This window comes from Chelmon rostratus, chromosome 11 (genome assembly GCF_017976325.1).
Source record: "Chelmon rostratus isolate fCheRos1 chromosome 11, fCheRos1.pri, whole genome shotgun sequence".
NCBI classification, from domain to species: Eukaryota; Metazoa; Chordata; class Actinopteri; order Chaetodontiformes; family Chaetodontidae; genus Chelmon; species Chelmon rostratus.
The window spans coordinates 5946284-6017950 of NC_055668.1; the positions used below are offsets into that span (position 1 = coordinate 5946284).

Here is a 71667-nt window from a genome sequence, read left to right on the forward strand (position 1 = left end):
TTGCCTAGCGGGCAAAGGATAGGATGTATGTTAATGCAGCACACAGGGGCTCCAGACATGGGAAAACAAAACCAGCTCTATTGGTTTATTTGGTTGTCATAGCTGTGTTTCGCCTCAGTGTGCGTCTCCCTCTGCAGAGGTTGCCTTCCAGCCAATCGCTATCTCTCAGCTTCCCCACAAGACGACCTCTGAAAACTTACATCACTTGTCAAAGCGCATGAAAGTAATGAACAAAAACCCCAACCTATTTTACCAAGCTCAACCCCATTCTGCTATTTCACTGTGGCTTACTGTCAGCACAGCCGCACCTGATTCGCAGTCTATGATGTGACAATCCGAGGTGGCTTCTCATTCTGGAGCAAAAAAGGCTGAGTGACATGTCGGAATATTCCCCGTAACTTGTTTTCTTGTCACAGCCGTTGGCCCCCGCTGCGCTGCCGAATTTCTCAACGCATCGAATCCTTTGTGAGTATTGTGATGCACGCCAAAGACTGAGTCAGGTAAGTGTGAATATTACTGTGCTCTCTAACTCAAAGCTGAGTGTTGGGTTCGGAAGGAGCCGGCGACTGCCAATCTGTGTTGTTCCATGTGTTTGATAGTCCTGTATCTCCCCTCCCTCCCCCGCAGCCCCTTTTTTGTTATTTATAGCTTCCTCTAATGGTGATGCAACGTGGTACAACTGGAAGGGAGCAAAGAATCATGTGATGGTTTTAATGCAACAATCCAGTGGATTATGGGGGCCTAAGAGGCTGCTGCTGCAGTCTGCAGCATCAAGGCCTGAACATGACAGTCAGGCAGGGCTGAAGCCGGCCAGCTCTCTCCCCTCCTCCCCTCCTCCCCCCTCGTCCTCCCTCCTTCGGTGGAGAGAGAGCGGGACAGCTGGGGACGGCACGGTGGGCAGAGGACCAGGGAGGAGAATCGAGAGGATGGAGGGAGGAGGGAAGCCAGGAGATTATGCTACAGTAGCTGTTTGTTATGGGTGCGTTAAATCCTACACAGCGGGAAATAACCGGTGTCCACCTCCTCTATATCCAGAAAATGAAGGTTTATCCTCTGAACGGAAGAATCGTTTCTGAAGTTTGCAAAGGGAACAGCAAACTGAATGGAGTTATCCCTGATCTCATAAAAAACACTGCAACAGCTCAACAGTTTGAGTCCAACATTACACACTACTTACTTTTTAATTTGTTTTATTTCAATTTAGGGGGTTTAGGAGTAGACTTTACTTTGTAAGTAAAGTAAAAAAATACATGTTAGTAGTATTTTATAAACTGATTCCAATATTTGTAGACCCAGTAGACTTTTAGGCCAACAAAATAATAAATAAAGATTTCAGCCTTCCTTTTCTATTTATCTTTTTCAACTCCTTAGTTTTTCTTTCAATATTCATTTATTTATTGTCTTCGCACACATTTAATCATTTTCCATTCCTTGTTTTCCCCAAGCAACATTTCCAATTTCCCTTATGCTTCCATGATAATGAGAGTGGTGCGCCCATGTATGTGTCGGGCAAAGCTCGGTCTGGGGCTCCGAGTGTAAAACATGAGTGGTGATGCTACAGAGCTTTCATCATACAGTTACATCTGACAGTGCTGGGGATGCTAATCAGCAGTATAAAGCCTTAGAGATCCCCTGCAGCCGTGAGTTAAGACATATATAAAACACTGCACTTTGACTAATAGTGTGTTTCTGATCTGATTTTTCCATAAAATTTTTTTTACCTTGTTAAAATCTATCCTTCTCCCTAATTAAACTTATTTTTTACAAATCTTGAATCTATGATTATGCGAATATGTGTCATTTCTACTCCACAGGAGATGCCTCCTACTTCACTGAAAAGTCCACTCTCAGTATTTGTGTATTGGAGGATTCAGGTTTCCACATTGCCTTTGAGCAAATTGAATACTGGACCAGGATCAGCTTACAAACTATTTGTGACGTCACAAATGATGCTTGTAGGTCCACCCCTTAAAACTGGATTTTCAGTCCAGAGAACCTTCAGTAAATGAATGAGGTGTGAACATTCAGACTCTCATTTTGGGAAATTGAATTTACAGAAAGTGTCACTGAACAGTTGACTGAATAAGCAAACACACACAGTGGGGGCATCATGGTGGTCGAGGGGTTAAGGCACAGACCATGAATGCAGCGTCTCCAGTTTGTGTCCAGCCAGGGTCTTAGTTCCCAGCATCTCTCGTCTCATTTTCCTGAACTGAATTTCCAGAAGGCTCCAGAAAGTTAATCTGCCACCAGTTTCATTTGTTTTCCACAGATGAGTTCTGGGAACCTCGGATTGTACTTGTGCGCTTGACTCTTAAAGGCTTTAAGCTTCTGGCCAAATGTGCAAATATGAGTTCTGAAATGGGGAAACATTCAGAGAGCTCCTCAGGCTTTTCCTCTCAGTGTGACAGAAATCAAGGGCTCACTAAAATGAAAGCCATGGGTCGGTGAGAGGCACAGAAACTGCTGCTGATCCCTTACAATATAAAAACAGAGAGTGATGTTAATGCGTGACGTAACATAGCTGGCAGTGGCTACAAATTCAACACACTGAAACATTTGATTGCCAGTCCGGTCTTTGGTTTCAGATGGCTGCCCTTTTCTGCTCTCTATACAGGAATGCCATCTAGTGGTTGAAGCTGGTAACTCGAGGTGTTGAAGGACAAGTGGATGTCAGTGAACAGCCTTTATTTACAGCGTCTGTGAGGTGAAGACAGGTCATCATGCGTGAGCTGGGTTCCTCTTTGTGATGCGAGCAGGTTTTCCTATGGAGAGACAGAGCGACAAACTCATCATAAACCGCAGAGATGATCTCTGCTGCTGCCACTGCCAGACAAAAAAACAAACAAACAAGGATTATGCAAATGTTTGAGTTCAAGACATGAGTCATCTTGAAATTTCCACATGTATGGGAGCGTAATTGCAAGGCGGATCTGCTGGGCACAAAATTTTGTCTTGGCCGAGTGCAGCAGAAACATTGGGGCATTGATCTCGGCTCTCCGACTGGCATCCCGCTTCTGCCGAGACAGGCCTATCTAATAGATTTTTATTAAGTGAAACATTAGCCAGCTTAAGTAATAAAGCGTTCAGATGGAGATGAAAAATGGCGGGTCTCACTGAACTCCAGCCCCCAGCCAAATGCAAATGTATGCAGGGATACACTCAAAGTCCTTCTGTTCCCTCTTCCTGTGAAGCATTATCATGTGGCAAGTCCATGGGCGAGGTTCATAAATGTTTGTTCTCCTGTAACGTATCAAGTCTTACTGCAGCTGGTTAACCCGCGTTCATAGCAGAGATTATGCCAGTACATTGTTTTGTCTGCAAGGCCTGATGAATATGCATTTCTTCCCTCCCCGACTTTCATGCCCAAGTGCTTCCTCACCCTCACGCAAGCACAGAAGCTCACACACTCAAACGTGCACAGTTTGGAAACAACACCCATCCACACACACACACACACACACACACACACACACACTGCTGTTTTACACACAGCTGCCTTTCAGAATTGTAAAGCATTCAGTAATTCACCTGACTGGACTAAGACCTGCATTGGTACGTTCTGCAGTAATGTTGTTGTGGCTGAAGAACTAATTAACCTGCTCGTCGACATGTTTTTTTTAGGATGACGTAATATTTTTGTTGATGATGAAAATGTTGCAATGATGATTTTTAACACTTAATTTAGCATTATATCCTCAGGACTGTAAACTAAAAACATACACTGTTGAAAGGACAAAAAGATCAGTACTCAGAAACACAATAATAATAAAGATGATACAAAAGTGATTAAACATAGAAAAGTAAAGTAGATTTAAAAGAAAAGAAAGCACATATTGTGCTCTGGTAGAATGGCAGAAAACACTACTTGGTCTTTAAACACATACATTTGGCCAGTTTGAACCTTCACCATCCAGGCGGGAAATATAACATAATGCTGCCTTGGAGTCGTTGAGTTGGCCATGGGCTTCAATTTGAGCCCCATTTTTTTAAACCTATATCTGTTCACATTTTGGTGCATGCCGAATTAGCAATTAGTAGTTCTATTTCATACATGCTACACTCTAAGAGGCTTCCCTGTTGGTTTATCTGCTTTGCCTCTGCACATGACCAGACAGATGTTTGCACTCACTGCCCAATCAGGAGGTAGAGATCACAAAGCATAAAACCCAATGGCACCCGCTGCTCGTCTCTTCTTCGCTCGGCCACCTGTTAAATCTACCTCATTGATTCAAATTGCCAAGATTTCTTCTTCTACTAGCAAGCTCTGTTCCATCTGCGCCTCGTCATTGCCATCGTTTGAAAGCTAGGACACCTGCTTATGCCGCCTTGGCTGGTGGAACCAAGCCGACCTTACCTGTCTCACTTCACTGTGAATGGCAGTTTGTGGAGCCAGTCTGTTCCCTCCACACCAGCCCGGTGCAGGCGGAGGACAGCTCCCTAATACCCCAAACCCTGGGATGAGTACGATATAGGTGTAGCATCTCCTCTCGTCCAATCCTAGGACTTTGTGGTTTGGTGGTTGAGGAGGAGAAGCTTAAAGATTTAGGCAGCTGCGGTCTTCCCGATCCAAAGCACACGGGCCCCCTCCACCTCCAGGGTGTAGGTCTGGTAGCGCATGTTTGTGAGTCAGTGTGACAGCTGAACCATCAATCTGTGGTCTTGCATCCTACAGGGGGTCCTCTCATTGTGACAGGTGCTGTTCGGCGGGGGTCACATCTACCTTGGGGTTGTTTGCAGCAGTGATTGAGGCGGGCCATAACAGCTTCGACAGCTTCACTGCCAGGAGCCACCCGCTCATGAAGCCTTTCCTGTCGGGGGGTCCACCAGCTGAGATCCCCCATTCTACATCTCATTCCTCATTAACACAGCGCTTCTTTTATCCTTTGCTATTGCTAAGAGAGCCTCTTATTGGTGCTTCCTTCATGCATGTCTTCATGTATCTCCAGCCAAAGGTCATCACCTCCACCTTCAGGTCCAGGGTCACCTTTTGTACAGTCATAACTCAGGGATATGACTGCCTCTGTGTCTCAGTCGGGGCTTAGCGCTACATGTATGGAGGCACTTGAGTGAGTGCAAAGGTCCATCTAAAGTGCCAAGGAGGAGCCTTGAAGAGGATAAACCCATAGCAAAGCCCTTTACAGGGCTATGCAGTTGCTCATAAAACTGCAGTTGCATCCAGTTATTAATATTTTCTGTTTACACTGTATCCATGGATGCACAGATAACTACTAATTAGTGTTACACTGAAGAAACATTAAAAATGTAATGATTAACAGGCATGTTCTGAAGCTATAAGGAGTTTTTTTTTTTTTACAATTTCAAAGTGGATTTATGGAAGTTTATTTGTGATGGGAATCAGAGATCATGATATCTTTGGAGACTAAAAATCAAACCGAATCTGAAAATATGTCCGTGTCACTTCTGTGTGTTCAGATTTGACTGATTACTTCGATTACTTACTTACTTACACTTTTGATTGAAGCAAAGTGTGGGCCGAATCAGCAGGGCAGACTATGACGACCAACTTCCCCAACTCAAGTTTTTCTATTTTTCCATTGTGTTTAAAGGGTCTCTAGGTAGTTGGTAATAGTAAGTAACATGTTTTCCTGTTTGGCCTCAATATAAAACACTGTTTTGATAGATCTGAGTGTCCAACAATGCTTGCTAGAAGAAATGAGCTTGGCAGCAAAACTGGACTGCGACCATGGATGTAGCAGACGAGCACTAAGACATACAGCATGTTGTAATAAAGACTCTTACTGATTGGTTGTCACTGCACTGACTAATTTGTGTTTGATTTGCCTGAGTCATTGAGCAGTCACAGAAGCCACTATGTTTGTAGGTTTGCTTAATGCAAATGTTGTGAAAAGTGACTCAATCTGTGTTACTTAAAGGAGAAAAGTCTCTGTAGACCTGCGGAACTGCATGTTTGACAAAACACCCACGCACTTCAGGGCAGAGTCAGAGCGAGTCATTGTGATCTGATTCACTGAGCTAAAATGTGTATTTTAAGATTTCGCTTGACTCGCCCGCAGCTCCACCAGCTGTTGAAGAGGCGACGTAGGAACCTAAAGCATCTCCCCCACAGCTCTTAGTCCTGTCCGAGGGGATAGCTTTCAACCTCCTGTAGTAACTACAGGAGTCAAGACTGTTTCGGTTTCTTTGCCTTCGCTGCGTTTGCCTCTGTAATCCCCAGATATTACTGTAGGTCTGCCCACAGAAAGCTTGTCACGCTAAACCAAATTGGAAGAGTTACAGGCCAAGCAAAGCAAACAAAGCCTTGCAGCGAGTGTTTTGCTGTGCGCCTTTGTGTGTGTGCTGTCTCTGTTCACATGGTTTGTGTAGTTCCCCTTCTGGTCAAAGGAGCCAAATGAGTCGCCATGGTTTTTCAGATCTCTCTTTGTGGACGTCTGAACCCTGAGCACATGTTTTCGATGATGAGAGTAAAGGTGAGAGCATTTGACCACTTGAAAATCTTAGTCATTTCTGAAACGATGAGTCAATGTTTTGAGACAGTCTTTTCCTTTCCAGCCGTCAGTATCTGCTGAAAACGACGACCGTCGCTGGCAAATATTATCAGCTGCAACTTGCCAGCCAATTAAGCTAAAGTTAGCTCCCCGTAGTGTTGAAAACCTTATTTCCAGTTGCCCTTTTTATGTTTACATGGCTCATTTTACAATGTACACTTGAGGGCCACATACATGAAAGCTGCAGGCAGCATCCTCATTATCTGCTGATCCATGAAGAAGATCTGGACATAAAGGCACAGCATTGTTCTCGTGTTGCAGTGTAGAGCTAGTTAGGACAGTGTGATATAGTATAGTATTCTTTATAGTATAGTAACTGCCTGAACACCTGAAACTACATGCGCTAAACACAGAGGATCCGGTCAGAAACCCTGGTGTTATCTCTTACTCTGACCTAGTTATTATGATTTGCTTTTCAAGTCAAATATCATGCCAAAGTGTGTAATACACACAGCGGTCCAACATGTCAGTGTCACGTAATGCTTTACCCAGACGTGAAAAGAACACATTCTCATGGTGTGGTTAATTTAGCCATAATAAATACACAACGTCTGGTTAGACCTTCAAAATAAAGCTTGCTGAGAAACACTTAAGGTGATGGTTGCAGTTTAGTTTGGTTTTGGGTTAAAATAACTACCTCCTTAAAAAAAAAAAAAAAACAACAACATTGACTATTGGCTACACACTGTGAAAACAAACCCTGGTCACCTGGCTGAAAGTCCTGTGTTTGACAGATGCATCCACCCTGACCTCCTCCATAGTTGGACTTTGCTGCTCTTTACACCATGTTCGTCCTTTATTCCCATCATCATCGCCCTCTGCTGGTACTGCACCTTCATATGCGCATGTATTTTTCGCGCCTCAGCGAGGCGAAACATGACACTGCAATGGTGGCCTCTAGTGGATCGCCATGTGTATTACACCCTTTGTCGTGTCACTGGGCTGGGCCATATGCTTTTTACACACATCATGAGGTAATCATCAGTCGATTTCAATTGCACTTTGTAACATTTTGTTTTCATCAATGACTTAATTTTTCCAAAAAAGAAGTGATATTTCCACTTTTTTTAATTTCCAGCATTTTCAGTTTTTAACATACAAATGAAAATGCACATAAAAACAGACGCCACGAGAGTTCTACTGTACTCCAGCTAGCATAACATATTTCCTTTAACCTCTCAGCTCCCCGTCCAGTCTTAAGATTCCAGCAGGTGACGTCCATTGACAGTCCAGCTCTTTAGCCTTCTATGAAATGTAGTGGAAAAAGACTATGGCGATTAAACATTTGCATATTCCTAGCATAAAATCTATACTACATGCTACTAAATGTGGTTTCAGCTCGTTCCACACTTTGCCCCTGCTCATTTAAAAACAATGCTTCATGAGACTCCATGCATGGCTCCACATCCCAAAGCCTTTCTGCTTTGCTGAGTCACATATTCTCACCGGAGCTTCACTGCCGACACTCAACCCTGAGCTACACTTTTGGAGCATCGTGTTTGAACTATCGACTCTGGGAACTTTTGATACCTCGCAGGGTTTTTTGTGGGACACATCTGCCAGTATTCACCACTCCCTGAGGGCCGACAACCGTCTACACGTTTGACCTTCCAGCTTCATCATGGTTCTGCTCTGTAACAATACTGTCCAGACTGCAGAGGTCAGCCAGCCCCCTTTTTCTATTTGTGTGGGTTTTTGTGTCTGTTATTTACTGGTGTGCATTTTCTTTTTATTTAAAAATGTGTATTTAAAGAGAGGAATAATACTCTTTCTAGCCTATTGAGCGGTGCAGCTTTTTAAAAATGTTCTTTTCACAACTCTGTGCTGTATGGAACAGATATTTACTGTCATGGAAATTTAAAAAATGGCATTTTTGTTCGCATGTAACTGGATCCATTAAGAAAACGACCTTCTGTATCTCAGTATTCTGCAACTGTGCCTCTGCCTTCTGTATCTCAATAACAAGGACAGTGTGGCTCAGTGTCGACCCATTTATGTGTCATGATTTGGCCAGATTTAGGAGGTGCAGACAGTTTCAGGCATAGCAGGATGTTCGCCAGCATTCATACCATTTTACCATTTGGAACTGGATCACTGTACCTGGGTCAGTCATGGGAGGTATTTCATCAAAAGCCTAGCATAGGTCCAATAATAAGGCCAGCGCTGTTCCAAGTTATTTTTGGATGGGGATACTTGGATGAGGTTCCTGCTGCATCATGTCTCACTTACATCACCCTCTGGGATAATTTGGAAAATTAACTAGTTTGTGAACTGACCCTGCTCCAGTTCATGTCTCACATGTCCTTGTTTTCATAAATAAGAAATAATAAAAATAAATAATCAACAGATTTAACTTCTACAAAGCATGCATCTAGATTATTGACTCAGAGATTAATTGTATAGGCCATATTCTCAATCATACCCAAACAAAAAAGACAAAAGATGCTTTGTTATTATCTCAGTCACACAGTCTTTTTCACATACTTGTCTTACATTTCTGCTACGCTGGTTAAACAAGGTTTGGACCCAAAAGCATGACTCACAGATGGCAGATGGAGCGTTCTTGCTTGAATTGTCAGGCAGGCATCTGCAACAGGTGAGCAGTCAAAACAGGCAACCAGTTTCCAAAGGCAGATTATTCAAGAAGGCAGGCAGGGGTCCATAACAGAGCAGGCAGAAAACAGCGAGGAAACAGGCTGGAAAGCTGTGGTTTGGATCTGAAATCTGATCAGCGCGTACCAGGAGGCTGAGTGAGGAATGAGAAGCACGTGCACGGGCGGGGATCAGGGCAAAGTGCATGCTGGGAATGACAGGATCTGGAATGACAAGTGAGTTTGTGACCTGCAGGCAAAATAAACAGGGAACAATGAATCGACAGAGGAGGAGAGGCTCCGGGAATGACCTCCGAGGACGCTGCTCTCTCTCTGTTCTGCATTTTTAATCTTGCATCACTGGCCACACTCCAGTTCATGATCTCACCGCTCCCATCAGCTGCAAAAGACAAAACACGGCTCTGACACCGCCGATTGGGGTGCAGCATAAAGTGCTTTAAATGTATCTGTTGGGAGTCTTCATATTCAAACGGAGAGCAGCATTGTGAAAAATAAATGTAGTTGAAATAGAATGAATGAAAGCTAGAATTAGAAATAAAGTAAAAAGAGCAGGTTTGTGTCTAAAATATGAGAACAGACAAAACTAACTTCTGATTCCAATGTCAAGCTCATCCCCGCCGAGTGCCGCCTCGCTCTAAATGATTCGCCTGTGCGGCAGTGAGGAGTTGTGAAGTATTTCCACAATCGCAGCTAATCCTTTTGAAGATGAAATACCTCTGAATGTATCTCTCACTTGGCTGCTGTACAATGCCAGCAAGGATCAAACAGACTGCCTTGTTCTCCAGTAATAAGTCATTGAGGGGATATGCCAGAATATGTATGATCTCATTAATTGCCTGGCTGCTGAAGTAAAAGCATTTTCCTCTATTATCTCTGCATGCCAGAATGCAGAGCAGTCAACAAATCTAATAGTGGTTCCCCTCTGCCTGACCAGAGAGGCCTCTCTATCACTGCTCAGCAGCCACGGGGCACCGCCGGCATAATAGCAATCTCATTCCCTGCCACCCTGGGCTCAGCTGGCACCCAGACAGCCTCTCCATCATCACTAGCATGCAGCACAAGATGATATTCAAATGGAGTGGGCAATTAAGATGGATCAAAGTGTATACAAATAGCATTGATCTAGAACAAGTATGCAAGACTGTGAGTGCATTAGTAATATGAAACAAGAAGGGCTGCATTCTTTCTGCCGTGTCAGTAAAATGAAGCACATCTGCAGGACGCTTCCAGGTACTGTCGGGGTGGTGGTGCTATGTTCTCCCGCTTCGGAGCAGCTGGTTTTCTCAAAGTCAAGACTTCGCCTCCAAAGTAGGTCACCAACTCATGGCTGTGGCTTAAGTCTAGAATATAACAAGACTGAGGAATTCTTCAAAGCCTGGACGATATCAGTGAAGCAAAGTAGACAGGGCACGTTTTAATAGTTCAGTAATCAGGGTCTGACAGAACGGGTGGGAACGACTGGTGACGATTAAAGGGCCATTTCATCCAAATTACTATAAATTCATTAAAAAGTCAAGATTTTGTGTGCTGCTCAGCGCTTCAGAATGACATGTCTTCAATAAACAATAAAAATCTAATCATGCCTTCATCATCACCTTCACACCATAACTCTGGATGGCCTCAGCCGTGGCCTAGAAGTTGGAGAAGCGGCGTGGTCCCCACTGGACTGGCAGAAAAATTTGGGTGTGGTGGAGTATCCCCCCTCCATTAGCCGACTGATGTGCCCTTGAGCAAGGCACTTAACCCCCCTATATGCTCCCCGGGTGCCTGATGTGGCAGCCCACTGCTCCAGTGTGTGTGTCACTGCATGTTGCATGTGTGTGTTTCAAAACAGTGATGGGTGAAATGCAGAGAGCAATTTCCCAGTTTGGGAGCAATAAAGTGAATAAAATTTAAAAATTAAAAAAATTAAAATTAATCCACAGGACAAGCTGTCAGCAGTTTCCATACGCTCCGTTTCTATAGTAGAAAAAAATGCTGAGATGGAAATTGTGGAACTCGGGAAAATCGTTCTCTGCCCTCTCTGGAGATTTCAAGAGATAGAGCATCTCAGATCAAAAAAAATCCTCATGGCTACCAGCAGGTGTCATGATAACAAGCAGTTCATTACAATTCTGTGTTTGTCAGCTACTGCCATCTCTGACAGACCTCTCTCACAGCACACACTCTGACGTGTCATGGCAGGAGCAGCACTGCTGTGCAGTTAATGTAATAAATCATTGCTGTGTTCAGTTCAGGTGTTGATCCCACATTCAGTCATGTAGGAGCTATTGTAATTCAGAGTTTTTAACTTGTAAACAGGGTTTAAGACAACAGACAAGTCATAATTATGACAGGAAAACCTTTCAAAAGGGCTGACATATGCAAGCTGTTGTTTTATAACAGACCTATTTCCTAGCAGACATTTAAACGTGTCACAGCAGGAAAAGCACAGGTGTAATTGATAACGTTACAAATGACTGGTCCTGGTACTGTGCGTGATGGCTCTCTGTCATGGCTTACTGCAGTAGAGCTCAAAGTGGGGGGGCACGGAGCGACTTTGGCAGGAGGGGGTGACCAGAGGAGAATATGGATTCAAACACAAATGAAAGAATATGATTTATGTAAGAAAAACAAACAGCAAGAGTTGTTTCACAAAAATTCAGCTTGGATCCTTTTTATTAGCTCCTTCCCCAGTTATTGTTAATGAGTGTTACACACTGTGAGGTGGGGGTGGGAACACAGGGGCATGCCAGACAAAGTCTGAGAACCCCTGAGACACCTTGTGAAACTGAGCCATGGTTAATGAAAAAGGTCTATATGCCTGAAAGCTAAACAAACATGGACAACAAACATCGGGCACAAGTATTTGTAACTCCAACACATCCGTCTCTGTAATCATGCGACCATACTGAGTTCTCCCACGCTGTGAACGTGGTCTTAGGCCCCGGAATTGTGCATCAAAGCATACTGAACGCTTTGCCACGCCACCGTTAATGGTACTGGTTTCAAAATGTCTGCCGTGAAAAAGACAGAATTCACCTTTCTGTCCAGCAGTCGTCCCCGGTGTGTTCCTGCCTTTAATCATGAGCTCCACACACAGGCACACCTGCTCCTGACGCCCTCATTAGCTCCCTCACTATATATACCTGCCCTTCAGCACCAGCACTCCGCCTCTGTGGACCCTCGGCTGCCTGCCTATGCTGCTGCAGCTGTGGTGATTATTGAACATTTTCCTGTTCAACACCCCACTAAACTCTGCTCTTATTCTACCTGTCCTGCCTGTGAGCTCACAACCTGCTTACCTGAGTAGCTCCACCAGGCCTATAGAGCCTTTAAAGAGAGTATGAGGGGTAGGCCTGGACACCTACACACTTTCATTCATTTAAGTAAAAGTACTCAGTGCAAAAAGATGTGGACTGTCACTGTTACATCAGTAGATTTTTATTTTTCATGCATTAATGTAAAAGCAGGATTTTACTGTTGTACTTGGTTAAGGTGGAGCTACTCTAATCTATTTTGCATAAGACCTCAGCTACTAATTATTTTCACGATGGACTTTTCTCCATCAATCTGTTGATGGGTTTGGTTTGCACACTTAACTCAGAGCTTGTTTGGTCCAGTCAGTCCTCGAAACCTCAACATTAACGCAGCTGACAGCACATATTGATGGCAGTCAGAGCTGGCAGGGTGAGAGGAGACGATCAGCAGTGAGCGGTGCTGTGAGTCACGCTGTGGACGGAGGCGTGGAGCCGGCTGCAGCATGCAGGCAGCAGGTCCCTGCGCTCAGCCAGGCTGCTCGACGAGGGGAGGGGGGGCAGCAGAGGACTGCAGCTCACGATCGCCTTCCAGCGTGTCGCCTGTCTCTGTGGAGGTGTAGCAGCCATGACAGCCTCGCACACCGGCCAGCATCCCCCTCCGCCGCCGCCACCTCCTCCACCGACACCGCCTCCTCCTCCCACAGCACGCTGGAGACCGTCGACTCAGGCGCATTGCTGCGCGTCCCCCGTCCTCCCCGCCGAGCGTCCCGCAGTGACCATCGACTGACTGCCGGACTGCGGCCACCAGTCGAAGCCCGGCTGAGCGCGGTGCGGCCGGAGATGCGATCTGCCTCCGCTGGAAACGTTGTTGTCCGGGCTGCGGTCCTTCGCTTTACTTCTTGAGGAAATCAAAAGTTGCTGCAATGGAGACTCCGGAGAGCGATGCAGCGGTCACAGACTTGGGGAGAGCGGAGGAAAGAGACGGGTTTTATGATCTGGAGCATCTGCCGCCGCTGCTGGAGGATGAGGTGAGACTGAACAAGGGGCAACTCCATTTGATCACTTTTTGTTAAAACAAAACTTACCGATCTTCTTCAAAAAGGTGTTGAGTCAGTGGCACAAGCTTCCTGAAGGCCTTGGACTATTGGTGTTTGACTGGCACCTCAGCTCCATCAGGACTTAGAAGTTGTCAGTTGGTGTTAAAGGTCCACAGCAGAAAGCAATGACACTGCTTTCCTCTTCATCATCTGTGACACTGTAACTTGCTACCAGCAGTATTCAGATCCTTTATTTAAGTAAAAGTACCAATAATCTAAAATAATCCTGCATATGAACATGCATTTAAAGAAAGTACTTTCATAACTATTTTACAGTCATTAAGATAAAGTAGTGCAGTGTAGTTGTTCCCAATAAGGGTCGTGGCCCCTCCAAAGGGTCACAATAATGATCTGAGAGGGTTATTGTGGTTCTGCTGCATGCATCTTTGCTTCTTCTGTGAAACGTTCCCTCGTTTTACCTCTGTGAGCCGCAAACAGCTACTTAAATGAAACCATCTGTAAAGTTTATAGGGCAGATGACTCTCTGGTGGAGCAGCAGGCACCAACCGGACATCTCTTTAAAGGTGCCGCAAGCCAAAAACAAGCCAGTGTATTGTGTTCTCTAAGCTCATTGCATGGTGAGTGGTAAATGGACTGCATTTGTATTGTGCCGTTCTCGTCTCCCGACCACTCAAAGTGCTGTACCACAGGTGTCACATTCACCCATTCAGACACACGCACACACACCGATCACACAGCAGATAAGGAGCGATGTGCAGTTCAGTATCTATTCTCTAAAATCTTCCAGTAATTCTTAATTCATAATGTCAGATCTGAAACTGAATAGTGAATATAGCTGTCAAATAACTGTAGTGTAGTAAATAGTACACTTCTGTAATGTAGTGTAGTACAAGTATAAAGTAGCATAAAATGGATATCGTGAAGTAGAGTACTAGAACCTTAAAATTGTACTTGAGTACATGTACTTAGTTACATTCCATCACTGGCTATAATTGTATTGGTGGATGTGAACTTTTGTAGGTAACTGATGTTGAATGATAATTCATAGTTAATTTTGGTCTTTGTAGACATTCTCAGCAGAAATGTTGCATGAGACAATACAATGTACAGGAACGTCAAACAGGAGCACAGGGACTAGTGGCACTGGTGGCTTTGCTGTTCCTCTCAGCCCCAGCGTGCAGAGACAGGAAGCCTCGTCCGAACTTCGGAGCTCAGAGGCAAACTTATGTAGGACAGCACATTTAACTGGTGGGGGGTGAGAGAGACTTCTAACTTTCCTCTACACTGTTCTCAAGGGAAACCGTCTATTTATGGGGCCGGTGCTGCTGCTGCTGCTGCTGTTGCTTGAAGTGGCACTTTACTGCCCTGTAATTGTGCTCTACCCCACCAGATCACATTGATGTGCTTTGTTCAGAAACGGCTGCAACTCTCCCGCACCTACGCGAGTCAGGAAGCAACAGATGCAGCCTCTCGGGGATAAAGCAGGGATTTCAGTAGCTGAATATCAAAGATCGCAGGCCGCAAAAGAAGTGAAAATAAGTTCCCATTCAGAGATGCTCTGTTTTGGTCTAAATTATGTCATGGAAGGAAAAAAAACGTTGATGGTAATGGACATAGTGTTCGACAGTCGCTGCTTTGTGATGCCCCACCACCCCCACCTCCAGCCCTCTCTCTGAGTCAAGGCCAGCTTTTGTGTTCACTTGCAAACTGAACAGAGGATCCTGTAATTATCAGACCGCAGCATTATGCTGGATGCTGCGTGGAATCTCTGAGATCACGTTCGCTGCGATAAATGGGGCCATTTGGTAATAGTGGATCACATATGATGGAGTGTGTCCGTGAGGGTGTGCAGAGTCACACCATGGCATAAAAAGTGTGTGTGTGTGTGTGTGTGCGCAGGATGTAATGTACTATGTGTACCAAATGCCCTTTGCTTCCGAAGAAAATTTTGGATCTTCTGCTGCTAGTGTGAGAAGTAGGCCACTGTTCAAGGTGCTGTATTTGATCAAATTAAACATATCTTGTTAGCTTTATTACATGATGTTTTAGCCTACAAGTGTTGTCCTGAAAATGGGGTAAATGTCTAAAGAAAAGTGAAAAGTTTGCATTCACTCCCACAGTCTTAATCACAGCACAAGAGCCAGCTGATTTCCAAAGCAGGCCAGCGTTTTTTCAGACTTTGGAATGTGTTTCCCAGCTTCCTGGCAGCCTGTCGTTCACATATGAAAATTAATCTGTCAGTTTTTATTTTAGTAAAAAGGTCCACATGTCTGATGTAAGATTGTGAGTTCAGGCAAACAACCTGGTTCATGCTGCAGTCATGTGGCATACTGCGCAGTCTGCAGCACATTTCCAATAGAGATGATGTGACAATATGAAAAATTTGTTAACCTGATATGCAATTCATGCACAAGTCGGACTCACTTTAATCTCTCTGCTGAGGGACCACAAACTACCAGCCCATCACATGAATTCCTGACATGTTATTTCATGTTGATGATTTAATATCCGAGCAAGGCTGCAAAATCATAGGAAACATAGGAAATATATCTTTCGGTATTTAGCAAGCTGCTCCTAAACCGTGCAACTTGCAACACTGATTTACCACTGCGCCCTGACATCAGAGTGTCTCTTTGTAAGCCTAAAGGAACGTGCATTACTGAACACACAGAGCAGTGTGGCAGATACAGTGAGGAGGGAGTGCTGAATTTCTCAGCCTCAGTATAGTTCAGATTTGTTGCTGAGTACATAAACTTTTTGTTCTCTTCGACTATTCAACGGTAGTGCCCTTCTCCACCCAAGCATCCACCTGTAGGGTCTAGTTCCTCCAGGGTTTGGGCAGAACTATGAAATCACTCCTCAGCGCCCCCCTGTGCTGCAGAGAGTGACGAGGTCAGCGCTTTAACGCCTAACTCTGCTTTGCACACTCTGTATTTACATTTTAATAAATCCGTTCCACATGGGTGAGCTGACTGAAATGCAGCTGAGAGCAGGGACTGTTTTGTAAACTCTTCTTTGATGGTGCGTTCAGGCGCTCGTGGAGTGAGAGCAAACGTGAATGCTCTGCCCTCTGGTCTCTGTCGCCTTACTTTAAATGCATGGTGTGCTCTGCAAGAGTCAAGTCAATTTCATTTATACAGCTCACTATCGCGAATCACAAATTTGCCTCAAGGGGCTTTACAGTCTGGACAGTACGCCACCACTTATCCTTAGATCCTTGATTAGGATTCGGACAGACATGCAGTAGATGTCGTGTGGAAACAGCAGAGTGACGTAAGCTCTCAGCATGGACAAACAGGATGGCAAAATTAGACGTAGCCAAATAGCTACAAGCTATTTAGTTCCTCATTAACATCTGCCCACACAAGTGCCAGAGCAGGCCTGCCCTTTAAATGTTTTAGTGGTTTTTAAAAATTCAGACAACCTAAATAGTTTTTTAAACTTCCTCAGAGGAAGCGTGATGCACAGTGTATATGTGTGTGTGCATACCTGGACACACTTGTGTGTGTTTGTGTGTGTGTCCACAGGAGAATGTGTCTCTGGCAGACATCCTCTCTCTGCGGGACAGCTGTCTGTCTGAGGACGAGGTGTGGGCTGTGTGTGCACAGTGCGTTGTGGCGCTGCAGAGCATCAGACCGTCCCACCTCTTCCACACCCTGTGTATAACCCCAGACACTCTGGCCTTCAACGCCCATGGGAATGTCTGCTTCATGGAGCAGCTCAGCGGTGAGTCTACAGCACGGACACACAGCCATTTATATATATATATATCTGCACAATATTTAAACCATTTTAATGACATTTCTACATTTTTTTTCTGCTTTTGTGCATGATATTTGCCTTATCATATTGTAATTATAGCCTTTTTTCTTCATGTAATCAATGGCAGGGCTTTGAAATCTGGCATGCTACTGATCAAACAGACTTGCAATGCTTAACATATTATTATTCCTGTTATTCTTGGGACAAACAGCATTTAGAAACCAGAAAACGTAGCAGATTAGATCAGATCTGAATTGTAGACTTTAAATGTGAAGTTGTCCCTTAACTGCAGTTTAAGCTCTGGTTGACGCACAGTGAGGACACCTTTTTCTCTTTGATGATTAGTTGCCCTGATCTGTATCAGTTTCAGTTTGCAAGTCCCTGCTTGATAATACTCTGTCAGCATCCAACTAGATCTGTCAGGCTGGCCTGAGGTTTGCAGGTCTGCTCTGATCTGCACAGAGGACTTCTTTCTCCTTCATAGTGCTGTAAGGCCCTGCGACGTCGAGTGATAAACAGCCTATCAGGAATTATCATCCCTCACCTCTTCTCTTCTCCCTCCTCCCTTTTTGTCGTTCCGTTTTGTCTGGTATTTTTAATTTTTCTGTCTCATTCCCTCTCAGTATCATTCTCCACCTTATCGCTCGCACCAGCCCTTGTGCATGTGAGCATGCGCACGCTGTGGCACGCACTTATTCCATGCCCTGATGCCACACATCAGAAATTGATAAGCATTGATTGGATCAACAGCGTTGGTGCTGCTAGAGGGAGCGTTGTTGTGGTAACAGCTTGCTTAGCCTATCAGCAGTCAACCTGCGCTCACACACACACATATTCATGCACATTACTTAGCCAACATGGCATCCTTTAAAGTGTTGCATCCATTTATGTCCACGCAAATCAGTACTCAGTAATAGAGAGACTTTGAGGAGATGTTTTGATTACAGTGTCAGATAAAATGCTTCGCAGCCTCATTTGTTGTCATGTTTTATTGGATTGTGTTCAGTCCATCGGCTGTGATTCATCCTGTGGATCGAGAAAAAAACCCAGCTCCCACATTACACTGCTTGTGTTAGTTGTTCATGCTGAGCACTGTGCATCTATATCATTAATCATAACACTATGCTCTCCACTTTACTTGCTGCACAGTTCCCTATTGATCCCACTTAATTGAAGTCTTTTGTGCGATGGCGATAGAATTTCAAGCTGACGCACACTTCAGTGGCCAATCCCGTGCTCAGACACAAACAGGCTCTCCCTGCGAGGCTGTGTACTAGAGTGACCTTGAGGACTGTGATGAATGTCAGGGACTGTTGCTACACCGACTCATCAATAGAGTTCATTTCAGCTAATTAATTACTGCGGTAATAGCAGCAAGCTACTTGTATGAGACTGTGGGTGGTGTGGCAGGGCTGGCATCCCCCAAGTACTCAGCCAGAGCAACACAATGTCCTCGAATGGTTTTCATACAGTGATGACTAAGAAAAATTGCTAATTTTCCCAAGAGGTTTAGCATTGCAAGCTGTTCCATTTGTGATAAATTGGGACTGGCCCTGCTCTGTGGGAAATCTGATCAACCTTTTGGAAAGTGTGTTGAATCAGTAATATTGCTCAGCTCATGCTACCTGTTGTGCTGTAGGCATACATGACTCACCAAGCTCTCACCATCACCCTGGAGGCATCTGCGTCACTGACAACGGCTGTTTTTTTTTTTTCTCTTCACTGCCTATTTCACTGTGTTTCAGAGCTCCCTGACTACAAAGAGTTTAAATATCTTATCCTCCTCTTATCCACCTCTTCTGCTCCTGTCTGTCCAGTTCTGCTTGTTTGTTTGAACTGGCAACCTCTTTTAGACCAGAGGAGATGAAAAAAGATGTGTGGAAAGGAAAGAGAAAAAGAAGACAGAAATGATGAATACTGAAATGAGAGAAGAGGAAGGGAAAGAAGAGGGAACATAGGTGAGGAAAGGAAAAAAGGGGAGATGAAAAAGGCTGAGGAGGACAGGAATTTAAGGACAAAAGGAGAACAAAAGAGATGAGAGGAAGGGAAAGGCTGGGACTGGTAGGGAAAGGAAAAGAAAGATTAATAAAGATAAGAAGGAAAGGGAAAGAAAAGAATAAAAGAAAGTGAAGAAGAGAAGTGAGGAAGGAGGTAAGGAAAGGGAAAAGAGAATGAAAAAGGATTGAAAGGAAAGGAGTGAGATGAAAGTAAAAAGGACAGGAGAGGAACAGGAAGGAATGTCAAGCATTGTAGGAGGGGAATGGGGATAAAAGGTGGTAGGATGAAAAGTAGAGGAAACTAAAGAGATGAGGGCAGGAAAGGAAATAAAAAAGGAGAGGAGACACAAGGAGATGAAAAACAATGATGAGAGTGGAGAGGAGATGGATGGAAATGAAAGAGTATAGTAAGAGAAAGGGAAGGGGTAAGGAAAGAAAAGGAGGAAAGAAAATGAATTAAATCAAGGGTAATAGGAAAGGAAAAATATGTGAGGAGGGGACTGGGAAGGAACTCAGGGAAGGAGAGGTGAGGAAAGGAAAGGAAAAAGAAGAGGAGACAAGGAGATGAAAAACAAAGATGAGAGAGGAGAGTTGTGGGATGGAAAGGAAAAAGGGAAGAATGCGAGAAGAGAAATGGAGATGGGCCCCACCACACCTGGGAGGGGATATAACTCCAGCAGACAAACCCAGATCTGTCATGACCCACTTTACTCCTTCCTTCCCTTTTTCTCCTTTCCCTCCTCTAACCTCCCTCTCTCTCTCTCTCTGTCTTTCTCCCTCCCTCCCTCCTCTCTTATCCTCTGTCCGGCTGAGGGAGCTCATGTCTATGCCGATGTTTTCATGTATCCGAGTGTCCTGCTTGTACCCCGTCTGTGCAGTGGCCTATTTCAGGAGGAGGATGCAGCACTGCTCCTCAGCGGCTGATCTGCAGATAGCTCCCATCTTGTTTGTCGGGGATTATCTCTGACACATGAATTATGCAAATGGGGGGAAACGGTTACGCTCGCTCACTGGACTGTTGTGGTTTAGCATGTGGGTTACATACTCTTCTGATTTGCATCTCATTAAGGCGGGTGCTTAGCAAGTAGGTTACAGTAGATATTTGACATGGCTGTACATCAGAGTGCTGACATCAAACAACGTTTGTTCCCCTTTGATGGCATTATGATATACTGTGTGCCTTTTCAGACAAACTTAATGGTGCAGCTAATTGGTATGCTTCCATCCTGCAGATGATCCAGAAGGCTCCTTTGTGCCTCCTGAGTTTGACAACACGGGCAGCACGTTTGAGGTGAGAAATGTCTTCTGATAGATTTTAATCTGGTCATAGCTGCACTCAGTCGCCCCTGGGAGTTTCTCAGGACGGCACACAGTGACGGGCACCTTGGTGATGTTTGCTGAGGCAGGAGAGAGTGTTGCTCGTTCTCTTTCCTCTCCTAAAATTCCCCACAGAAGCCAGCAATCATTCAGCTACAAGCTCAGCTCTGCCACCACGATCCAATCACATGAATTCAGGAAGAGGAAGCAAAGTAAACTGTACAACACTGCTGGGTCCTGTTGAGTCTTCACCTGGTCTGAAACTAAAAGCAGTGCTCAGTGTTTCTTCTTTAATTAGCTCTGCAACCTGAATACTATCAGTGTAGGATCTTTATGCATGTGAAGTCTTCATGTAGTCCCATATTGTTATGAACCTGACTTGCGTGCTTAGATTGCTTGCTCATTTTCAACAGAAACAGTCTGGATTAGAATCACTGATTAAAAAAAAAAATGGAATCAACAGACACATTATGATGTATTAATATAGACTAAGACACCCATATCCATATCAGGTAATGAAGATTAGCCCCACATTTACCAGCTGCAGCATTAAAGACAGCATCTATTGTGCAATCCACAATGTCTGCACATGGTCATGACTCCCAAGAAAAACATACAAACACACAAAATAAATAGAGTGGACATAAGCTACGGTCATGTAAAGACAAACTCATACTCATTTATGCAGCAGTAAATATAACACTATTACACCTCTAATTTTTGGATTAATTCTTTTTCTTCTTCTCCTCTCTCTCTCTCTCTCTCTCTCTCTCTCTCTCTCTCTGTATTGACATATCATAAAGCAGAATATACCTGCAGCTCCATGTCCATGTATTGTAAGAATCGTCTTTCCTGCATTACTTTTTGTCATATAAATATGCATTACTCTCAGTGATTATGTGGCTTTAACAAATGTTCAAATCAATTATTTATGCTCTTTCAAAGTGGATCTCTGTAGCCTTTTTATTCCTCTTTAGTGACCTCCCTATACATCTTCCCTACCTTCTACCGCGCTATAGGGTCAGTCTTTTTGCCGTGAAAAGCCGTGAAAAGCCCTGATGTGACTGGATTCAAAAGCCTCCAGGCTCCACAGTGGAAACGCAGAATCAGAATGTGAAGCTCACACTCTGCCGCTGAGTGGTGTTCACACCACAACATGAATAAATTTGCAGTCGGCTTATGTAACAGAATTTCAAAATAAACCGTGCGTTCTGATTTTGCTGCACGTCAAAACACACGGCGTATCTGACGAACGGCGAAGCTCTCCATCACTTGTTTTTCTCGAGTGTGTTTTCCTCCAGGGAGAGAGTAACGGCTAAGAAAAACAGGAGTTAAGGCCTTCAGCTCTTCTATTTCGGTGACCCACACTGGGATCCGCCTTGCACATGTGTTTACCACATAAGTATGGGTGCAGTCCACTTCAATTGTTGGAAGTGATCGTTACGTCTGAGATGTGAACTCAGCAGCGTCTGCTTCAAATCCGCTGCAGCCTTAGAGCTGACCATAATATCCACTGTCAGCGTAGCAAAGCAAAACAAAAGCTCCGTCATATGCACAACACATGACAATTACTGCCCAAAATGGGACGAGGATCCTGTATTTTTTGGCTTTGTCGACAGCCATTCACAGATTCAGATCACTGCACCTGCTGTAAATTCACAGCTTCAGCTCGTTCCTGACGAGGATTGTATTTCCTCCTCCTTTTATTTCTCGCTGCAGGGCCATGTTTACTCTCTGGGCTCCACGCTTTCTGCCGCGCTGAACTTTGTCATCGAGCCAGAGCTGGAGGCAGAGCTGGGGGAAGAAATCCAGAGGCTGCTGGAGCAGATGCAGGAGGAGAAGCCCGAGGACAGGCCGCTCCTGCAGGTATAAAAGCCCCGCTCGCTGTTCATCGCTGCTCCGATGATTTCTACAGAGCTGCGTGGTTTGAACGTCGCCAGGCAGGTGTGGAGTAATCAGTTTAATTCGCTTGAACAGTTGAGCAGTCATGATGTTCAGATGAAAGAAGTACATTTTCTGAAATAAAGTCATTAAGTGTTTAGCTGAGTGTTAAATTAAGTTTATCACCATTGCTGATTTTTTTTGTAACATTTAGTGAAAAAAATAATGACTTCACAGTCAAATTAGAAAGTGATGCACGAGTAAGTTAATTCTAATTTGATCACTAAGTTCTACTCTTACAGTATTAGTGATTATTTTTACATCACTTCTCCAGTTTTTTTAAAGGGAATATTCAGCACCAAAAAAAAAAAAATTAACAGGCATAAAACAAATTGAGATACAGCCGTATAGAAATAAATGATTTTCTGAGTGATCATGACTCAAGGAGATGGATGCTCACCAGCCGTGATAATGCCCCTCCACAACAAGATCATAAAACATATTCCTGTACAGCACGGCCTCCCTGTGCCTTTTACTGAAGAGTCACAAGGGTCCTTCTCGAGAAGTAAATGTTCTTAGAGTAATTATGGCTGAAGCTTTTTTTTTTTCTCTTATGGCTATAAATTGGCCCTGCATGCTGCGAGTCAGTGCTCTTGAGCAGCATCAAGTGGAAATGCTGTGTCAGTGCAAATTATACAGTGTGAGTGTCCTATATTCTGTTACAGTCGGTTGGAGGCCCCTTCACTGTCATCATCATTATTATTAGTAGTATTATTATTATGATTATTATTAACGTTGAAATCATATTTTCGTAGATTTCCAGGTGTGAATGTGATCTGATGTCCTGAAAAAGAGAGCACTGCTTTCAGTGAAATATCTCTAAATAAATAAAGATGACAAAAAGGTGAAGCAGCGTGCTGCTCTCTAGGCAGAGCCAGCCAGCCACACACACACACACACACACACACACACACACACACACACTCAGTCACCTCTTTTGCACCAAGTTTGCTGAATGCTGGAGTTATAGTGACAGCCGACATTTCCCATTATACTATGCTTGACTGAGTCGTTTGTTAACTTTGCTAACGTTACTTCATAACATTAGTGTTTGTCATGTATCTGTGGTGGTTGGTTGTGTTAGTCACCGTCACCGAGTTTTTTGAGTTCTTATTCGCTGGGCTGACTTTGGAGACAGCTGCTGAACACTTCATAGGTGGCAGTTATGTGATAACATTAATAAAATGAGGAGGGATGGAGGGTTAACAGAGGGGATGCATTTCAGTCATTCTGCCCCCCTCATCCTCCCTCAAATGGCTTACTGTCAGTGGTGCACTGAGTAAGATTCACAGATCACTGTTACACATTTTAGATGCAATTTCTTCATGTAGGAAAGCAGTTAATCAAACGTACAATGAAGAGTGAATAACTAAGTTTCGCTGCAGTTACCTTCATCACCGTACAGTATACAGCATATTCATTCATACTCCCAAAGAACAGCAACCAATGCTCTGCACCAAGCAGTAAGCCATGAGTAAAATACAACAACACGTGGGAAAGGGAAGAGAAGACATGTATGTAACGCCATTTCAGGTGAATTTCACGTAGCATGCCCACTGAAAATGTGAAGATAATTGGTTATTGCTAATGTCAACAAACCCCAAGCGGGAACAAAATATGATCAGCTTCCTTAACAACGGACATACAAAGCTCACAAAAAAGTTAAAGGTGTAATTCTTGTTTAATTTGTACGAAATTATGCAGACTAGATTGAAATAAATGTAAGAAGATAGCAAATAATACCATCCCAATAGAACTGTTCACTGTAAAATCACTAAATCCAAATTACAGTTGACTTTGACAGTAACACGCTCGAGTTAGCATCCTACTGTGCTCTGTCTCTACCTTCAAATGTTTTTCTTGCCTTAAAACAACACAGATTTGTCAAAGTATTTGCAGAAGTAGAACGTAATCATTTATGTGTTTTACTTTAACCTCCCGCAGGACATCCTCTCTCTGGCTGAAGCTCGGCTGTCTCATACCTCCTCTGCAGCCGTGTGCCGGAAGCTGTCTTCTATCGGCCGACGGGTCCTCTCCATCGAATCCGTGTCAACCTTTCAAGGTCAGTTACCATCAGCCTCGTTTGCATATGCCGCTGTCGGGTGTCTGCTGTGTTTTCTCCCACTACTAATTGCACTCTTTGTATATCCGCAGATGGACAGGAAGGCTCCTGGGAGGCAAGATGGCAGCATCCCAAACCCAGATGTCTGCTTAAAAGGCTGAGCTCAGATGATAATACCAAAGACCTGTGTGTCGACAGCTCTGTTAAAGCAAATGGTCTGTCCAGGCTGCAGGTATGTGACTTGCAGGTGTTTGGAAGCTGCGGCTCTGGACGAAGAAATATTAAAATACAGTTCGTCCTCATCAGCGTCTGTTATCCACCACCTCATTAACATCAGTGCTGAAAGTTAATTATACTCTGTTTGCTGAAAGGCAGGTTTCTATCTGGGAATTAAACATTGTCCATCATTTTCTGATATTTGCAGATTTTGAAATTGACAAAAATTTCCTAATTTCCACTTCATTATATCTGTGTTTAGAACATCTGAAATAAATATTTGTATACCTAAACTCAATCTGCAGGTGTGCGGAGGCTGGGATTCCTCTCTCTGGGCGGAGGACATGGACGGCGACGAAGCAGGCGGCATGATCTTGGCAGATGACTTCGACTGCAGGTCCGACAACAGCTCCCCAGTGAGGAGGAGGGCCCAGCAGAGGCTGACCCGGGTCAGGGGGGCTCTCAACCGCTCCTGCTCTGTCCCAGACTCCAACAACCCCCCTTGCCTTTCCCACCCAAGTCACGGAGACATCAGTGTTCCTGTGTCCGACCTCACTGAGATAGGGGCGGATGAGCGCTTGAGCTGCAAGTCTGCGTGGAGCGACAGACTTCAAAGACTCAACAAGTCCTGCGAGTCTTACCCACACACTAGCACCGAGGAGTGTGTGACCCCCGCTGTGGACGACCAGGTGTCAGGGGGAAATGAGGAGGCTTCGGAGGCACGGTGCAGTGGGGAAACAAAGACTCAAGGATTCCCCGAATGTGAATCTAACAACTGCACCCAGGATTCAGCGTCTTCCTGCGCCTCCTGTCAGGAGCTGGAACTGGAACAGGACTCTTCTGGAGACCAGAGCTCGCTGAACCACAGACTCTACATTCCTAATAACCACATGACCAAAAGCATGCTGTGCCTCAATGAAGAATCTCAGGATGAGGTTAGCCAGCGCCAGGGGGCTCTCAGCCCTCAGCTCAGATTGTTCCTGCTGCAGTTATATGTCCGCTAAAGGGTCTGTCTGGAAATAAGAGTAGCTTTGAACATGAAAAGGGTTTTTGTGGTGGGGGGTGCAGGTCAGTTCAGCAACAGTTGGGTTAACTAGATTTTTTAAGATGGTATCTTTAAAACACTGCGAGTAGTCAGTTGAGAAGAAGCTGAGTTATATAAACTACATTAGCAGCTGATAGACTGACAAAATAATCTAAATTTGATGTCCATGCTTTCAACCACGTCTCATGGTCTTCATCAGCAGATTGAGTTTTCTGGGCTTCTTTTCTTCTGTATTTTCACCATGTGACTGTGGTTGTGTGATAACAGCTCTGGAAAGGCTAAGATGAAGTTGTGTCTGCTGGTTTTGCTGCCGTTTCCAAGGTCAACTTTAACTTTCTCTCTCAAAGCTGTTCTTTAGTTTTACAGCTAGCTAGGTAGCCAGCAAGCTAAGTAGCTAATGTTAGCCAAGAATAAGATTGCTAATGTCGGGGTTTGGGTTACTTCACACCTTCTGACTGCAAAAATCAGTTTGCTGTGAGACACTGAGGTCTGATCAGGCTTTTTAATTTATGACGACCATTAAAACCCGTTGTTATTCCCTGTAGAGAAACTTTTTCCTGCCAGCAGTTGCTTAGAACTTATCAATCTTCTGTCTGAACATATTCATCGAGCTATGTGTTCAATCTCAAAGAGGCTCAGTACTCAGGTGCTCAGCGTTAATTCGCCAAAGCAATCTGCAAAAGTGCAGCAATGAACTCCTCCTTCAGACAAATCATCGCTGAACGTCGTTCAAAAATGGAGTCTGAGAAAGTCAGGTTAGGGATTAGTTCAGTTTGAGTTAAGCTCCAAAGTCTGTGACTTATTCCTTTTTGTTAAAGCGGGTTTGTTCTGTATTTCTTATCTAGTGGATCTCTCTCAGAGAGTTACTTACTCGCTGTGGACGGAGGCTGACAGTTAATGAGCTGTGGGCTCTGTGTTACACCTGCCTGTCCTCGCTGCAGACCTACATAGACTTTCCAGGTGATTTCAACCACTTTGTGCATGAAATCAGCACTTAAGCGCTTCATATTAACTGCCCCTGCAAGAAAAATTGACATCCCAACATAGTATGTAAGAGCACACATTGTGTTGTATGCATATATATTTTACCTGTGCTCGTTTTTGTCTGTTCATTTAAGCACCGACTATGCTACATGTGTTGCATTGTGTTGCCCACGAGCTGATTTCTCTCTTTTCCATTAGCCTATTTATGCCTGGACACAGTGCACGTGGGCTGCGAGGGAGAAGTGCTTTTCTTGAAACCGAAAAACATAGGTAGGTGTATTAAGACCAGCAGTGTTACATTCTTTCATTTGTTTATAATGTGATCGTGTGTTTTCCATCTTTCGTTGTTTACTTAAAGAATAGATGTAGTCTTTACTGAAGTATGTGAGCGAGCAGTGTCTGGAGGCTTTTGCTGACATCGATAACTGACTTTCATTGTTCTCTGCAGAATCCCGAGATGACTTTTACCTCGCTCCTGAATATCAAGAACACGGAATTGTGACCGAAAAGGTCCGACCTGCTTTCATCTATTTATAAAACTAGCTTTCCCTAATCGCTTGCTGTGGTTGTAGCTTTTTCCCCTCTTCTGTTCTTTTCTGCATGGCTCCAGGTTTGTGTGTACGGGGTTGCCGCTATTCTCTGGGCTACAGCCAAGTTCAGTTTATCGCCCAATCAAAAACTGGCAATGCCTCGCAAACTGAAGAGACTGCTCCTGGAGATGGCAAAGAGGACGCCCATCGAAAGACCTTCCATCATCACGGCCAAAAAAGTATTTATATAACATTTTCTTTCTCCATTGCGCCTATTGCAAAGCATGACGTTCCTGAACACCCCTGCACTGTAGATATTAGATGAGCAGAGTGGAATTTGCCTAATATGTTGTTTACGGCCACACTCCTGCAAACCTAATGTCATTCCCATCAGCCTCAGTTCTACTTATTATACTTATTTAGAAAATGTATAGCTAGCTACAGCTAGCAGTTCTATAAGGTTGTACTTGGTGCTGCTTTGTGCCAAATGCTAATGTAAGCGTGTTAGCATGGTAAATATTACCGGTTAAACCTGAGCGCGTTAGCATTGTCATTGTGTGCGTATTCGCATGCTGACGTTAGCATTTAGCACAGCCTCACAGAGCGTTGAGTTGAGTGTGGGAGGAAGGTTCTGCTTGTTGATCACTTCCTATAATAATGCTTTCACATTATTATAGGAAAAGTAAAGCTCCTCTAAGAGTAAAAAAAAATGGATTCTTAATCATTTTACAGTTATTTTTCTTTTTATTTATTTTCTGCTTTTCTGTTTCCTTTTACAATGCTGGCTTACTTTAATTTGCCCTCCTGTCTTTTGTGTCTCGCTCTGGAAGGCACTTTGAATTACGTTTCCTTGTATGAAAAGTTCTCTATAAATAAAGGCTGATTTGATTTTGCATATCAATGTGCAGATATCACAACTTCAGAGAGGAGCCCCTTTTCAAATAGGCATATCCTTTCAGAATGAAAATCACTTGCCATTTAAATAGAGAGAATCCAATTTGGAAAAGTGCTTTGTCGTTTTTTTTCTCATAAAAAATACCATAATTTACTTTTATTGTTATGCTGTCAGTCATTTTGTAAAGGTAGCTGTTATTTTTCCAAATCCTGAATGTTTTATTTTTAATCAAACACTTCAGTTATTTCAGCGCATAATTAATTCCAACTTCACGGGTGATTGTGTGTGGAGTGTCCTCTGTTGTTCTCACACTTGTTCTCATGTGGATCTGCTCCAGAGCTGTCGTGACTACTTATCACGTCAAGGGACGAACGCCGAGACCGTCTGGAACAACCTCATCAGCCGAGTTCACCCGGTAAACCTCCCTCTGTTATTCACCACGGATGCGTTCACACATTCATATCTTCATCTGGTCATTCATCGTGTATCATTCAAGCCTCATTATCAGAGTCAGTTTGTTTGTTTGGTCATCCTCTGTCTGTCTTGCACGATTCTCTGTCTGTTGTAATGAATCGATTCAATTTTCTTTCAGCCAGCGTCCAGTGATGCAGACAATTTGAGTGCAACTGATGCTCATCAAAGCTCATGTGAAGAGTCTGCACAGAACAGCAGTGGTAGGACAGCTTCACTTTAGTACGGATGACCCTCATGCAATATAGAGTACCTTGGAATGTACAGCAAATTACACACTAAAGGTGCCAAATATTAGCCATGAAGAGGCACAGCCAGTTTCTTTATACACCCAACATTCACGACAGAAGAAGCTTCAGTAAAGATGCTAGCATGGCTGTCAGCTGGCATCATGCCATAGCAGCAGATCTCCCCAATACACATGTTGCGTTGTTTACCTGTGTGCATTGCATGAGACAATATCACTGATATTGTATCTGGCATTGTTGTAACTGTGTGTAGGCTTTGTGCCCATGGCCACTGAGAGCCGACTGGCTCCTGTGCCTGGCCCTGTTCCCCACAGCTACCCAGTCAACAAGGAACTCCAACTCCCAGAAGCCTTCACTTCCACTGCCACACACTTCTCCCCCATCGTCCTGACCGATGAAGGGGACTCAGAGGAGGAGAGCCAGCAGCTTGGGGCTGCTGTTGAAGGGTAGGCTGTTCCAGAAAATGGCACGTATGACCACTACATTTTTTAGCAACAATGATGCATCTGTTTTAAATAGCACTTTTCCAAAAAAAAACAAAAAAAACAGTCATTTCAGTCATTTTCTCAGCCAGCTGACTCCCTGCTGACACCACACACACACATAGTAATAATAATAATGAGTTAATAATATGACTCTTCTAATATTTCCAGATTTTATTGGACATAATGTATCTTGACTGACTTCAGGGAGCTTGTGATGCTCCGGAAAATGTATTGACTGTTATACAGGCGCCTCTTTTGTAATAATTGTGAATGGGGGAAAAAGTGTTTAGGGGCCAGTGTGTGTGTCATGTGATGCTACAAAACTGAGTGTGGCCACTACGCCAGATTGCTTCTGGGAGCGCGGGCAGGGTGCAGTGACTTCCTGAAGTCTCCGCTCGTTGCCTGGCAACCTCACAGAAACAGCGAGACTGCAGGCACTGTGCTAGCCAAGAAATAGGCCAGCAAATCACCTACCTACCCAAAATGCTTCGGAGCTTCAACTGAAGGCTTATTAGGCTTTGTTTGTTTTACAGGTCTGTGGATGGATTCACAAAAAGCACCGAGCACAACGAGGACATGGGCTTCGACTTCACCTCACACTCTGATTACCCATATCCTACACAGACTGAACCCAATCTACATACACGGGAGCTTCCTGTAAGTCAGGCGGCCGGAACTACAACTTCCAGTGACAAGATGCTGGTCAACTCCACTTCTGCTCTCCCTGATATTTCCTGTCTTGAAGTCTCTCTTCCTCAGCCATTACCCACTAACCTCAATGGCTGTAGTGTTTTCAACAATTACCTCTTCCGTCAAGATCCCACAACAGGGCATCTTTCCTTAGTGCCTGTGCAGGTTAGGGCTCCAGAGCCTCTCCTTGGCCTGGATATAAATCTCTCCCTGGTCCCACAGCCTTTGCAGGGACTAATCACAGTTCCAGAGAACTCTGATGGTCCATTTATTAACTGTCTGAATGTGCCTGTGAGGCCTGAACCTCAGGATCATGGCCCACCATCATCTTATTTCAAAGGTAGCTCCATCATGTCTAACAGCCCCTCGGAGCACAGTGTTCCCAGAGCTGACAATGGACAAACAAATCCAGCAACACGAGGTGAGAACCAGCCGCCTTCCAAGTCCAGCTCCCCTAAAGTCCACCCTGCCCTGCAAGAGGTGATTGACCTGCTCAAGGGAGAGTTTTCACTTGATGGGTGTTTGGACAATGGACATGAGGACATTGTCATGGGTATGTATCTTTAGTTGACTGTAATATTGTTTTATTATGGCTTCATTTGCTTGACACAGCAGTGGTAGATGCAGTAGCAGTAGGGTACATCTGCAGACGCTAGGGAGTATATGGAGAGATGATTTAGAAGCTTAAGTAATAAAACATATATAAATATATACATGTATATTCTATTAAAAAATCATAGAATTGCATGTATGTGCTGATCTATATCTATGCATCCATATAATATGTCTCTGTATTGATTTATACGTTTGTAGTATTTTGTATGAAAAAAAAAACGATGTGGTGATTTGTACCAACCGCTAAGCTACAATTACTTTGACGCCATTCATTAATTAATCAAAAGGTTCTTTTAAATTATAATATATTTCTTGGAATGTTCAGATTTGGTTTAGTATATTTTAGAATATATTCACACAATGTGCCTCTATGTTTGCATATATACAATGAAACAAAGGAAAGCTGTCTGATGTTCCTCTAAAGCTGTTTGGAACATACCTCCACTGAATATCCAAAGAGTGTTTCCATTAAAATAATGTTCTGTGTATCTGGCTGATGACAGAGGCTTGTTACATGTTCATGTATAGTTATGGTCTAATGCCCGTTGCAGACAGAGTACATGCTGGAGAGTGGTACGGCTCCCCTCTCTGATAGCAGATTGAGCTGTCGGGATGTCCCTAGGTGGAGAGAAAAAGATAAAAGCTCTGTCTCATCTAAAACTCTCACTGTATCCATTGACGTCAGTAAACAGAACAGGCACCGTTTTGTCTTAGAAAGTTAAAAATCTCTGTAATCTTGCTCTAACACTGGATGGCTTCTTGACTGCGGATATTTTTGAACGTAACAATGAAGCATTGACCCACGTCATAATCCAGTCTTTAGTCGTTCGGACATGTTCATGTAGAATATCGACTTTTTCTCTTTCCCGAGGGGAGTACATCTTCTCTTTGAAGGACCTCCAGTACCACACGTTTGCCAGCGTTGTCAAGGAGAGATTCAGTGATTTGTACTGGGAAGACGACTTGCTGGGCGTATTGCACTGCCTGGTTAACTACAGCCCGTCCACACTGTGAGTAGGACTTCGAACACTTGTGTGTGTCAGCAGGCTGAAATGTCGAGCTGTGCCATTAGAGTTATACATTGATAACACATCCTAATACAGAACATGCTTAAATACTGCACTGTGAGTCTGTGATTAGTTAACATTTAGTGGATCATCAGTTAATGAACGTTCACTAACCTTTACTTCATACATTGATTTATATGCCACAAAATTAGCTGAAATTATGTCCTATACACAATATATACTGCACATAACTTCTAAAGTCAGGTACCCAGGTGAGCATCAGGAGATGGTACCAGGTGTTTGGTACTCACTCCATACATAGCATTGCTGTCCTCTGTTTCAACTTACTTTATTGTCAATGATGAAGATGCACCCCTGATCAGGTCAACAGCTGCCTTTGGGTCCAATGTTTCATCATTGACAGGTGAATGTGCATCACAGGCCGAGAGATGAGTATGTGTCAGACGGTGAGAATCCCTCACATCACACAGAGCTTGCCGTTATCCTTCATTCAACTTGTTTCGACGTGTCGCAAGCCGGCTACTCCTTTTCTGTTTGTTAGCGGCAGCTTGTGCCACATCCGTGTGCCCCTCACTCTTTTCGAAGGATGATTGAAATTCCTCGAGCCTGTATAAACACACCTGCTCTGTCTGCTAGACGTGGATGTGAACAGCATATCTGGCACCACATTCAGGTGGGCTCATCGTTAGCTTCAGGCCACATTGACATTGCACATTTCAGATTTTTTGGTCGTCAGATGGAAACATCAACATGTATCTGGATGATCCAATGCTCATTGTTGTAAATATCACATTTACAAACGAGGCTGCAGGATGAGCTTTGTTAGATGTCACTATTATAGATTTTTTGTGGTAAAAAACTAAGAACCGCTACCAGGTGTGAGCTGACCAATCAGAGAAGGATGGACAGACGTGTTTAAGCCGACCGTTGGGTCATGAAGCGACATGCAGATGTTTGCAATCGATGCTGATGCATTCCACCATTTTCATATATTTCATTGTTACTTGAATATCTATGAAGATTAGCAAGACATCACCTTCACCTCTGAAAAAACTGTCATGGGCATTTTTTTGACTATGTTGACATTTAAAAGACTAGACCCTGACTTCAAAAAACGGAAGGATTATCTGCAGATCAACTGACTGATAACTGATAGCTTCAGCCCAAGTTCATACGTTACTGATATGTCATGTCTGGAGGATCTCAGATCACAGTTGTACCTGATTAGTAGTCTGGTTTCTCTACCTGCCAGTGCAGTCCTTTCAAACCAGCGCCAGTACTCTGTGAATAACCTGTTTCACACTGCATGTTCACACATGAGAATCAGCTCCTTAAACTCAGCTGGTCACTGTAGCAGCTCGGTGTTGCGGTGCGTGATTTTGAATAGTGACCGTCTTCTTTACAGCACGCTGCAGTTCCCGTATCATCTCTTGACATATTACAACATGTGAGAAGTTTCACACGTATTTCAGTTTTAATGAGTGAATCGCCCACAGAGCAGCTGAGATTCTGCTTCACAAGTTTTTTTTTCTTATTACCATGCATTAGTTTTTAATCCTCAAAATAAATGGATGTTTTCCAGGGGCTGGGTTGTCTAATGAGTCAAACCAGCACAATTATCCTACATTATGAGTTAAAGAGATTATCTTTGGTGTCAGAATAATTACCCCAATTTGAAAGGGATATCTTGTTAACAATGAAGCAGCCACTGCTTCTGTCTAACACAGTGAGATGCCCAGATTTGGCTGCTTGTAGTCAGATTCTCCATTTATCTATGATTTTATTTTTAATTAATGCTGATGTGGGATCAGCAGAGCAGGCGCACAGAATGAGCCAGTCCACACTGAACATGACCTTTCCTCCTCTGCACGCTTACAGATTACACGCATACACGGCATTCAAATTAGCGTTAATGCAACATGCACTTCATACATAAATTTCAGCATGCTGCTTAAATGGTCCCTATGGTAACGGCGTAGCAGTATGTTTGTAAGTGCTGGGGAGAATGTCTCCTCACTAGAGATGTGCAGAGGCAGTCAGCTCCCGCAGACGTCTCTATTTCATGGCGTTGCCATGCTCTGATGCTCAGGGCAATATGTGGAGAGACCGTTCATCTGCTGTGGTAGGGAGACATCACAGCTGACAGACGCTCTTATTACTCTTAGGGCACAGCTGTGGTTATTTTTTCCACTGTTCCAGGTTCTCTGAGGGGATAGAGGGAGTGTAACATCTCTATTAGAGATGGTCCATTCACACTCTGACATGCACTGGCGTGGACGTTGTCCCGTGCGTGCACAATAAGATCGTATGCGTGGATTGGTGTGATGTGCAAGTGCATCTATCCTGCAGGATGTTTGAAATGAGTTTTTGCTTTGTTGTTTGGTTCTTAGTGATTGTTGCTATGATCGCCTGTGTTCTGCTGTGTTTTCATATTAAATCCTTGCTCATCTGTGTAGATCGCTGGCTATTTTGTTTTGATCATGTCTTCCGTTTTTCTTCACCTAAGTGCTGTTTGTCACCAGCTTTGAATGCACTGTGTGTTTTTTCTCTGTCCTAATGCGCCTCCCGCAGTGGCTCTAATGAGCAGCCTCCATCAAAGGCTGTGAAAAGGGCAGTCCTTACCCAACCCTTGATAGCCACTGCCTGGGCAGGGAAGAGGGAAGTTTGCCTGCATGGCTGTCTCGACCTGAATGGAAACATTCACACGTCCAGTCCCGCCGCTGCTGTGGATTGTTGGGGAGGAAGCGAGGCCCGGTCCTGTCGTGGAGAAAATGAGGCTGCGCTTGAAGACTTTGAATTAAGATCGGAGGGGAGTCAACACTGCGTCGGTCAAGGTAGGAGATAGACTTGGATACTCAATAGTTTTGTTGTTTAGACAAAGATCAATCCCATTTAAGCTACACTGGGTAATAATGATTTAAAAAATCTCAGTCAAGGGGAAATGCATCTGTTGGGTTGAGTTCTGATAGTCGGCTCAATTTTGGATCCAGTTCCAGCTTTATAAAATACACAGATTTGTTCATCTAGCAGTGCAGAGCAGCTAGTCAGCTAAACACAGAATATATCTATTAGTTTTACATTCTTTTAATGCTAACATGTAAAAACTGACTCTATATCAGATCCAGTGTACTAAAAGTAAAAGAGCTCAAAATGCAGAAAGGTGGCCCCTGTTGTCCTGTTTTATATATTATTGTTGCTGATGCATTATAATATTACTGAGCAGTAGCATTTTACAGTTGTAATAGGTCAGTGTGCAGCACATTTGTTACTCTGTTGGGTAGCTGCATCAGTAACAGTGTGTCATTTTATAATTTGGTTCTATTTTTTGAACTCCTCAGGCAAACTACCTAAATAGATTAAGTGCAGGATTTTTGAGGATTTGATGAGGAGATCCAGTACTGGTTCCTGCTTTTGAATCCCAAACCATCTGTGATGTTTTGATATTTTTCACTTTATTTGGCTGCTGACTGAAGTCATGAGAGCTGTGACTGGCTGTTGGACGCTGTTCTTAAGATTGGAGCACATTCATAAGAGTCCAAGGCATGCTAGCAAACTAAAGATTTCTTCTCCTCTGGAACTCATTCCTGGCCAGTGACAGTCACATGCGCGAGCACACACACACACAAACAACCCCCATTTTTTTTTACTATGCATTGCGTGTTTGCATTCTGCACTTTAATCTGCATTTGCTGTGCTATTAAAATATGCCGGAGTGGAGTGTTTTGGGGTTTTTCTTACAAACAGATGAAAGGTACTCCAGATAAAAAGATTGGAGAAGCTCAACTTGAATTGCCTTTAAGCTCATCTGTTAAACAGTGGATGCTTTGTGCAGCCATGATAGGGTTAGCAACAAACACCCCCAGCCCACCCTGGGATCTCCACATATCCAGTTTGTTTTTTTGCTCTCCATGTGATTCGGTCACTCTCTATTTCTCTTCTCTTACCCTGCTCTCTCCACCGTCCCTGTTTACTGGTCGAGGCGCGAGCACCGACGGTTCGGACGCAGGGGTCATGGAGGGAGGAGATCATTCAGCGGGGGGCAGCGATGAAAGCCCCTCTGAAGCCGAGTTTTTGTTGGGGAGAGAGGAAGGCCTGACGGGAGCCCAGTACGAGCAGATCAGCCCCGACTGCTCGGAGGATATGGAGGACAGTGATTCTCTGGCGTCGGAGCAACTCCTCCCGCCTGGATCCAGAGCGGAGGGTCCGGGCCTCAGCTTCAGCTCAGCCTGGGCCTTAGCCTTCTTTGGGGAGGATTGTTTTAGTCCAGAGGTGTTGCAGTATGCAGCGAATCTGGGGCAGCACACAGGATCACCGTGTCTGGATGTGAAAACACAGGTGGGTAAACCTGCGAAGCTTACTGCCAGTGAGTCATATTTAACCTTCACCCTCCAGTATGTGTTTGAACAGCAGACTGCATGAAGCATTATTTATTTTATTATATAGTAGTATGAGAGGGAGCTGTGAGTGTGAATGCAGAAGCTGAGCCTTTAAAGAGGAAGAAGAAAAGGTTTTCAGCAAATATGTAATAATATATTTCCATCAAAATATTCTCTGATATCATTTCTTCTGTTTCATGACTTTATTTGTATTAACAGCAGGTTGAAAATGATTTGCTATGACTCCATAAGTGTTTTCATTTGTGTTCTTTATGCATTTTATCCATGTATTATGTCACATCCAAGAACTTATTGAAAGCAGTTTCTCTAGTTCCATTCAGCTCTTCACCTGGTCTGGTGCAGGAATCATCTTCCTATTTGCAGTGAAGTGGGACACAGTCCAGGTTTGGGCTAAATAGGATGAGAACATGTGGGGGGACTTTAAGATAATTGGCATATTATTCTCTCCAAACTGGATCTGAATATTAATGTGTTGAACTTAGCCCTTGGCAAAGGAAGTTATTATAATTTGTAAAAGAATATTAATGAGTAGCCTTTGTGTTTGCACACTTTGATGGCACCACAGCTCCTTCAGGTTTGTGCAACAGCTAATAGCGCACCTTAAGAGCCGCGCTGCCGCGACTTCTCTCTCATTTCACTTCAAAAGAGCCGTCGCGCTCTGTTGCCACGGTGAGGAGAGCGAAAGGGAAACAAAGCGCCGCTCCACACACACTGGAAACCCCCGAAGGCTTCTTTCGGTGAAAGGCATGTGGTGTTATTTTGGGGCCTTTTGTATGATTTGTGTGATTTCCTTTGAACAGGAACTGCAGCAGCAGCTGATTATTGAAACGCGGAATCTAAAGAAAACGAGAAATTTCTACCAAAAGCTGATACAGCAAGAGAGGAAAAACAAAGGTTGGCTGGCCATTTCATAACACTGATAGTATACACAAATGACATGCGTAGCTTCCAGTGTGACCTGTAAAACACTGTCTGTGTCCTAAAGGTTCTGAGAGCAAACTGATGCTGTCCAAGCTCAAGTCCCAGTTTGAAGAGCTCCGGTCCAAAGTGGTCTTCCTGGATTGTGTGAAGAGATACCTTGAGGTACTGACAGAGCTCTACTTCTCCCAACCCAGCTGTTTCTCGTCCGTTTCCTAACAACTTCTATCCTTTGATATGCTTTCCTGTGTCCCTGCAGATCCTGAGTGTGGACCAGTGGGGTTTAGAGGTTTCGTTGCTGCCGTCTTTGGCTGTCTGTGCACCAGGCTCTCTGGACCTCCAATCCTCTGAGGACTCGACTCTCCTGAGCTTTGGCACCAGCAAAGGGAAGAGCACTCTGCAAGCTGGCTCTCCTCTGGGCCTCATGGCTTACCTCTACGCCAGGTACTGCTGATGAGGCTTTGAATTAGAAATGTGCTAGCGCTTGATTTTCGCTCGTCAATTGGTCGTATGAATTGCAGTGATGTCTCAAAGTGATTTGCAGCGTGTGTGATCAGTTTTCTGTGCTCTGTTGTTTAACCTCCCTGCTGCTTTCGACCTGCCCAGCAGACTGATTTCACAAGAGCTCGGGTCAGAAAATGACCAAATTACAGCAAGAAACCGAAGAAGGCTTTGCTGTTATTATTTGTACAACAGATATGTTTTTCCTAAAATAAGGACTTTCATTATACCCAGTCTCACAGCAGTGTTTCACTGGTATCTGGGATGTTTTTAGCAAACCTGACAGCTATGATCATGGTCCCAAAACGATGAATCCTGCTGACTGTGGTGATCCCCTGACTTTTCTACTTGCTGCAGGTCAACATCTGACTCAATTTAATATTTGTTTTATGACCATACACCATCAAAACTGATGACATTCCTGTCAATCTGTTTTCATATTTCGTGTGTTAGCATTCTAATGTTAACATTTAGCTCAAAGCACCGCTCATAGAGCTGCTACTGTGGCTGTACACATATAATTTGTTACAGGATTAAAGCTGGCATCAAGCTATATTTTCTTATTGTGAAGAAATCCAATGAGCAGACAAAAGCCCAGCAGTGTGTTAGTCTGTGTCTTAATACTTTCTAACTTTCCTTCCTGTGTGGCGCTCATTTCCAAGCCCGTTCATTCTTACTGAGGAAATAAATCTTTAAAAATGAGACACAAATGTATACTTTCAGTTTAAAAAAAGGCTCCTTTTCCTAAATAGTTGAGCTCTGCAGTTTTTAGCAAATGTTACTGAAGCAAGAGGAAATATGTAACTTGTTGGTGATTATTTGCAGCTGCAGATTAATAAACATTAGGTCTATTGAGTATTTACAGCCGCGGGACAGTGTGTGCGGGATCGACTCACGATAAACTACAAAGTGTGTGTTCATGGTAGTGAAGGAGTAAAATATATCAGGGTTTTGGTGAAAAACAAATCCATCTGTCAGGGTGATAACAGACTCAAAGGCGCACATTTACTGGAAACACTGTCCATACTGTAACAATACATGCACAGTTAATGCATTGTCTTTCAGTAAACCTCATGTATCCAAGTACAGGAGCACATACATTTAGGTTGTAATTCATCTCTCCAACTCTCTCGCTCAGTTTGCCATCCCTAATGTTGATCTGATCTGTAAATACTATCACACCTGCTCTTAAGTCTGAGATTTCAGCATGTGGTTTGTGTCTGTTGCCATGGGAAACGGCATCAACAATCAAAGAAACAGGGGCACAATCCATAGATGTTGTAACCACTTTTAGTTCCCTCCTCCTCAAGCTGACACTATAATAATGTATACTAACGTTATTGTAATTATGTAAAGCATGATAGAGAACCATTGTAATTGTAATTTACTATTTGCTGGATTATATAAAAATGATAAATTTTTCTGTTTTGTCCTGAAACCAAACCACACCTACGCTCCTGAACACTGGGGATCTTCATGAATTCCCATTTGTCTGGCAGCTCACATGAGACCCACTACCAGCAGCAGTGCCGTGATTTGGGAGAACTTGGGTATGACGCGGCTGCTCCCTCACACTGAAAGAGGCCATTTAATAATAGCAAGGACGCCCGGGGCACGTCTCCTTTGTGACGCCTCCCACGTGGTCTGAGAGTGCTTGAAGGGCCCGCCAGGAGGATTACAGTGATATGTTACATTTATTTAACTGGCGCGTTTATCCAAAGTGAATTACAATAAGCGCATTCAGCCATGAGGAAACAAACCCACGAACAGCAAGACTCATGCAAATCCATCAGCTTCATCAAATATGCTGAGCTGCTTTCAGTGCTGCATTTAGAAACAGTAAGAGATAAACAGGCTGGTTTGTTTTTTGGAGGAATTTGTGGCCACAGGTTGCTGTATTTCATCATTTGCAGTGGAATATTTCATAATAAATCTGATGGAATAGCGTTATCAAACTGTGTTGGTTTCTGAACTTTTCAATGTCACTGTGTTCCTTTTCATCATAGAAATGCTGCGGTGGAGGGATACATCCAGCAGTTCCTGTATACCTACCGCTTTTTCTCTACTCCTGAGCAGCTACTGCAGTTTATAATGGATAAATTCATCAGTGCTGCAAGGTACTGTACATGTAGAAGGTCGTGATTACAAAGAGAAACAGCCTTGTACAGAATAGTACAGTATGCCAATAAAACCATGGGGAATCTACAATCTAGCCTCTTCTGTAAAATAGAAACAATGATGCACAATAGCACACAGTATGAAGCATCTTGCAATGATGATATGACAATGATGTTTGTTTTTCATGCCAGACAAGGTCCAGACATGTCAGGAGACAGTGAAAAAATCTTCCATCGCAGTCTGGACTTGCTTCAGTTCTGGATCACAGACTGCAGACAGGTGGACTTCACACCAAAGTCCAGCCTTGTGGATATGGTAGAAAACTTCCTTAATACTGAGGTAAACACATAAGCATACATTTGCTCTGCTCTCTACAGAGGTGGCTTGTCAGCTGAATGGTTATGCTGTGACATTCAGTAATGTTACCCTGGAGTTTTCTCAGGAGGCGTTAAATATAATCAGTCTCTCTGCTGCTGGAAGCATCAAACCTCCATCATGCACTGGATGTTTAGAACGTGAAGTCACACTCAAATCACCAACGCAGCATCTTATAATTTGACAGAGCATCTTTTGCTGTGCTAGTTTAAACATGCTTTTGCAGTTGGAGCTGTTTAACAGCGATTGGTCAGTGTCTACAGTCTGTTTTGTCTTCCCCCAGGTGATTCCTGTGGACGGCCGAGGGGAGGCCCTTCTCGCTGCTCTCCACAGTTCTCCATGTATGAGCCAAAGAAGAGGAAGCCTGATCAGCTTTGAGGAAGAAGACGATGCTACGTGTGTGCATTCATCTACTGAGGACCTTGGGAGAAAGGTCAGTGTAACATGGTGACATGTTATGCTGGGCTTTGTTTGGATATGGTATATAAAACTAAAGTAATTTAAAAACAGTAACTCTGTTCTGTTCTGTTCTCTGTCTTTTGAGGTGTTCTGTAGAGCTCGGCTACAATACAATACAATGGAAACAGTATTTGTTTTTGCAGTTTGATGTTATGTAAAACCAGCAGGTCCTTGTTTATTAGTCCAACATTTTCTGGACTGAGCTTTGTCTTCTGTTGGGGACAACAAACGCGCAAACACTTTCCTGCCAAAATCCATAACCGACAGCTAAACTTAAGTTGGGCACGTATGCAAACACTATTAGGTTTTTATTATGACTGTGCGCCAGCGTCGGCCGTGGCCAGAGGCATCGTGTTTCCTTGTTGTCCGTCCCACTCTCCCGAGCACAATGTCCCGGGAACGGATTGAGGGAATATCTTCGAATTTTGCACAAACATCCTCTTGGACTCAGCGATGAACTGATTACATTTTGGTGGTCAAAGGTCACAGTGGCCACACAAAACACATTTCTGGCCATAACTCCAACTCTCCATACGCTAATTATGACAAAATTTCACACAATTAAGTGATAACATTTTATATCCAAAAGGTCAAAGGTCAGCTTCACTGTGACATCATAATGTTCTGCAAAACCACTTTTTCTGACCATCATTCAACATCATAACTCAGGAACAGAAGGCAGATTGTGACCATTGGTCAGATACTGAATTGGTGACATTAAACTTGGCCGTCCACCTTGAAACTGTGCTGATTGTAGAGATCTTCTGCTCTGCCGGCTTGAAGGTGTGTGTGAAGCATCCACGTTTCACAATTTGTATCTTCTTTGCAGCAACATCCACATTTTGAAGCATTGTAGTCCTGCACAAGCTTGTTTGTTCTGCTGATATTGAGCTTCAGGTGGTTGTTGGTGCACCATGTGATGAAGCTCTCTATCAGTCCTCTGTAAGAGAAGTCTAAGTGAAGACGGCATGTTTTTCACTGGAAACTATCCACTGGAATAGTGATCATTTCTATTTTGCCAAAGGATATTTCTTCAAAGTCTTCCCTACACATATTATAGGAGTCTGGACAGACATGGATGTAAATGTGGTTTAGAGAATATCTGTTGCAGCCTGACTTTCTAATATTAAGTAAACTGTATTTAAATCTTGTTTATACACTCTACTTTTTTGCTGCTGTTGCACAAGAACACTACATGAATCCTCCATAGCTGTATTGTCAGTGCGTTTGCATAATTAAAGCGTTTATCCTCTCTCGTCACATCTCTCTCTCAACTCTTCAGTGGAGATTCTCAAGAGTAGTGGAGCCTTCTGCATCGCTGCCCAAAGAGAAGGCCTTCTCCATTTCCACAGCCCTGCCTGTGCCTTGCTACGGCTCCATGGTGGATGACCTCTCCAGCGTCTGCCTGCACAGTGAGGAGCGACTCCCCTTCAGCCAGAATGAGTGCAGCGCACAGCACGTAGCCCAGCAGCTCACCCTCCTGCAGCAGGTGCACACACATTCGCCGCTGTCTACTCCCCCACCTTGCACTCAAGTTGTTGTTGTCCCTTTTTACCACTAGATGGAGACATGCCTTCATTAATTCATATTAAAACCCAGATTCACACAGATAACTCCTGAGCTAACGTTGGAGTTTTACCTTTTGCAACGCAGGAAATGTTCCAAGGATGTCATCCAGTTAATTTCCTTAACTCCAGAACACAAGGAGTCCGGGACAAAGTGTTGACCCCAAACAAGTGAGTATAATGTTCCAGCTTTACGCTTCTTTTACTTGTGTTACAAATTGATGACATATCAAAAGAAAAAAGATCAGCTTCAGTGTTCCTTGGAATAGATTCTCCAATTCTCTGAAATCTACTGGAGGGATGAACACCAGAAAATCCTCCAGAAGATATTCCCTCATTTGGTGTTTTGATGCCGTCACTTTAAAATCTCTCACTGGTGTTTACTTGGGTTGAGAGCCGGTGACTCTGAGGGCCACAGCACTTCATTTGTGTCTATTCAGTTTAGCCTTTAGCCTTTTGTGTTATATGGAAGTGTCTGCATGTTTCTCCACTGACTGATTCTGCTTTTTCCTTTAACCTGTCACATGTCTGTATGTACAGACTCAACTGTCCTTAGGATGTCTTTCTCTCCCTCTGTGCAGTGTGTGAGGTCCTGCTGACACGGTAACATGTGCGTCAGTGGTGAAACAGTGAACTGTCATTAATTATCTGCAGCAGCGTCTTCTAGACATATAGAGTACAATGCAGTGAAAGGCAATAGAAGGGCAAAGTTTGCCCTTTAAGTTTTTTGTATCAAAACTTTCACAGGATTTTTCATTAATCTGCTGATGATGCAACTGAATCTACTGCGTCCCGTCCTGCAGCAGGTTGACAGAACAGTGCCAGCTGACATAAACTTATAAATTTACCAAATGAATAAAAACATAACAAATGGCACAAATGCAAGTACCCCTAGACTTCAGACTGTTTCAGTTCCAAAACTTTAACCAGTTTCACCATGACAGACCTGTGTGTCTCACAGAGAACAGCAGTATATTAGTAACAGTCCAGCAGAGATGGTTTACTTTACTTTATGTCAGCAGGATAATTCACTCAGCATCACTATAACAGCAGCACTGTAATTCAGCCATAAATGATGCAGGTCACTGTGTTGTTGACTGCCTTTTCATCTCGCAGTGCAACACAGAATGTACATTTGTGCATGTGAGTCATTCTTTACTAAATGAGTGTTATCTGTTAGTTCTCATTTGCTACTGGGGCAGGATGTGATCTGCCCTCAGCTACAGTATTCAAACAAACATTTTATAAATCAGTTTTATTCACGCCTGTAACACGAGCAATGCTGGACTGGATGATGGCTGAACCTGATTCCTGACCTGTGATGTAGGCACTGTACGTCCGCTGTAATGTGTGGTCACGTCTGTTCTACAACAAGTATCAGAGAAAAATATGTGAAAAATATCTTTGTTTTGTTTGTCAAGTTAAATAAGAAATGTGAAAAATGCCTCTTACAATTTCTTGAAGCTTAAGTGACACCTCAAGTTGCTTGTTTATTCCAACCAACAGTTGAAAACCCCAAATACATAAAAATGGATACATGACTGAAACAATCAACATTTCTGGCAATTCATTTTCTGCTAATTAACTAATCAATTTATTAATGTTTCAGTAATCGTTTCTGGTATCGATTTTCCTGCATCTTCGTTTCCCCTCCTCCCAGGAATGTGTCTCAGAATATCCCGCCAGCAGAGGGCAGCAGTCATCCTCTGAGCGAGGGACCGATGGACAGCTACCTCCAGCAGCTGCTCACATATGCTGACAGCGTCTCCAACTGGATCTCTGCTGAAATAGTCATCTGTGACTCCGTCAAGGTGAGAGGGGACGCATCTCATCGGAGTAACGGGGTCAGCCGGAAAGGAAGGCAGCCCTTCCCGTCACAGTCTGGGCTTTGATTTCTCATCGGATGTGGAGTCTCGTGTCAGTCACAGCCTTTCCCCGTGTGTGATTTCCGTTGCTTGTGCAGTGTCATGGTTGAATGGTTTACAGGCAGTTCGGAACAAGAACATATGGGTCAGAAACCCGAAACAGCTCTTTATTCAATGTTTTTTTTTTTAGAGGCTTCATAAGATGCTATTTGTTCCTTACAAAAAGCTGAGAAATGCAATGAAAATAAGTTCTTCTTTATCATTATTATAATTGTTATTATAGATGTTTTTTTTCCTACAGCTACTTCCTCACACTTTCACATACACACTCCATTCAAAGTTGAAAATCTTCAGCTTGTTTAGGACATCTGTGTATCCATTCAGATTTTTTGAAATACTTCATATTGACAGTTAAACTATTTACAGTGTACTTCCTCACTTACAGCTTCCACTTCACCTTAAATGTCAACTGCTTTCATTTTTTGCGTTTCAACTGCTTTCACCTCTTCCTCTTTAGATGACATTTCAACTGCTTTCATCTTCAACACTTCAACTGACAGTTCAACTACTTTCAGTTGTGTTATACAAGCTGACAGACAGTTCAACTGCTTACAGCTTAAACTTGACATGAACCTCAAAAGACACTCCAAGTGCTTTCAGGGCTTTAGCTTAAACCGCAACTCCCATTCAGCATCTCGGGTGCAATCAGCATTTAAAGACGTTTTAACCTGTTCATAAAGTTTGCGCCTGCGTCAGCATAACCAAGCACATTTGCACTGAACAGTGCACCAATGCACTGATAGCACCGACTGCACATTGTGTTTCTCTTATTTTTCCAGTGGACATCATTATGCAGCCTCCTGTAGTCCCGGGAAAAGCAGACTACTGTAGCATTTGCATTTTGCCTTGTTTAGCATTTTTTCTCATGTTTTTCATGACAAGCTCTCCTCTCTTGCAGACACAAGTTGCTTTGCTGACCAAGTATCTGTGGCTAGGCAAACACTGCTACGAATCAAGGAACTTTGCCACAGCCATGCAGGTCCTGGGGGGTCTGGAGAACGTGATTGTCAGGCAATTACCAGTAAGGCTGCATCTCATAAATTCCCCCTCACACAAATCCTGAGTTTCTGTAATAAGTCAGATGCCCTCAGGCTAAATGTTTTCTTCAGCTGTGATAGAATGACTTGGTTTTTAATTAGTCTGACAAATGATAAATTAGCATTAATGCATTCAAATAAGAGTCTGAGCATAGTGAAAGGCAATGTGGCTCATGAATATGAGTAATTTAAAAAAAAACTCTCAATTAAAAGACACCAGTGGTGAGAAAATATGAGACATTTCCATATTTCCATCTGAAGGCAGGTTGTATGCATTGACTCTCGTGTTGCATCGCTGCCAGGGTATAGTTACTCTTCATTTTGGACCTGCTAAATAAAACTTTCTCCTCTCTTGCCAACAGGCTTGGAAACATCTGTCTTCCAAGGTGTGTGAGATCCTGGAGGAGCTACGAGCTGTGCAGGTGTGTGTGTGTGTGTGTTTGAGCAAGCACACACGTCTGTTGTTTGTAACTGAAGGCTAGGCTGGTCACATATTGTGAAACTGGGCTGCAGGGCAAACAAATCAATAGAAAAACAGCTTCAAGCAACTCACCTGTGTGCTGAGGGCTTACAGCTGGCTCTGCTTCTCAAAGTTACCCTCTGAAGGACCTGATGCATCAAACATTATGCACCACTCCACCAACTTTGCTATTTAGCTGAAATTAAGAGAAACAATTTTATGCTCTCTTGGTTTTGAAATGCAAAGAAGCTAAATTTGGTAGAAATCCTTGAAGAGCCTTTCAATCATAGTACACCGCTACATTGGACATGCTTATTACTGCATCAGGCACCTGGGACTTTGGCTTAATTGGAATTTTTTTATAAATTTTCTATTCCAGCAAAAACTAATTTCTTTGCTCTCTCTCCTCAGGTGTTTCTGAAGAGTGACGACTTGTGTCTCATGAGGGGAGAACACGCGAAGAGGAGGCCCACCCTGCCGTCAGTGCACATCTTGGCCATGCACGTCCAGCAGCTGGAGATCGGAGCCTTCACGCTCACGACTGGAGCTTACAAGTGGACCAAGCTCAGGTGAGGGGAAATCAGGAGGACACTGCTCTTACCTTTTGTTTACCAAAGCTATTGCCAGCTTTGGTAAACAAAAGTACAACACAATTCCTCACAGCTGGGAACATGCCTGAATTTGAGGCAGATATTGGATCAGAAGACTATCTTTAGCACTGTTTCCAATAAGATTAGATAGAACTTTATTGATCCCGCGCTGGAGAAACAATAATAGCAAGAATAAAGAATGAAGTGTAGAAAAAACGATGTCATCTTCGACTGGCTGACTTTGTGGTGGAGCATCAGCTCAATGTTTCTATCATGAACATTTTCTCGAGCATTGGTGATGTTAACGTTAACGTTGTTTGCATTCTTACTGTGGTCCCTTCTGATCTGGCTGCTAACAAGACGGGTGTGTGCAGCATATGACTTTTACACAGACAGAGGGAAGAAGAATACAGCCGACTAATTCCTGATTCATGCATCAGATTCAAACAGCATTTCTCACATGATCAGTAAAACTACCTGATTATTGCTTAGTTGGTCTAGTTCGTGTCCACAGACTAGTTAGCCTAGTTATTACTTTCCAATTGTATATTAATAATTTATTCATTATTATTTCTATACTTAGTAACAGTGACATTTGATGACAGTTAATTAATTATTGGAATAACGAGTCCATTTCATGGAGAACTGGAATGATGTTGTTTGTATCTGGTTTATTGAACCTCATAAAGGTGTTTGACAGTATAAAAATGAGCCTTCCATCCAATAACATCCTATAATTAATGTCTATAAAACTGTCTGGGAAGAAAGCCTGTCATTCTCCTCCAGATGTGGCAGTCCTCAGCGCTGTATGTTGTGTTATGAAACTGGACAACTGGACTTCGCTTGTAATCTTTGCTTACGAGGTGATCACAACCATCACCTTTCCACCTGCAGGACTCAGAACAGGCCCGTTCCTGGTGCAGACAGGGAGTTCAAACAGAAGCATTTCCTCGTTGCTGAGAGAGATCGGGTGGATAGATGCCCTGCAAACAACAAAAAAACCCAGATGGGAAGTGCCCCCCTCCCTATCTCTAACACAGTGGTCCCCAACCTAGGGGTCATCTTGTTTTTTAGGGTGGAAGAAAACCTTTTTGAAAAATATGAACTAGCCCCGACGCTATATCTCAGCTTTTCAGTCATTTCTGTGAGGAAAACTAAATTAAATTGTTGCTTTTAGGGTTTACATTATTATTTCAGACACAAAGCAACATGGTGAGGGCACGGTGAGAGACCTGAACACCAGCTAAATTCATAAAGTCTTCACTCACTGCTAAACAGCCTTGACCTGAATTTAAAAAGTAGACAGTTAAGTTAAAAACTGAATTTGTCAAAAAAGAAGGCTGTACTGTATGTATGATTATTTTAAAAAACCCTAATATAGAGAATTGTATCAAAAGTTCCTATAAAAGTTGTAAAACTCATCTCTGATGCAATATTACAGGAAAAAAATCATTCAAATGGTTCATTTTACACAACTCCCTGCAGTTATTTTGTTTATCTGGGTTAATTGTACACTTTCTCAGCTGTTCGGTACTTGTTATTGTCATTTTTATGCATTGAATATAATTTGAACTATCTCTAAAATATATCACTTAGTCAGGGGTTGTCAGTTTCCTCAATGATAGAAATTGGGTCCCTTAGGATAAAAGGTTGGGAACGACTGCTCCAACATTACAGCCATGATTGGCACTAATTTTGCTTGGTTAGAGGTGTGATATTGATGAAATCTGCGTACAGCCAGTGAAATTAGCCTGATACCTGTCCCTGCAGTGACACCGTATATTAACAGTTAGTGTCATTTACCGATAATTAGCTCTCTCTCCACATCCCAAGAATTCATCTACCACAAAGTCGGCCAACTCGCTATGAGGACGCATTTTCCTGTGTCCTTCTCCTTCACTCCAATATGTCTGACCAGATGCTGGGGTCACAGCAAGTGGCGGTTGGATGGTAATGGCACAGCTGTTGAATTTGGGTTGTTGGTAGGGGTGCCAGTGTTGCACCAGATGGCGCCCGTGGGATGGGGTTTGATTGGAAAAGAGGTTTCGGGCCAGATGCTGAGAGGCGGCCGGCTGTATCCAGATGTTGGGGTCAAGAGATCTAGCAGAGAAAGGCAGAGACACAGCTGGTTACTGCGGACCCAGAGTTATCCCCACTCTTTCCAAATTAGGTCACAGACAGAGCTGATGATAATGCTGAGAGGAAAACTCATCAGTTCTTTTCATGTTTTCACTTTTCCTTTTGTTCTGTATTTCAATTTCATGTTGCTCTCATCCATCCGTACTTGGCTCAAGGAGCATAGCAAAGGTTGTGAGTCAGGTCCACGCCTTCCAGGAGGCTATATGCCCCTACAGCCCTGATCGGAAGATGCAGGCCTACCTTCGGCGCCGCATCGCCCGGCTCGCCACCTCTGACATCCACCTCTTGGCCGCCGACAACGATGCCAACTTCCAGCAGTCGAGCGAGCGACAAACACGGCGGATCCAGGACACGCTGAGGAGGGTTAAGGCCACTTTCCAGTGAGCTGTGGCGCAGTCACATCTCACTGCCCAGAGCCAGAAGCGACCACCAGGTCAGCGCCCCGTGTCCGAACCCAGACTGAGAGTCCATGCTCGTGCCACGACCCTCAGATGCCTCTGCTGTAGTGGCAGCAGAGCCTTGTGGACTGGAAAACTTTTATTCTGCTCTTACATGTTCACTCTTTGTTGAAGGGGCCCTTTACCTTTAGTCAATAATGTCGGTTTAGACTTTCGGCAAAACTTTATTTAAAACTCACACCCTTACGTTGACACAGGTTTTGCAGTTGATCACATGTAGTTTCCCCTCACAAATCTGTACTGTTTTGATAATGGCCTTTCTCTCCCATAAAGAGAAGGAAAAGGATTCTTCTTCGGCTCATGTGCTTACTGACATTTTTAATCAGAACTTGTGAATTGACCTGTTATTCAGCTGTTAAAGCCTGTGTATAATCATACGTGGGCTGAACATGGCAGCAGTGTAGAATGCATCTTCAACATCAAGGCTGGGTTACCCACATGGCTAAGTAGGCATCTGCACCATGGCCCGAGAGCCCCAGTGGCCCCCAAAAGGCCACAGGTTCACTGTCCAGCAAAGTGGCAATACAACCTGACTCAAAAGTTTGGTCAACAGAATGCTAATATTTGCTGATCCTTTTTGCCATATACTCAATTGGAAACATTACAAAGACATTATATTTAATGTTTGACCTCATCATCTTTTTTGTAAATATCTGATTATTCTGAATTTGATGCAGCAACACGCTTCAAACAAGTTTGTTCAGGAGCAACAAAAGACTGGGAAAGTTGTGGAACGCTCCAAAAACACCTGTTTGGAACATACCACAGGTAAACAGGTTGATTGGTAACAGGTGATAGTATCATGATATCTTAAATGTATATTATGAAGGCTCAGTCGTTCACAAGTGAGGATGGAGCGAGGTTGTTACTGCATGGCCTCGGGAATATTTCGAAATATCAGCAAACACATTTTGTTTGCAAGTGATAGCGTTCTGTTTTTATTTACGTTTTTAACAGCGTCCCAACTATTTTGGAATCGGTTGCATGATCAATTGTAATTTTGGGAACATGCGTCACTAAAACACTATCAGCTGTGGAGTCCTGCTTTGTAGCCTTGCTACCAGCATGGCTCTAAGTGGCAATGCCAGTTTGTCAGTTGGTCATTCCGGGACTTCAGTCCAGACTGAAATATCTTAGTGTCTCCAACTATTACATGGATTGCCATGAAATTTTGTTCAAATATTCATGGTTCCCATAAGATGAATCCTATTGACTTTGATGATCCCCTGACATGCTCTCTAGTGCCACCATGAGGTTTTTCAGTGAAATGTCTCAAAACCATTTGGATGAATTGCCCTGTAGGTTGTATCAGATAATCATGCCTCACTCAGCCTGAATTGTAAGAACTGTTGTGAACCTTAATCACGAGACACAGTGAAAGACATTCACGGTGCTGCACTCGTTGTTCACACACAAAGGGACACAATTAGTTTTGTACTTGTGTAAAGATCCATGTTTAAGACCCTCACAATTTCAGCTGATCCTGTGCTTGAATGGTGCATATTCCTTAATCAGATTATAATTCTAATCAGCAGAGGAATACTGTGCACACTGCACATGACTGGGATGGAATTTGGTATGTAATACCTTCGGGGGTTGATCCAGCCATGTCAAACATTCAAACAACATCCATCCGATGCTGCTGAAGAGTGTTTGGCTTGTAGGAGATGACACAAAGTAACGCACAATGTATTAAATTGACTGAACCTTTTATTGATCATATATTTGCTGAACCTACAACATGTAGTTTCTGTTTGTTTACCAATTAGGAGTTCATCAAATGAGATTTATATGACTAGATTGGTAAACTAATTTCCAAAATCAATCCAATTTAAACAGCACAATGTGAAATGATTGCATTTATTATCAATAGTATGGCATGAAGGGCCAAAGCTCGACAAGCGTATTGTCATGACAATACCTTACCATCACGCAGAAAATAATAAAACATAATGGGATGTCAGTGTGCAAAATGTAATTTGAGGGATGATGTTCAGTCGTTGTCTATTTTTCTATTTTCCTGCCCGCTCTCTCTCCTCTATGGTCTTCTGCCGTGAAACACACCGTGGAGATGGAATGTGACGTGCTATGAAGATCTGCTTAATTTAGCCAAATAAATGAGGTTTTATAAGCCCTGTCTTGCCAAAGCGTATTCTTGTCAGACAATATCCGTGACAGACTGGCTGCGTGGCAGGTTACAGCACTGCTACATCTGTCGGGGATGTGGAGCGTGGTGGCAGGAGCTGAGGCTGGTCCTCCTCCTTTCGGGATTTAATGATAATGGCTTCATAGTGAAATTAGTGAGCTTTCTGTCATTTCCTCCTCTTAATTACCACCGGACGATTTGCTGTGGTAGAATGGCTGCATTGTATTTTAAGCCAGTGCACAAAACCTGAGCATGTGGTCACTTCATCACTTTGTCATAATATTTGAATATATGCATCATCCAGGCAAATGTAACCCTTGTATTTTGTTGACATTAGCATGACTTCCTCAGTGTTTGGGGCTCTGCTGACTCTGCAGGTATATGTGTAAAAATGCTACTAATGACTACAAAATGTTTTTCCCTTCAAATACTTCAGATTAGTATTTGATTAGTAGCAGATTAGTTTACTTCAGAATATTGCAGATTAGCCACAATAGGGGATACTGGTGTGAGTTGGTTCACATGCATTCCAACTCAGGATGTTGTGGAAACAGTGAGACAGCAGTTGTTACAAGACAACACTTTGCGGAACAGAACTACTGTACTCTTAACCCGGAGCAAATATGCCATTTACTGGAACTCTGCCTAAAAACCACCTATTTTCAATTTAGGGGAAGGTTTTACAGGCAAAAACATGGGTGTGCAATGGGCTCACCAGTATCCCCCATTGTGGCTAATCTGTACATGGAGAACATGGAAAGAACGGCTCTGAACTCTTTCAAAGGAACAACACCAAGTCATTGGTATAGATATGTGGATGACACATGGGTTAAAATCCAAAACCAAGAAGTGCAAGCCTTCACCGAGCACATTAACTCAGTGGACAAGAACATCAAATTCACTCGAGAGGATGTCAAGGGCATGAGTTTGCCTTTTTTGGACTGTGATGTCCACATTGGAGAGAACAGGCGCCTCCAGATTGGGGTTTACAGAAAACCCACTCACACAGACCAGTACGTCCTTTTTGACTCACATCACCCACTGGAACACAAACTAGGTGTTATCAGAACTCTCCAACACAGAGCTGATAATGTTCCAACCAGCCAACAGGCCAGAGACAAGGAACACAAACACCTGAGGGGGGGGCCTCAAAACCTGTGGTTATCCCAGCTGGTCCTTTGTGGAAAGTTCAGCTGCTTCCAGAAAGAACAGGGTGACAGAGGAGGAAAAGAGGGACAGAGGGCATAACATCGTCATTCCATATGTGTCTGGTGTATCAGAGAAACTCAGGTGAATCTTCAACAAACACAACATCCCGGTACATTTCAAACCTGGGAACACTGTCAGACAAAGGCTGGTGCACCCCAAAGACCGGACACCTCACACTCAGAAGAACAATCTGGTGTATGCAGTCCAGTGCAGTGAGGAATGCACAGACTTGACAACAATGGGACACTAACGAGGCAAACGAATGTCGTTGACACCCAAGGGTTGCACCCTACCCCGCCTTAATGGGGGGATCGTTTGCCTCACAATAGAGTGATACCATCCTTGGTTTTGGGGGTTGGCCTCACTCAGGGGAAAAATACTTGAACCTAACACCACTGCATTGGACTAGAGCTGTCCTATCTAGTCTGGTTGCGCATGAACTGATGAAGCCTGCTCGGATGAGAGGCGAAGCGTCTTCTAAGACAAACTGACAAGGTCCAGTTGCGAATGATTGAATTCCCTAAAGCTCACTTTTCTTCTTCCCTTCTCGCCTTATTAAAACCCTTTCCTTTGCCTCAACCAGGGTTGGCACATTTGATGATGACTAAATATGGAAACATGACAATACAGCATTGTTATTACACCAACTCAGAAAATATTTCATGTTTTGTATGTCATACGGGCAATGCAAGAGCAGTTTTTTGTAATAGTCATTTACAGACTAAGAAATGTACAATATTGTCTCATACATAGTGGCATTTGGTAATTTGGGGATCCATTAATCAGACAGCTCATGAACAAACTGTTATAAAGCTACAGTAACATCAGATAGATGTATTAGTGATTTGGGAGGAGGTGGTGCTGCCTGAGCAGTATGGCAACTACACAGTTATATGAAAAATCCATGAAAAGTCATGAAGTAGCAAAGTGATGAAACAATTTGAATCAAGTTCTTGAGCTCAGGGCCCACAGCAGTGGTGAGCTGTAACCATGCACATTTACTCTACCTCACTTCAGTGTTTTCACTTCATGCGACTTTATTCCTCTATTTCATTACATTTGGGATGGGGATGTTTCACTGTTTAGTCCACAGGATTTTGCAGATTTTACAGCCAGAACCCGTACTCATGTCATAAAAGATAGACTGGAATAGATCACTCCATCCAGCAGCACGTCAGGCACTGTGCTCTGCATCACATCGACCTGCTGCAACATTAAAACGCTGCTCACACTTTTAATGCACCTGTGATATTATCCAAAACAATGCTGACAGAGGACATTCACTCCCCACTGAGGAAAGCTCTGTAAACTTATACTTGATGTAGGACTTCACTTGTAATCGAGTATTTTTACAGTGTGGTATTGCTACTTTTACTTAAGTAAAGGACTGACTTCTTCCACCACTAACGTGTGATTTCCAGGACATGAATAACCTGAAAAGGCTCACAAGGAAACACTAGAAACCCCAAAATGAGTTGATTTTATTCACCGTGGGAGATATGAAGGATGCCTGATGGTTATGTCATTCTCAAACGGCACAAAAAGCACCGATTAGACTGCTCTCTTTATCCGGGCTCTGATGTCCCAGTAAATTAGAATACAGTCACTTGTTGCAGGCTGTCCTCTGCCTCAGACAGAGGCCCATGCAGGCATGAGCGGAGGAAATAGGCGCAGTGTGAAGGCGACGTCCCGGGCGCTTTTTTATTGTTATCTAACGCGATCAGGGCGCATCTTCAAAGCCTCAGAGATAAAGAAGCCGCAGAGGGCTGAGGGGACTCCTGCCACGGCAGCGACAGGTCACCGATGAAAGAGACAACCAGGACCAGCCTCTTATCTGCTTTGTCATGTGACTAAACGATCAGTTTTGTGGCGTTGTGCCGGAGCGGCTGCGCGCCGCGGTCTCTCGGAGGAGATCCCCGGTGGAAAGACGCCAGTCGGTGTGTTTGACTCCCAGCAGACACGATGCGTTAACAGCTCCCTCATTTCTCCTCTTTCATACCTGTTCACCTTTTATGTGACGCGTAGGTGCAGCCACCGGCATGTGAAGCAGCCCAGTGAGGGATTACCTCACGGCTGTGTGGGCTTGTTTGCGCTCACCCGGCATCCTCGCAGCTTGTTTTGGCATATTTACATTTGAACGGGCCGACAATCAGCCGTAATTGTGTTGCTACTGTAATACTTTTGATCTGTAATGTATGCCAAAGATGCTGGCGCCGGCACTCACCAGGCTATCAAAGGCATGTCAACACACAAGCTCACCTGTGTGTCCCCATCAGGTGAGATGTGTTCAGTTCTGGGAGGCCATGAATCGAGTGGGACTGCTGTGTGAATGTCTTACAGCTCAGTCTTGTATCTCACTACAGTTCATGCTCGTTCATACCGACTTTTAATAGATTTGAACATTTGGAGCTGCTCCTTAAATACTAAATATTCACACCATTTACTCTAAAAACTGTAAAAAAAAAAAAAAAAATACGCAACCACCAGTCCTGCATTCCAGATCTCCAAAATAAAAGTACACAAGTATTAGCAGCAAGAATAAAGAGGAAAATATAATATAGAAAATAAGATAATAGAAATGCAGTCAGGATTACTCAGAGCCCAGAGTGACGCCTCACAACGCCTCATTAATAATATTATTTCAGCTACTCATTACATCAGGGAGGATACAACCATGAACTAGTTAAAGACTAATCAATCACCAGCTAATCATTTCAGCTGTATATGCTGCTTTATAGTTCAATCTAGAACAGCGCATCGTTCATAATGTTCACATGTTTGTAAAACCGTAATTAGTAAAGTAAGTAGTGACTAAAACTGTCAGATAAATGTAGTGGAGTAAAAAATTGAATATTTTGGAGTAGAAGTAGAAAGCGGTATGAAGAGAAAAGACAAATACTTGAACCTAAGATTGGTTTCTAAGTACAGTATGTGAGTAAATGTTGCATTCATGTTCTCTGTATTTTTGAATTTCGTCTGTAGTAAAGCACCATTTTTCATAAACTGGTCATTTTTGTGTGGAAATTTCAATCTGATAAGTAACTAATAATTGAAGTTGTGAAAAAAAATATATAGTGGGATACAATTTCAGCTCCTGTAATGTAACAAAGTAAAGGTATAAAATAGCATAAAATGGAAATACTCGTGCTCTCAATCGGACATCTCCAGGCCTATGTTGACCTATTCTTAACTGTACTGGGAAACTTTTATTGTTAAAAACGAGAAAGGTAAGTGAGCCAGTCTAATTGGACGTGTTGACACATTTCCTCCTGTATGCAGCAGCAACATGAAAGTCTCCACCTCTGCAAGAGATGCAGCTGTTTCTGCTGGGCCCCCAGTTTCAGTCGGGGTGGACAAATGTATGAGCTCAGGAGGGTTCTCACAGACTCGGCGGCGCCAGGTCTTCACACACTCACAGGATATGTAAAGACTTCAATAACGAGCCATTAACCCCTAATCATCGGGATCGATCAGGCGTTAACAAGGGCCTCTACATATGCAAATTGGAGGGCCAGGGCCCTATAAAAGCCGAGCCTGGACGGGCCATGCTACCACACACTCCCTCAGACATTTGGTGGATTTACAGGTCACTGAGCAGCGCTGTGAACATGGTGAAATACTTTTCTGTGGACTGGCTGGCCCAGAGCCATCACAACACCGCGCCGACTGAGGAGCACGGAGCTGGCATGGACATCGCGCCGACCTGCAGACCCCACATCCCCTGCATGGTGCAGCCGCGCCGGCCGGCTTTTGGCAAGTGTTACCTGCAGCCAAAACCCAAAGCATCAAAGCCCGTTGAACACATGGAGAGCAGCGGGCAGCGGGACTCCAGCCTGTGCTCACCTCTGCATCCAACAAGCTGCGCCTCACCAAGTAAGTAGCCCGAGGCTCCTAACTTTAAACCAGCATTTCAGTTTTGACGCGCACGCAGTGTTGGTAACCGCAGCTTCCTTCTTCAGTTTCAGAAATCAGCGGATATTCCTCCGGGTACGAGAGCGAGGCGGCTTCCTCTGAGTGCCTCTCCGTGGATGACGGAAGCGAGCCGAAGAAAGACGGAGCGCAGCGCCGTGTGCGCACCATGTTCACCCCGGAGCAGATCAGCAAGCTGGAGAAGATCTTCAACAAGCACAAATACCTGGACTCTGGAGAGAGAGTGAAGACGGCGCAGAAGCTCGGCCTCACAGAAACTCAGGTAGGACGAGACCCCTCAACGCAAGCGCAGCACTGTTTGATCAACATGTAATGGCTGAGTCTGCATACTGCGTCGTTCCAACGCTAACTTTACTGTTTCCGTCTCTCAGGTGAGGACCTGGTTCCAGAACAGGAGGATGAAGCTGAAGCGGGAGGTGCAGGACTGCCTCGCTCCCCAAGTCCCACCGGTGATGTTCCATCCTCTGCCCCCGGTCCAGTACCGCAGCATGGGCGGACAGCTGGCCCCCTACCCCGCCGCCGGCCCGGCCTTTTACCCATTCCCCGTCCCGCAGCTGCTCCTCCAGCAGCAGATGCCCCCTCGCCACCCTCCTCATGGCATGATCCACGGCTCATATTTCTACTGAAGAACTGTCAGCTTTTCCCACTGAAACACTTAGAGACCAAAGAAGTGCAATATAGAGACGTTACATCGATGTACGAGTTTTATTATATTTTGTTAGAAAAATGTATATAATTTATGCAGAAAAGTTTTATTAAAGTTTTATTTATCATTGAATAAAATGTATCTTCTAGGCTGAAACACTGGACTCTTCATTTTCACTTTGCACACATCACATCGCCGCCAGATGCGCGCCTGGCAACCATGGTGCCAACAGTGTGTCTCGAAGATAAAGATGATGATATTATCTTTATTGCGGGATTAGTTCAATGCACCGATCATCCCACCTTTCATCTGAAGGCTGGAGGAAAGAACTGATAAAGACAGGAGTTGGCCATTAAAGCTTTGATTCTGTCGGCCAGATCCCAGTCAGAACAGACACATCAACAAGTCATACTAAATGAAATCACTGGGGGATGATGCGTTGTGTGTACAATCATAACAGGGGGGGGGGGGGGGGGGCTCATACAGACGGGTTTTTGCCTCTACTTGTCAGCAAAGACTGACCACATGCTCCGCTTTCATATGCGCCGTTTGTCCCGATCCCTGCACTTCAAACGCCAGCTAACAGGGAGATCATGGTCAACAATTAGTCCGAATTAAGCCGCTCATTGATGAGTTTACACTTCCAGCGGGAGCCCCCCTGGCCTGGCTCCAGAGAGTCTGGGGTTTTGTGTGGCCAACTGATCTGACCTGTGGTTTGAAGTCTGATTGTGTGATGAGATTTGGAGATAGCAAACTTGATCCACAACTCCTTCAAGATCATTAGAGGTTAATATGCGCAAGTTGAAGATCCTGTATTTGCAATTAAATAAAAATACAGCTTATACAGGTGCAGGGAGATAATCGATTCAGCTCACATAACTTTGCTTTAAATTCTTTACTCTCAGTCCTACAGATTAGCTGTTGCATGAGGTTTGAAGATGCCCAGAGGCCCTTCAGCAAATGTCTCATTCGAGTGAGTCAACAAAGATCAAACGCGGCTTTCTCGCTTTCTGGCCGCGGTCACACCCACCCGATCCCCCCCATAACAAAGGCTTTATCACCGGGTCGCTTGATGCTCAGCTGGGCGCTCTGTCTGCAACAGCAAAGCTCGATCGCGGATCTGGCAGCCGTTTTAATTGCAATTTAATTTGCTATTTCTCCATGTTATGGGACACGGAATACTTTCACATTTATGTGGCCGAAAGCCCAGTAGGAGATAGATCCTGCTAGAAATATAGTTCATTCATCTGACAGAATCCAGGAGCGGATGTGGTCCTGAATCACTTCATGCAGAGATCATTTAGTCTGAGATGCCAGGTAACTGATACTCAGACTCACTGGCGCCAGAGCATCACAGCCAGCCGTGGACGTGAGAAAAACCGCAGCCCGGCCTCTATTAAGCTCAATTACAGCGACCATCAAGCTTCTATCGTTCCGCTGAGATCTCTTTGCATATGCAAATGAAGACGCGCGACCGTCCTATAACAGCAGCAAAGAGTCAGCTACACAGAGACCGTGAGATCACAGATGAGTGCAGGATGGCAAACTTCTCCGTTGAATGGCTCTCCAAAAGCTATTACGAGGAGATGACCCCTCGTTCAAAAGTTCATAGAGAAATGGAGGAATTTACAAAAGCACCAGGGAGCCAGTGCTCTCCGACGTCGCCAAACAGTAAGTTCACTGATCAGCTTTGTCTCAGGGTCAACAGCCCGTCGTGCAGGTGTTCATTGTGAGTTTATGAAAGAAACGCTCGGCTCTTCCCTCCAGGCAGCTGCGGTGACACTTCGGGGTCTGAGAGCGAGGTGGGAGATGACAGCGAGGGGGAAGCCACCCAGCAACGGCGGATGAGGACCAAGTTCACCTCCGAGCAGATCAGCAAGCTGGAGCGAACTTTCAGCAAGCACAAATACCTGGGAGCCCTGCAGAGGAGGACGATGGCCGAGAAGCTGAACCTCTCCGAAACTCAGGTGAGTCCCCAGGCCTCCAGTGACAAAGTGAGGAACAGCTGATTTTCACTGGTTTGGCTTCAGCAGCCCCTTTTATGCTTGTGCGTTTTTATGTGAAACAGCTGTGAAGCGCAGCGTGGGCTCCTGGTGCGGGTCAGTAAACGCTGCCTTGTGCTTCCCAGGTGAAAACGTGGTTCCAGAACAGGCGGATGAGGCTGAAGCGGGAGGTCCAGGATCTGCGTCCTGACTTCCTGTCGGTCCCGGCCGCTCTGCTGCCGCCTCTGCTGTTTCAGCACCCGGTCCTGAGCGGACAGCTCCCCGCGATCAGCAGCGGCCTCCACCCGCAGCTGCAGCCGCCCCGCGGGGCGGCCCTGCCCGCCACTCTGCACCAGCACGGCCCCCACCCTGTCATCATGCCCCCACACTTCTACTGACCATCTTCCCCTGAAAAATGCTCGTCTAGAATCTAGATTTTCCCACTGCTCTCTCTAAAAGAGGGGATTAAAAGTTGTGAATGTGACATGTCTGAAGCACTACAGCTGGCCTGTTTATTGATGTGTGATTGAAATAATGTATTTGCTATTGTTTGTAATGCATTTTCTATGTTTTGTGTCATAAATAAAACAGAATGAAAGAAAGCAAGCGGAAGCGTCACTTTTTTGTCTTTAGGTCAAAATTGATAGGACATTATTTTCTCTCATCTTTGAAACTGCCGCAGAAATCGCGCACTTTAAAATCGAAGATTTGATTTTATCCATCTGCAAGAACTAATATGAGAAGTGAGTGAAAACAGTGAGCTCTGCAGGTGAACGGCGAGGCCGCATCACCTTCAGTCAGGAGATCCAGCGTGCTGCCATCTGTTATGATGGAACAAACGGCGCGCCCCCCACCCCCCTCTGTTTCTCAAAGCGGCCATGAGAGAGCACACACAGGCGAGTGATCAGCTCTCTCACACTCGGGTCGCTTATTTGTGAGAATAACAGGCACGTAGAAGGGGCCGCCCGGGCCCCGACGCGCCTGGCGCTCCAAAGATCCTCCCTCCGCCCGCTGCAGGCAAATATTTTCATTTGGCGTCCGGTGGCGTGGCTCCAGGCTGTGATCGCTCTCCGCTCCTTGTAGATTTGCATCTTCAAAGGGACATCAAAGCGGAGGTAACTGCTAGATCATTGAGATCCATTGAGCTCTATTGTCTCAAGATTGAACAATTCGCACTCACTCGAGAGACGCGGAGGAGCGGCGCCCTCCAGTCTGCCCAGGGTGTATATTGCCTCACGTTAAAGTCATTAGGTGGCACCAGCTAAAGAGGCGGCTGATTGAGTCACTCTGTCATAAAGCGGCTATCTGTTCACTTATGATCTGCAGTTCGGATTCAGAGTAGGAAATCCCTGCTGGTGGAGTGATTACATTCACCGCAGGTTATCAGACGCTGACATGTGCTGCTGTGTCATTCAGATCTGAGCCCCGTTGGCAGGCTTGTACGTTCTGCAGCCACACACCTGATTCAAAGGTGGTTTGAGGTCACTCAGTAAGGCCCTCTCTGCATGTCCAAGCACCTCCTAAAGAAAATACTAACGCCTCCCAGCAGGAGGCACAATTATCAAAGGAGACGATTAGAACTCCATGCATCAGTAACTCGTATAATGAGATGAACATTATTCATTTAAAGGCTTACTGGACCATATATCCATTTATTGCTGCGCCTCTATACAAACTACCAGACAGTGCAAGGCCACCGTCTGCAGCATTAGCTGGGTTTTGTTCCCAGCACTAATGGCAACATGAGCATCAATAAATGATCCATTGTGAGAGGGCAAAGAATCGGTGGCTTGAATGACAATGAGTGTTTCACTGATCCTTTTGAATCAGGTGAGTGGCCAGGTGAAGAGGTGCTAACAGTACCACTAAAGCTGCAGCTGGATGGCAGCAGACAGACTGGAGCCAGGGCTGGATGATGGGAGGAGGCCAAAGGTTGTTTACAAGTTCAGTGAGAGAGAGCTGCTAATGAGGCCTCCAACAGCAACTGATGGTTGTGCTGATGGAATAATTACATTGTATGTATCTGCATGTAGAATCTGTGTTTGGATTCTGAGAATCAAGATCAATCAAGTAAATGTGTGATTAATTATGAAAATGATCAGTGGTGGAAAATTACTCAAGTACTGTACATAAGTACAAATTAGAGATACATGTACTTTAGTTGAGTATTTTCTTCTTATACCACTTTATGCTTCTACTCCACTACATTTCATAAGGTAATATTCTACTTTTTGCTCCACTACATTCAACTGACTGCTTTAGTCACTAGTTATTTTATAAATCCAGCACACAAAACATATGAAAATGTACAAGCACAGCTGAAACAACTGGTCAATTAATCAAATGATAGAAGATTGATTGGGAACTGATGGTTTAAGTAATTTTTCATTTTTAATGCTAAAATGCCAAACATTTCATGGTTCCAGCTCCAGGAGTCTGGTCCAGCGGTGGGACAAAACAAGCATTGTGAAGGTGTCACTTTGGGCTCTGAGGAATAGCCATGACAATTCTCCCTACTTTCAGAATCCTTACAAACCAAACAATCAATCAGTTAATTAAGAAAACAATCAGCAGATTAATCCATAACAAAATAATTCTAATCATGATTTGAAATCCTATATAAAATCATTAGAAATGAGCTGCACGTCAACCAACTACAACAGCAAAATCCTGCTTTTAAATCAATGCACAAGTAATAATCTATACTGCATGACAGTTACTGGGGACATTTTTCTGCTTCCTAAATCAGTTTGATCATTCAAGTTATCTTTTGTCTAATGGAAAGTAAATAAATATGATTTATATAATACAGTGTACTGCTAAAGACTAAAGCAGTGCTTCCCAACCTTTTTGTCTTGTTACCCTCAAAAGCAGACCACCAAGATGACATTTCCCCACAAAAAAGCAAACATTCAGTCCAAAAGTCCAAATAAGTTCAATACAAATGCATGTAGCAGAACTTTTTTCTCCTCTCCTCTCCTGTTAGTCATCTCACACTTCCTAAGATTTATCTTGTGACCCTCTGGAGGGGCCTGACCTGTAGGTTGGGAGCCACTGAACTGAACTACCTTTTGCACATACGCATCAACAACTGAAAAATCTCATCTACAATATTAGTCACAAGGATCATTTTCCTGCAGAATGAGTACTTTTACTTTTACTACTATTTAGCTGCTAATGCTTCTGCTAATACACGTTCACTGACATACACTTTTGAATCCAGAACTTTACTTATAATGAAGTATTCATATTTTTGGTACTTTCACTAAAGGATCTGAGTACTTCCTCTTTTCATGACAAGTGAAACAGATAATTTTATAGCATAGTATGTTGACAGTCTGGTTTTAGACTTGGAAAACATTAAAGAACAAATGGAAGCTTTAAGAGACCAGTACAAAGACAAAAAAAAAAAAAAAAAAAGTTTCATGGGGTTAAAGCAGCAATACTGAGGCAATTTCTTGGGCACTGTTGCTCATCAGAGTTGCCCAAAAAATTGCCTAGTGTATCACCACTCTAAGTTATTTACATGCATGTACAATTAATTGACGCTTGTATTGCCATTTGTGCAAGGAACAATAAGATGGTTCAAATATCTTTATTGTCAGATTCAGCCTCTTCGACTTAAACACCAAATTACTAAGAGTCTAAAGAGTCAGAATACATAAATGTCAAATCCAGTCTTTAATGCCAAGTTTTCTTTATTCAAACACAACAGCAAAAACAAATTATTCAGAGGCAAACAAATGAACAATAATGCATCATAAATGTTGCATCACCTCACTTCACACAGACAAAGTTGTCTTGAATGAATCTGATGAAATTTGAGTTATAATATTACATAAATATGAATCTCACAGAAATCACCTCTATACAGTAAGTCCATAGCTGGATGAGCTAGGCTGGAGCCCAGTGTGTGTGTGTGTGTGTGTGTGTGTGTGTGCGTGTGTGCATGCTAGTGTGCGCTTAGGTCAGATGTCATGCAGAGAGGATGATGAAACCGCAGTCCGCCTGGTGGAATACCTCTGCAGCCCCATTTTCCCATGCCCTATGCCTCTTTAAAGTTACATCTGAAAAAGGTATATGCATAGGAAAAAGGAACAGCGAGTGCAAAGAGGCCCGTTGCCCTGTCACTGCACGCCGGAGCCTGGAGGGCAGGGATGAGAAAAGCTCGTCGGTTACATGAGCGCATGTACAAGAGAAGTAATAACTCACGCATCCTTTGACTGTCTGACTGGGTGAGATCGCTTCACATCTAGAGGCAGCAGGCTTTGGCTGCTGGATCTAAAAATGAGACAAAATGCATGTTCTAGCTTTAAAGAAATGACATGTTTGATTGACAATTTTGTAGTTTCTGACTTCTTAGAAATGAGATGCATCAGTTTCTGAAATGAATGAAGCGTGAAGAGGACTTACCCTGTAAAGCTCCAGATGAGTCTGCCCTGGGAAGCCACCTCCTCTTGGCCATTTATCCCTCCACAGGGACCTTGAAGATGTTTGAGAAAGACAAAGTAGCTGTTGTCTGTGCTCATTCAGCACTTATCGTCCCTCTTGGTTTCAAGCCACGGCGAAACACCTGTGGACACCGCAGATGGGGTCTGGAGAAAAAAAGAAGAAAAAAAAACTGTTGACTGCACTACGCTGATACACATAGCTGTGATGCCTGTGCAAAGTTCATTGTCTGTTATGCCCAAATCCCCGTCGTTAACAGTGAACTTGTTACACTTATTATCTCCTGTGCTGCAGACGTCAGAGGCAGAGTGTGGAAGAAAGGAAACGTTCGGGACGGCTCGTTCCTGCTGCTGGAGAAGTTTCTTATCTGTTCAGGGTTTTTTCGCTCCCTCTCTCTCTCCCACGAGAGGGGCCCCCATGCTTTTTAGCACTCAAGGTCTCCAGACAAGGACTCTCAGGGTGTGCTGAAGTGAGACTCTGACACACACACACACACACACAGGCTGTGTAGCGCAGGGAGTGTTATGGCATGTCAAGGCCGGTGCAACCAGCCGAAGATGAAACTGTGCTCTTTTCGCTGAACTTCTGAGTTTGCACCATTAAGAGCAGCAGTCATACATCACAGGCTTTAGTACAGGTGGATCTGTCTTACACCGCTGTGGTGGCACAGCTGAGGTCATCTCACACCACGCTGTACTGAAGTACAAATCATACGGTTTCTAAAGATGCTGATGATGAGCAGAAGAGCTTATTAGAGTAATATCTGGGTGTTGAGTTTTGGTCTTCGTGCATGTAGGAGGCTGACATGGTCCAAATCAACAGGAATGATCTGTGTTGCAATGTTAATACGCTTTCACTCAAACTTGAAGAGAAACGGTGTGAAAACATATCTTGTCAAAACCAAAATTAACGGTGTGTATGCAAAAGCAAGCCTTTGAATCACAGGTTACGTCTCACTTATCTAAAAGACGAAGTTTCTTCAGATGCACAGTCGAGATTCAGACTGAGAAAACAATCAGGAGGAAAACAGATTGTGTGAGCTGTCTGATTTGGGAGAAATCTAAAGTCAGTCACGATTTTCTTACATGTTGTACATACTTGTTGATTTAAGAGTGTCAGCTTTCTATGAAATGGTGTGACAGATTCCTGAAATATTCTGGTGCACAGATAAAACACAGTCTGTGTGGCTGCTCAGTCTTGATGTGTTTTACTTTGCCTTTAAATTCTGGAAAAGGAGGGCAGACTATTTAATTAATGCATCCTTATTCCTCCAGTATGATAATTGCACAGTATATGTGTTAGGGCATTATGCATTCTGGAAACCCGATGGGAAATATAATTTAACTGATTCACTTTTTGGCTTCTTTGTAGTGGATTTGAAAATGCATATGTGGCTTTTCAGACTTGGTTTTTATTAATTTGTCAGAGCCTGTAAAACCATGTTTGCAGACACAGCTGTATACATGATACAATAATAAATAATTCATTCATTCATTCCTTTATTCTCTGTGTTTACAATAATACTATGTGCTCCCTTTAAGAGTGTAAAGTAAGGGGCTTTACTTGTATTATGTGTGCATTGTTATGGTTTGTTATTGCTACATAGAAGCTCAGATATTTTTCCAGCCTGTCAGACAGAAATATAAATCCCCCAAACCACCACTTGGTGGCAGCAGTTTCAAACCCTGACTGAGGTCAAACACTATTTGTATACAGTATAATGTAATTGTAGATTTTGTCTTAATGTAGAATCACAGTTAGGTAAGGTTTGCAGCGTATGATGCTACAATGAGTGGCACAAACAGCAACTGCAGTGAAGTCAAATACCCATCCTGACAGTATCTGAGGGATGCTGTGAGCCGTGCCCCTTCAGTGAGATAAACAGAAAACTATTTGATCAAGGTCTGATGAGCAGCGGCACGTTGCTGCTCAGATGGTGGAGTGTGCAGTAGTCATGGAGTGCCTGCCGACCTGAGTTTTTCCATTTTATGCAACTTCACAAATGGCAATTCATAATCCCTTTGTCTCACAGCTCTCTAATGCTTCTTAAGATAAATAAACTGTTTCAAAACCCTCTTGGATTAGGTGGAAAATGCATCGTCACAATGCTGGAAACAGTGCTTTTTTTCTAAGCTAATGAAAGGTTAACTTTTTAGAAATATGTGGTTCTCACAGGACAGCGAAGCTAAAAACGTGATGAATTTATGGAATGTGATGCATGGCTGTAGATTAAACTACCCAATAATATATAAATTAGCTCAAATGAGCTCAACTTTCAACATGCACAAAAGTAAAATGCAACACATACCTTAATGAAGAAGAACTATTAACACAAAAGCATCAGATATAATATGAAAACACTGACAGGGACCATTTACTGCCTCATGAGTACTTATATTTTTGATACTATAAGTATACTTCTCTGATAATGCTTACATACTTTTACCTGTAAGGAACTTTCACTTATAGTGGAGTATTTTCACATTATGGTATTAGTATTTTTAGTTGAAGTAAAGGATCTGAATACTTCCACAACTGTCAATATGTACAGTACTTAATCCAGCATCCTCCCATCTGTGCTCTTTCAGGCACATACTGAATCTGCAAAACAAATGGCTCACACCAACAATGGCAAATAAGTGTACTCTGTTGCAGCATTTCCCCCTACATCAAAATGTTGGACTCATTTGCTCCACGTCTCATGAGGGACTGCTTTTAATTGGGTAGACTTTAACATGCAGCTTTTAAAATCCATTCTTGCCCCCCACCCCCCCACCCCCTTTCTTTCTTTCTTTTTTTTTTTGTGCACAGTGTTTCGTTTGAGCGGGGCAAATTTGCAGAGTTAAGCAGAAACGTCTCACTCCACAGAAAAAAAGGCAACAAAAGCTGCTTGTTCATCTAAACACATCTGCCGCGGAGCAGGAGCGAGTTCACTCAGCACAACGTTTCATAGGCAAAGTGTGCTTTAAGAATGTGACACTTTGACAGGATGAGGGTATGATATTTCCTGAACTGCAACACAGCAAACACCTGTAATTGTGATCAGAAGTAAATTTGCAGTTTGGGAGGCTCTATTATGCTCATCAGCAACAAACGCAGGTTCAGTGCGCTTTCTAAACACCACGTTGGACTCAGGAATACCTGCTGCACACTGAGGTATATTTGTAGTAAAGAATATGGGACAAATTAAGCCAGTATGTGAAGATGTTATTAGCCATGCTAGTAGTTTAGTACTAGTCAATGAGTGAGTACACTGTAGTTATAATTACATGTTATCGCCAATAACTACTGGATGAGCAGCCATCACACTTTGTACAGCCATGATCCTCAAAGCATTGATATTTTTGGTTTGTAGTAAAATGTCTGAAAACCTACTAGATGGATTGCTATGGAATCTGGTTCAGATATCTGTAGTCTCCAGAGGCAACTCTGTCTCCCAGAAATTATGTTTAATAATTTAACTAATTTGTATTCATAACTACATTGTGCTGACAAAAGTAATCGCTGCCTGGCTTATGTTCAGTCAATGATTCTTTAAGTGAACGAAACACTACATTTTGTACAGGACGGTTGGGTTTGATGGTGGGTGTATCTAGGAGTGGTGATCCTCTGGCCTCCGGCCGAGACCGTTTGATCCGGCAAAAATACAAAAAAGCAACTACCTTTGTCAGTGATAAAGAAAAGAACAAAATAGTAGAATGTGCATTCTTCCGCGAGGTCCCTGAACGCAACACACGTTGCGGTGCAGCTGATATGACGTCAATGCATCATGGCGCCTGGCAACAAAACGGAAGTGGATGCGGAGTGTCCGGTTTTCAGGAGAAATGGACAAACAATTATTTTTTTTATTGTTGAAGTAAAAAGGTGAGCCAGTATGTCTGAATTAGTTTGTGGGGACGAGCTCACGGCTAGGAAGAAGGCTGAACTCGACAGTTATTAAAGCTACAAACATGCTAACCTGGACGAGCTGTGAGGACGGATGCACCTGGAGAAAGTTACGGCTCTTTGGGGAAGTTTGGATGTCCGACAAGCAGCTTTCACAGACACTTTCTGATGGAGACAGCGTTCTGCAGGCAAGTGAGCGAGCTAATGGCTAAAAAGCTGAAACCTCACTCAGAGGGAGAATATGTGAAGAAGTGACTTATTGCTGCTGTGGAACTGCTAGTGCCAAAACGAAACTGTTCCAAAGTATCAGTTTGTGTGGGATAACTCATAAAGATGAAGGGAAGCCTGATGTGTCTGTGTGCTCTGACCTTCATGGTGGACGTTACCAAGAACCTCTCAGAGCTGAACCTTGAGCCCCAGCAGATTCTCAGCTCGCTGCTTTCAAATGTGAAATCATTAGAAGCCATATTAAAGCTGTGGCAAGTGAAAGTGGAAAGCATTCGCTTTTACTCTGCAAGAACAAAAGCTGCTATGACAACTGAATCTGCTGAATCTGAGTGTGAAAGCTCCTTCAGGCGTTTGGTGAGAGGTTTCAGGACATGAAAAGGAAACAACAGGAACTGAAGACGCGTTCAAAACGGTTTAACGTGGAACCAGCTGATGTGTCTGACAACCAACAACATGAAATTATTGAACTGCAAAGCAACGACCAACCAGTTGTTCTCAAAACTGTTGCAAAGACCCTCATCATCATCATCATCATCATCTGTACCACCTGACATCAGGAGAAGGAGAAGGAGAAGCAGTCCCAGTCATCACAGAGGTTAGTGTGATATATGTGTTCAATAACGTAGAATGGCCAGGGGTGCTGCCGAGGGAGGACAGAGGGGCCAAGGCCACCCTGATACACTCGCTGGACCTCCAAGTTAGCCCCCTCCTCTGCTGTCAGTGCCTAAATATAACTGAAATATGCTGCATTCACTATGAGTGGATTGTGCTTTGCAAGAAATGGGATACCTTCACAGTGAACATGCAGTCAGGGTCAACATTTTGGCAACTTGCCAGGTGCATTAATGTACATCGTTTCCTCATTATATCATCACTAAATGCAATTATGTTGTTCTTTACAGTTTCTTCAAAACATATTTGCTGTTTGGGATTAGCTGTATATAAATATTTGTTGGAGACGGGGCTTTCAGAGGATGAATCTCTTGATTTTTCATCTTGTGCCATCAGCAGGTCAAAAATTGTACTTACCTACCGGAATATCTCAACAAGATTGATTGGTAGACATTCACGGTCCCTAGACAATGAATCTTGATGGCCTTTTGTTTAGCATCATCACCAGGGCTGGCTACACAAAGATGGGCTTTAACTATGGCTTGGATCAGACTAATAGGCGGACAGGGGATGCCCCCTGTGGACTATTCTTGCTAGTGGTGGAAATTGCTGTTAGCAATAATTCTTCTTTCAATGGAGCTATTCACAAATTCGACTATGTCAGATGCAGGTGCGTTGGAAAGTATAACTTCAGTCCTGAGAAAAGAAGATCCTACACGCTGCTCTTGCACAGTATCAAAATTTCTTCATCATACTAACATTTTGGTCCCTCTGGACTTTAATCAATGTTTTTTTTAAATAATTCTTATGACAGTGATCTTAAACAGAGAAGGTTTGGTCCATCATGTGTGCACAGGTGTGGGATAATTGTTCTCCTGTGGGAGTGTTTCCCGATAATTAGCAGTGATGTATACAATCTGCCTCATTGTTTTCCACATATAGAAAAAAGGAAAGAAAAACAGGAAAAATGACACGTGACACATAACTAAGAAACGATATTTGCAGATGTTGCACTGTGTATTATACTGTTAAACTTTAACTTTTATTTTGTAAGAGCAAAACCAAGACTGACCTAACATTAAGACCAGTCAAAACTACCTCTGTGAAACAAACCTCTTGACAATGAGCATTACAGCCTTGCAGAGCTGCTGATGCTTGGTCCACTTTTTGGTTAAAGTTGGCCTGGGAAAGATGGTTTAAAATGTTGCAGTATTAAATATTGATTTTTCAACATTAAAAAAACCAAAACAAATAATTGAATTCTCCACCATGTAGCCTACTGAACGGTGAAATATAACTGTCTACATCTCCTGTGTGCACCACACTGGTCCAAGGTCATTTAGATACAAAGAATGCTTTCAGTAGCTAAGTCAATGCTAGCGCTGGCTATTATTATAGCATTCTTTGTGATCTGAAAAGGCTGCTTTGTTTCACACCTCTGGGAGGCAGTGAGTCAGGATCCCTGCGTCTCCCTCTTCCTCCCCGTCTCTCAGCGGTTAGTGAATTTTAACTTCCCCTCCCTCCATTTCCCTTGCTGTGTTGTGCGGGATGCTGGAGATGCAGTAAAACAGATGGAGACGGGGGGGCCTCTCTGGGCCCCTCATGGAGGGGCCAATCTACAGCAGGCAGGGGGCTGACAGAATAAGGCCATGGGGAGGTGAGACAAGCACCTCAACCAGGTCCTCCGGGGAGTCGGGCCACCGTGCTGCTACCTATGGCTCTTTTCATCTGTTCAGTGTAGTGTGCATCTGAGAGAGGAGGATGAGGATGGGAGGAAGAGAATGATGAAAAGCAGATGAATAAAACAATGATTACAGGAGGTGAGATGCATCAGTGAACCTCGACATCAGTCCGTGCTCCTGAAACACAGCTAAGCTACATAAAACTGAAGACGCAAACTGATAGAAGCCAATATTGCCTCACCACTTTTTTGCAGCTTGGACAGTTTGAGTGCGTAACCTCATTTTACATTTAAATGAATTTCTACGGCTTAATTTCACCGTTTGTATGTTTGCAAATTGTCTTTCTCTGCTCTCTGCAATGCGCAGGAATCTATTTGTGGTTCAGAGTCAAGCTGTAATGGAAACCAGGCAGCGTTTGACCTCAAGCGTTCTCATGACTCTAATTCACGTGCTCATATCATTCAAGGCTGTAGACCACGCTGCCTGCAACCGTCTCGTCCTCTTCTCTTTGACTCCAGGCGTTTACTGTATCTGACACAGAGGTACCGGCAAAGAGAAGCAACAGCAGCGGCAGCTTTGGATCCATGATTGCAGGCAAAATGTTAAACGTTACTGGATTTGTCTTTTTTTTTTTTCAATAGCAATAGATAAGCTGTTTCCATGTATCCTGGAGACATCACGATTCAAGGTTGGACATTTTATGTATGTGAAAATCATACCATTAAAAGACTTAAAGTAGCTAGGGGTAAAATCCATGAAATACTGAATGGACAACTGATAGGAGCGAATAGTGAATTCTGTCTCAGCCATTATAGATTTAAGCTTGTTGCCACTCTGTCACAGTAATTACAATGAGAACAAAAAAAACCACACCCAGTGTTGTTGCTCTCACTTTCTCTGCCTATGTCTCAATCTGCCGCTCTCTTCCTCTGTCCCTGAAGGTGGCTCAATCACACGACAGCAGTGGCTGTCTGTTGTTGTCAAAAGACATTTCAATTTGGCGACCCTCCCACGGGTTCAGGCAAATTATCACTTCAAAAGGCTGCGACTACCCAGGTCGCTCCCAGTGGGGTGGGCACAGTACGCTCTCTCTCTCTCTCTCTCTCTCTCTCTCTCTCTCTCTCCCTCTCACCCCACTGTTCAGCAATGCTGATGAGGGCCCAGGCCCCCTTGTGCATGCTTGTCCCTCCACACCAAACAAAACTCTCTCCAGGAGAATAGGGAGCATGCTTCATTATTCTGCATGAATTGCATAATGTCTTTAATTTGTGTGAGGTGGAATGTGTTGGTTGCTTTTTAACCACCAGGAATGTGCAAATGGAAAATGTGTTGCAATTGCTTAATAGAAGTTTAGACAGATGATGGATGAGCTTTCAGGCAAAATTTGAGGATTTTTCACAGCAGTCCATCACACCAAGTTAGAATTTTGGAATTAATGATGTGATGCACCCTTTTCATTAAGAAAGATTTTGTAATTGTGCAGCTATTACCATTGACTGGGTGACCAAAAATACTATACAGGTTTCATCTCAACTAAATCCATGTCAATCAACAATAAATAAATAAATGCTTAAAGCCACTATTTGAGCTTTGTTTGCAGAAAAATGGAAGATTTCCTCTGAAACATGGCTCATGTCTTATGCCATAGGGTCCTTTCTGATGGCACCACTAGGGGCCACCAAAATGAGAAATTTTCAAGTTCTATCTGTGTAACTGTAAAGGGATAGTTTGACTTCTTAGGAAATGTGTGTATTTGCATTCTTGCAAAGAAGATTGATGTATGTTAGTATGTTAGCAGCATGCTAAACATGAAGCCAGACCAACCAGGCTGCTAGCTTAGCTTAGTGCAAAGACTGGGTGCAGGGCCAAAACAGGTAGCCTAGTGTGTTTCCAGGTGCTGGCTTTTTCTTTTACCTTCAGACAGCCCCAGGCTAACTGATTCCCCTTAATGCTAAAGCAAAGCTAAGTGTCTGCTGACTCTAGTTTTATAATCAGCCTACAGCCTACATGTTTTTATCAATACTACTCATAATGTCATGATGAACAATATTACAATTTCTCTAACTAATGCTCCTTTAATCTGGACAAGGATGTTGTCTCTGAGGAGCTCTCTTTGTCTCATGCTGCTTTGTAAAATCACACACTAAACTGCTGATTGTCAAACTAATTTTTCAGCTGACTAAAGCCTTTAACAGGCATTCAATCTAATGACACCCACAATGGATCAAGTT

The 71667-nt window shown here is 43.6% G+C and overlaps 3 protein-coding genes across 3 annotated transcripts; all 3 read left to right on the forward strand.

The window, feature by feature from the left end:
* Positions 1-13304: 13304 nt before the first annotated feature.
* Positions 13305-48989, forward strand: LOC121614158 (kinase non-catalytic C-lobe domain-containing protein 1). The gene is made up of 31 exons (XM_041947953.1): positions 13305-13409; positions 16967-17165; positions 20431-20489; positions 22235-22381; positions 24401-24518; positions 24611-24750; positions 25040-25669; positions 26625-26739; positions 26962-27033; positions 27212-27273; positions 27374-27532; positions 28526-28603; positions 28781-28859; positions 29161-29353; positions 29926-30635; positions 31569-31707; positions 34297-34559; positions 35705-36060; positions 36923-37016; positions 37108-37205; positions 37300-37484; positions 39548-39658; positions 39851-39998; positions 40318-40467; positions 41776-41982; positions 42147-42229; positions 43719-43869; positions 44882-45004; positions 45383-45442; positions 45892-46049; positions 48365-48989. Exons 1-31 carry the CDS (start codon positions 13305-13307, stop codon positions 48591-48593), a joined length of 5421 nt encoding a protein of 1806 aa, XP_041803887.1. The 3' UTR covers positions 48594-48989.
* Positions 48990-55630: 6641 nt separating this feature from the next.
* Positions 55631-56578, forward strand: vox (ventral homeobox). The gene is made up of 3 exons (XM_041948053.1): positions 55631-55895; positions 55982-56214; positions 56324-56578. Exons 1-3 carry the CDS (start codon positions 55631-55633, stop codon positions 56576-56578), a joined length of 753 nt encoding a protein of 250 aa, XP_041803987.1.
* Positions 56579-58136: 1558 nt separating this feature from the next.
* vent (ventral expressed homeobox) lies at positions 58137-58978 on the forward strand. The gene is made up of 3 exons (XM_041948054.1): positions 58137-58269; positions 58366-58565; positions 58727-58978. Exons 1-3 carry the CDS (start codon positions 58137-58139, stop codon positions 58976-58978), a joined length of 585 nt encoding a protein of 194 aa, XP_041803988.1.
* Positions 58979-71667: the final 12689 nt, after the last annotated feature.

Coding starts and splice junctions, on each gene's coding strand:
- vent (XM_041948054.1), top strand. CDS start 58,137: ATGGCAAACTTCTCCGTTGAATGGCTCTCCAAAAGCTATTACGAGGAG. Junction 58,270..58,365: donor CTCTCCGACGTCGCCAAACA/GTAAGTTCACTG, acceptor TCTTCCCTCCAG/GCAGCTGCGGTGACACTTCG. Junction 58,566..58,726: donor TGAACCTCTCCGAAACTCAG/GTGAGTCCCCAG, acceptor TGTGCTTCCCAG/GTGAAAACGTGGTTCCAGAA.
- vox (XM_041948053.1), top strand. CDS start 55,631: ATGGTGAAATACTTTTCTGTGGACTGGCTGGCCCAGAGCCATCACAAC. Junction 55,896..55,981: donor AACAAGCTGCGCCTCACCAA/GTAAGTAGCCCG, acceptor TTCCTTCTTCAG/TTTCAGAAATCAGCGGATAT. Junction 56,215..56,323: donor TCGGCCTCACAGAAACTCAG/GTAGGACGAGAC, acceptor TCCGTCTCTCAG/GTGAGGACCTGGTTCCAGAA.
- LOC121614158 (XM_041947953.1), top strand. CDS start 13,305: ATGGAGACTCCGGAGAGCGATGCAGCGGTCACAGACTTGGGGAGAGCG. Junction 37,206..37,299: donor GTGTGAAGAGATACCTTGAG/GTACTGACAGAG, acceptor GTGTCCCTGCAG/ATCCTGAGTGTGGACCAGTG. Junction 42,230..43,718: donor AAAGTGTTGACCCCAAACAA/GTGAGTATAATG, acceptor CCCTCCTCCCAG/GAATGTGTCTCAGAATATCC.